This window comes from Loxodonta africana, chromosome 17 (assembly GCF_030014295.1).
Source record: "Loxodonta africana isolate mLoxAfr1 chromosome 17, mLoxAfr1.hap2, whole genome shotgun sequence".
NCBI lineage: Eukaryota > Metazoa > Chordata > Mammalia > Proboscidea > Elephantidae > Loxodonta > Loxodonta africana.
In genome coordinates this window covers 28,802,067-28,874,155 of record NC_087358.1, presented here as the reverse complement: position 1 = coordinate 28,874,155, position 72,089 = coordinate 28,802,067, and the positions used below count along the sequence as shown (strand labels likewise).

Here is a 72,089-nt window from a genome sequence, read left to right as displayed (position 1 = left end):
CTAGGAAAAAAGGCCTGGTGATCTACTTCTAAAAAAATTGGCCAACAAAAACCTTATGAATAGCAGTGGAATATTGTCTGGTATAGTACCAGAAGACGAGACTTTCAGATGGGAAAACACTCAAAATATGACTGGGGAAGATCTGCCTCCTCGAAGTAGTTTCAACCTTAATGACATGCCTGGAGTAAAACTTTCAGAACCTTCATTTGCTAATGTGGAATGACTCAAAATGAGAAGAAACAGCTACAAACATCCTTTAATAACTGGGACATGGAATGTATGAAGTATGAATCTAGGAAAATTGGAAGTCATCAAAAATGAAATGGATCACTTAAAGATAGATATCCTAGGCATTGGAGAGCTGAAATGGACTGGTATTGGCCATTTCTAAAAGGACAACCTTATGGTCTACTATGCTGAGAACAACAAATTCAAGAGAAACAGAGTTCTGTTCATTGCCAAAAAGAACATTTCAAGATCTATCCTGCAATACAATGCTATCAGTGATAGAAAAATATTCACATGCCTACAAGGAAGACCAGTTAATAGGACTATTATTCAAATTTATGCACCAACCACAAATGCCAAAGATGAAGAAATTGAAGATTTTTACCAAATTCTGCAATCTGAAATTGATCAAACATGTGATCAAGATGCATTGATAATTACTGGTGATTGGAATGTGGAAGTTGGAAACAAAGAAGAGGGATCAGTAGTTGGAAGATATAGCCTTGAAAACAGAAACTATGCCTGAGATCGTGTGATTGAATTTTGCAAGATCAACAACCTATTCATTGGAAATACCTTCTCTGAATAACGTAAATGGAGACTATACACATGAACCTCCCTGGATGGAATACACAGGAATCAAATTGACTACATCTATAGAAACAATGGAGAAGCTCAATATCATCAGTCAGAACGAGGCCAGGGGCTGACTGTGGAACCCCTTAACTTCAAGTCAATTCCAACTCATAGTGATCCTGTAGGACAGAGTAGAACTGCCCCATAGGGTTTCCAAGGAGATCCTGGTGGATTCAAACTGCTGACCTTTTGGTTGGCAGCCGAACTCTTAACCGTTATGCAACCAGGGTTTCCAGACCATCAATTGCTCATATGCAAGTTCAAGCTAAAGGTGAAGAAAATTAAAGCAAGCCCACGAAAGCCAAAATAAGACCTTAATATATCTCACCTGAATTTAGAGACCATTTCAATAATAGATTTGATGCATTGAACACCAATGACTGGTGACCAGATAAGTTGTGGGATGACATCAAGGACATAATACATGAAGAAAGCAGAGAGTCATTAAAAAGACAGGAAGAAAAGGAACAAAAGATCACCTAAAAGAGCTGAATGGAAAATTTCAAATGGTGGCTTGAGGAGACAAAGTATTTATAATGAAATGTGCAAAGACCTGAAGTTAGGAAACGAAAAGGGAAAAACATGCTCGACATTTCTTTAGCTTTAGCTGAAAGAACTGAAGAAAACATTCAGTCCTCAAGTTGCAATATTGAAGGATTCTATGGGCAAAATGTGCCTCAGTGTTGTATCCTTTCACCATACCTATTCAATCTGTATGCTGAGGAAATATTCCGAGAAGCTGGACTATATGAAGAAGAATGCAGCATTAGGATTGGAGGAAGACTCATTAACAATCTATGTTATGCAGATGATACCACCTTGCTTGCTAAAAGTGAAGAGAACTTGAAGCATTTACTGATGAAGATCAAAGACTACAATCTTCAGTATGGATTGCACCACAAGATAAAAAAAAAAAATTCTCACACCTGAACCAATAAGCTATATCATGATAAATGGAGAAAAATTGAAGTTGTCAAGGATTTCATTTTGCTTGGACCCACAATCAACACCTGTGGAAGCAGCAGTCAAAAAATCAAAAGAGCATTATTGAAAAAGAAGAACAAAGTGAGAGGCCTTACTCTACCTGATTTTAGAAACTATTATACAGCCACAGTAGTCAAAACAGCCTGGTACTGGTACCACAACAGATACATGGACCAATGGAACAGAATTGAGAATCCAGACATAAATCCATCCACATATGAGCAGTTGATATTTGGCAAAGGCCCAAAAACAGTTAAGTGGGGTAAAAACAATCTTTTTAACAAATGGTGCTGGCATAACTGGATAAAAAAAAAAAATCTGCAAAAAATGAAACAAGGCCCATACTTCACTCCATGCACAAAAACTAACTCAAAATGGATCAAAGACCTAAATATAAAATCTAAAACGATAAAGATCATGAAAGAAAAAATAGGGACGTTAGGAGCCCCAATACATGGCATAAACGGTATACAAAACATTATAAAGAATGCAGAAGAAAAACTGGATAACTGGGAGCCCCTAAAAATCAAACACCTATGCTCATCCAAAGACTTTACCAAAAGAGTAAAAAGACTACCTACAGACTGGGAAAAAGTTTTTAGCTATGACGTTTCTGATCAGCGCCTGATCTCTAAAATCTACATGATACTGCAAAAACTCAACTGCAAAAAGACAAAAAACCCAATTAAAAAATGGGCAAAAGATATGAATAGACACTTCACTAAAGAAGGCATTCAGGTAGCTAACAGATACATGAGAAATGTTCACGATCATTAGCCATTAAAGAAATGCAAATCAAAACTGCAACGAGATTTCATCTCACTCCAACAAGGCTGGCATTAATCCAAAAAACACAAAATAGTAACTGTTGGAGAGGCTGTGGAGAGATTGGAACACTTCTACACTGCTGGTGGGAATGTCAAATGGAACAACCACTTTGGAAACTGATTTGGCACTTCCTTAAAAAGCTAAAAATAGAACTACCATAGGATCCAGCAATCCCACTTCTTGGAATATATCCTAGAGAAACAAGAGCCTTTATACGAACAGATATAGGCACACCCATGTTTATTGCAGCAGTGTTTACAGTAGCAAAAAGATGGAAGCAACCAAGGTGCCCATCAACAGATGAATGGATAAGTAAATTATGGTATATTCACACAATGGAATACTATGCATTGATAAAGAACAGTGAGGAATCTGAAACATTTCATAACATGGAGGAACCTGGAAGGCATTATGCTGAGTGAAATTAGTCAGTTGCAAAAGGACAAATATTGTATAAGACCACTATTATAAGAACTTGAGAAATAGTTTAAAGTGAGAAGAAAACATTCTTTTGTGGTTATGAGAGGGAGGAGGGAGGGAGGGTGGGAGAGGGGCATTCGCTAATTAGATAGTAGACAAGAACTAGTTTAGGTAAAGGGAAATACAGCACACAATACAGGGAGGTCAGCACAATTGGACTAAGCCAAAAGCAAAGAAGTTTCCTGAATAAACTGAATGCTCCAAAGGCCAGCAAGCAGGGGCTGGGGTTTGGGGACAATGGTTTCAGGGGACATCTAAGTCAATTGGCATAATAAAATCTATTAAGAAAACATTCTGCATCCCACTTTGAAAAGTGGTGTCTGGGGTCTTAAGCGCTAGCAAGCAGCCATCTAAGATGCATCAATGGGTCTCAACCCACCTGGATCAAAGGAGAATGAAGAACACCAAGGACACAAGGTGATTACGAGCCCAAGAAACAGAAAGGACCACGTGAACGAGAGACTACATCATCCTGAGACCGGAAGAGCTAGATGGTGCCTGCCTACAACCGATGACTGCCCTGACAGGGAACACAACAAAGAACCCCTGAGGCAGCAGGAGAGCAGTGGGATGCAGACCCCAAATTCTCATAAGACCAGGCTTAATGGTCTGACTGAGACTAGAAGGACCCTGGTGGTCAAGGCCCCCAAACCTTCTGTTAGCCCAGGACAGGAACGATTCCCAAAGCCAACTCTTCAGACATGGATTGGACTGGACAATGGGTTGGAAAGGGATGCTGATGAGGAGTGAGTTTCTTGGATCAGGTGGGCACTTAAGACTATGTTGGCATCTCCTGCCTGGAGGGGAGATGAGAGGGTAGAGGGGGTTAGAAGCTGGCGAAATGGACACGAAAAGAGAGAGTGGAGGGAGAGATCGGGCTGTCTCATTAGGGGGAGAGTAATCGGGATTGTGTAGCAAGGTGTATATGGGTTTTTGTGCAAGAGACTGACTTGATTTGTAAAATTTCACTTAAAGCACAATAAAAATTATATTAAAAAAAAGAAAAAATCAAAAGATGATTCTTGGAATATTTGCTCAGCATACAGATTGAATAGGTATGGTGAAAGGATACAACCCTGATACACATTTTTCCTGACTTTGTACCACACAGTATCCCTTTGTTCTGTTCGAATGCCTGCCTCTTGATTTATGTACAGGTTCCTCATGAACACAATTAAGTGTTTTGGAATTCCCATTCTTCGTAGTGTTATCCATAATTTGTTCTGATCCACACACTCAAATGCTTTGCATAGTCAATAAAACACAGGTAAATATCTTTCTAGTGTTCTCTGTTTTCAGCTAGAATCCATCTGACATTAGCAATGATATCCCTGTTTCTGCGTCCTCTTCTGAATCTGGCTTGAATTTCTGGCAGTTCCCTGTTGATGTACTGCTGAAGCCAGTTTTGAATGATCTTAAGCAAAATTTTGCTTTCATCTGATATTAATGATGTTATTTGATAATTCCCACATTCGGTGGGAAATAGAGTGAATAGGCATAAATATAAATCTCTTCCTTAATTGGCCAGGTAGCTGTCTTCCAAATTTCTTGGCATAGACGAGTGAGTAATTTCAGTGCCACATCCATTTGTTGAAATATCTCACTTGGTATTGCATCAATTCCTGGGGCCTTGTTTTTCACCAATGCCTTCAGTGCAGCTTGGACTTCTTCCTTCAGCACCTTCAGTACCTCATATGGTACCTCCTGATATTGTCGAATGTGGACCAGTTCTTTTCGGTATAGTGACTCTGTGTATTCCTTCCATGTTCTTTTGATGCTTCCTGAGTCGTTTAATACTTTTCCCATAGAATCCTTCAAAATTGCAACTTGAGGCTTGAATTCTTTCTTCAGTTCTTTCAGCTTGAGAAATGCAGAGTGTGTTCTTCCTTTTTGGTTTTCTATCTCCAGGTCTATAATGTCATTATAATACTTTATTTCTCGAGCTGCTCTTTGAAATCTTCTGTTCAACTCTTTGACTTCATCATTTCTTCTTTTAGCTTTAACTATATGACATTCAACAGCAAGTTTCAGAGTCTCTTCTGACATTCATTTTTTTTTCTTTCCTGTCTTTTTAATGACCTCTTGTTTTCTTCATGTATGATGTTCTTGATGTCTTTACACAACTCATCTGGTCTTCAGTCATTAGTGTTCAACATGTCAAATCTATTCTTGAGATGATCTCTAAATTCAGGTGGGATATTCTCAAGGTCGTGCTTTGGCTCTCGTTGACTTGCTCTAATTTTCTTCAGTTTCAGCTTGAATTTGCATATGAGCAATTGATGGTCTGTTCCTCAGTCGGCTCCTGGCCTTGTTCTAACTGATGATATTGAGCTTTTCCATCATCTCTTCCCATAGATGCAGTCAGTTTGAGTCCTATGTATTCCATCTGGTGAAGTCCATGTGTACTGTTGTTGTTTATGTTGGTGAAAAAAGGTATTTGTGATGAAGAAGTCGTAAATATATAGTGTGGCCAATCTGGTAAGTGTTGCTATGGAGAAAAAAAGGGGGCATAGGAAATATGAGGCAGGAAGGGGTTGTTATCTTATAAAGGGTGGCTCAGGAAAGGTGACATTTGAAAAGGAATGAAGAGAGGAAGTGAGAGAGAACATTCAGGCAGAGAGAACAGATACGAAAGCCCTGGACAAGGTCCGTAAGAATATGTTCAAAGAAGACCAAGGAAGTCAATATGTTTTAATGGAGGAAGTAAGAGGGAAGTGGTAGGTGGTGAACACATGAAGATAGCAGAAGGCCAGGTCTTCTAGTGCCTTGTAGGTCATTGTTTGCAGTTTGTCTTTTATTCTGAACTAAATAGAAAAAAATTGGGAGTAGGGGAAAAGGTCTAAGCAGAGAAGAGAGATGTTCTAATTTACTCTAACAAGAGATTCTAGGGGAACAAGCGTGGAAGCAGGGAGGCTATTGCAGGGATCCAGGGTAGAGGTGATAGCAGTATGAACTATGGTGGTAGCAGTGGATTTGAAGAGAGGTGTCAGATTTTAGATGTGTTTTGAAAGTAAATCCAGTAAGCTTTGTTCATGGGTTGCATGTAGGATATGAAAGAAAGAGATAACTCAAAGTTGATTCTAACATTTTTGTCCTGAGCAGCTAAAAGAATGGAATTGTTACCCATTGAGATTGGGAAGCTGTAAGAGGAGCAGGCTTGGGAGGGGTTTGGCAATATTAGGAGTTTGATTTTGTTCATGCTAAAACTAAGGTACTAAAAAATCCAAGTGGAGATATTAAGGAAGCAGGTGGCTATATGAATCTGAAGTTCAGAGGAGAGGTTCAGGCAAGTGATATAATTTTTGGAATTTCAGCATATAGGTGGAATTTAAAGCCAGTAGACAGGTGAGATTATTTAAGGAATAAGTGTAGAGAGAGAAGATAAGAAATCCTAGAACTGAGCCCAGGAGTACTCCAATGTTAAGAGTTTAGGAAGACGAGGAATATTTAGCAAAGGAAACTGAGAAGGGGGAGAGGGAGTAGCATCTCAGAAACCAAGGAAAGGCAGTGTTTCAACAAAGAGGGAGTGATCATTTTTGTTAAATGTTGCTAACAGGTTAATAAAGAATAGGTCATGACACTAATCATTGGATTCAGCAATGTGGTAGTCATGGGTGACCTTGATAAGAGCAATTTCAGTGACGTACTAGGGGTAGAAAAAATTTCCAGTTGACTACTAGGCACTGTATAAATGACCTTCTCTACAGAGCAGTGGCTGTTTACCTTCGTTTAGAAAGAAAAATATGAATCGAACATGTTATTTTCACTTTAGGAGTTTACAGTTAAATTAGGAGGCGTACATGGGCAATGGTTCAGTAAACGGTGTAAAAGAAATATTTGCGGAGTGTAATGATGGTCATCTATTTTTTTTTATTGTTTTTGCATTATTTTGAACTCATTGGTTTTCAACGTATTTTTATATTTTAATCCATTATAGTCATTATTTTCTTTATTCCTCAAAATATTTCTTTGGCCATTGGGATCTGCTTCAGGTTGGCTCCTATGTCCTTGGACATGACCCTTGTCTGTGTTACCTTCCTTTGTCTCTGTTATGACAAGAGGTTTCAGACTTATCTTGTACATTTTCTGCCCAAGAGCTGGAATCATCCATTTCTCTAAGGAGTTCTGGTTCTTTCTAGTGGGAAATGTTTAGAAACCACAATCTGGGCACTGGAGGTTCTTCTTGCTACTATCCTGGTCATTCTTTCTAGACCTTTTCAGTATACAGACCTCAAAAATGCATATATTTAAAGAGAAAATGTTCTTGCTGATATTTTTGACTTAAATGTAGGATTACAGGGTTTCTACTTCTTTGATTTAGTGTCTGTATTTATTCTTTCACTGAAAATCTTAGTTCCGGTTGATATTAACGTTAGGGAAGAAGGCACCAAAGTTGCAAAGTGAAGCTACTGACTCTTGTTACGCTTAGATGGTTTTAGGACCCCAGGAAACACAGCATTCTTTGACACACCAGATGAGACAACCCTCTAAGTGTTGCCAATAAGAATATGAATTGTAAACTACACAAATCCAGGTTAATGTGATTTGGATATAACTATGTTCTCATGCAAGTGTAATTCAAAGATGTCATGGATTATCTCAAAAGGAGGGGCTGTGATGTGAATGAATAGAAAGAAGAGAAAAATTGCTACTTATGTATTAGGGGCTTTACAGGATTTTCAAAAGGCATGCTTTAGCCCAGAAAACCAGACTTAACTAAATGTGCTGCAACCTGTTATATAAAAGAGGCTGCTCTTGAGGGAAAGGAAAAGGTTTATTTTCTTACCCAGTGCTGGGTTTTTAAAATGCTGTATGGAGTTGGAGCTACAGGGCTCTGAATATATTGAGGGTACACGTGTGTTTGAGTGTGTATGGGTGTGTATTTGTGTGTGTGCATGCATGTGGTAGGGTGGGTTAGAAATGGCATGCAATAGGTGTTAGAGAAATTTCTGTCATTGCTCAGCTTACAAGTATCAAAATTTAAAAGGCATGGTTATGTGAGACCTCGGCTAGTTAATAGCTGTGTGAGGACAGCTTATTAATATCTGCATGTGGAGTGGAAGGGGCAGATTTTTTTCACATCTACTTTTTTTAAAATTTTTATTCTGCTTTTTTTTTTTAAGTGAAAGTTTACAAATCAAGTCAGTATCTCACACAAAAACTTATATACACCTTGCTGCATACCCCCAATTGCTCTCCTGCTACTGAGACAGCCTGCTCCCTCCCTCCACTCTCTCTTTTCGTGTCTATTTCGCCAGCTTCTAACCCCCTCTACCCTCTCATCTCCCCTCCAGGCAGGAGATGCCAACATAGTTTCAAGTGCCCACCTGATCCAAGAAGCTCACTCCTCACCAGCATCCCTCTCCAACCCACTGTCCAGTCCAAACTATGCCTGAAGACTTGGCTTCTGGAATGGTTCCTGTCCTGGGCCAAAAGAAGGTCTAGGGGCCATGACCACCAGGGTCCTTCTAGTCTCAGTTAGACCATGAACTCTGGCTCTTCTGGTCTCAGGCTGATGTAGATTCTGGTTTATGTGGCCCTATTTTTTTTTTTTTATCTGTTTCTTGGGCTCGTAATTACCTTGTGTCCTTCGTGTTCTTCATTCTCCTTTGATCCAGGTGGGTTGAGACAAATTGATGCATCTTAGATGGCCGCTTGCTAGCATTTAAGACCCCAAATGACACTCTCCAAAGTGGGATGCAGAATGTTTTCTTAAAAGATTTTCTTATGCCAATTGACTTAGCTGTCCCCTGAAACCATGGTCCCCAAACCCCAGCCCCTGCTCACTGGCCTTCGAAGCATTCAGTTTATTCAGGAAACTTCTTTGCTTTTGGTTTAGTCCAATTGTGCTGGCCTCCCCTGTTTTGTGTGTTGTCTTTCCCATCACCTAAAGTAGTTCTTATCTACTCTTTAATTAATGAATACCCCTCTCCCACCCTCCTCCCTCCTCCTCCTCATAACCATCAAAGAATATTTTCTTCTCTGTTTAAACTATATCTCAAGTTCTTATAATAGTGGTCTTATACATTATTTGTCCTTTTGCAACTAATTTCACTCAGCATAATGCCTTCCAGATTCCTTCATGTTTTGAAATGTTTCACAGATTCATCACTGTTCTTTATTGATGAGTAGTATTCCATTTTGTGAATATACAATAATTTATTTATCCATTCATCCATTGATGGGCACCTTGGTTGCTTCCAGCTTTTTGCTATTGTAAACAGTGCTGCAATGAACATGGCTGTGCATATATCTGTTCGTGTAAAGCCTCTTATCTCTCTAGGATATATTGCAAGGAGTGGGATTGCTGGATCATATGGTAGTTCTGTTTCTAGCTTTTTAAGGAAGCACCAAATCAATTTCCAAAGTGGTTGTACCATTTTACATTCCCACCAGAAGTGTATAAGTGTTCCAAACTCTCCACAGCCTCTCCAACATTTATTGTTCTGTGTTTTTTGGATTAATACCAACCGTGCTGGAGTGAGACAAACTCTCATTGCAGTTTTGATTTGCATTTCTCTAATGGCTAATGATTGTGAGCATTTCCTCTTTTACCTGTTAGCTAGCTGAATGTCTTCTTTAGTGACGTGTCTGTTCATATCTTTTGGCCTTTTTTTAATTGGTTTATTTGTCTTTTTGCAGTTGAGTTTTTGCAGTATCATGTAGATTTTAGAGATCAAGCGCTGATCAGAAATGTCGTAGCTAAAAACTTTTTCCCAGTCTGTAGGTAGTCTTTTTACTCTTTTGGTGAAGTCTTTGGATTTTACTCTTTGGGTGAAGTCTTTGGATGAGCATAGGTGTTTGATTTTTAGGAGCTCCCAGTTTTTCTTCGGCATTCTTAATAATGCTTTGTGTACTGTTTATGCCATGTATTAGGGCTCCTAACATTGTCCATAATTTTTCTTCCATGATCTTTATCGTTTTAGATTTTATATTTAGGTCTTTGATCCATCTTGAGTTCGTTTTTATGCATGGTGTGAGGTATGGGTCTTTGTTTCATTATTTTGCAGATGGATATCCCCTTATGCCAGCACCATTTGTTAAAAAGACTGTCTTTTCCCCCATTTAACTGTTTTGGGGCCTTTGTCAAATACCAACTGCTCATACATGTATAGATTTATGTCTGGATTTTCAATTCTGTTCCATTGGTCTGTGTATCTGTTGTTGTACCAGTACCAGGCTGTTTTGACTACTGTGGCAGTAAAATAGTTTCTAAAATCAGGTAGTGTGAGGCCTCCCACTTTGTTCTTCTTTTTCAATAAGGCTTTACTTATCTGGGGCCTCTTCCCCTTCCATATGAAGTTGGTGATTTGTTTCTCCATCCCATTAAAGAATATCGTTGGAATTGGGATTGGAATTGCATTAAATCTATAGATGGCTTTTGGTAGAATAGACATTTTTATACTGTTAAGTCTTCCTATCCATGAGCAAGGTATGTTTTTCCCCTTATGTAGGTCTCTTCTGGTTTCTTACAGAAGCGTTTTATAGTTTTCTTTGTATAAGTTTTTTATATCTCTGGTAAGATTTATTCCTAAGTATTTTATCTTCTTGGAGACTACTGTAAATGGTATTGATTTGGTGATTTCCTCTTCGATGTTCTTTTTGTTGGTGTAGAGGAATCCAACTGATTTTTGTATGTTTATTTTGTATCCTGATACTCTGCTGAACTCTTCTATTAGTTCCAGTAGTTTTCTTGAGGATTTTTAGGGTTTTCTGTGTATAAGATCATGTCATCTGCATATAGAGATTCTTTTACTTCTTCTTTGACAATCTGGATGCCCTTTATTTCTTTCTTTAGCCTAATTGCTCTGGGTAGGACTTCTAGAACAGTGTTGAATAAGAGTGGTGATAAAGGGCATCCTTGTCTGGTTCCCGTCCTCATGGGGAATGCTTTCAGGCTCTCCCCATTTAGGATGATGTTGGCTGTTGTCTTTTGTGTCTTTGTATAAATGCCCGTTATTATGTCGAGGAATTTTCCTTCTACTCCTATTTTGCTGAGAGTTTTTATCATGAATGGGTGTTGAAATTTGTCAAATGCCTTTTCTGCATCAATTGATAAAATCATATGGCTCTTGTCTTTTTTTTTTATTTGTGTGATGGATTACTTTGTTTTTCTAATGTTGAACCGTCCCTGCATACCTGGTATGAATTCCCACTTCGTCATGGTGAATTATATTTTTATATGTTGTTGAATCTATTGGCTAGAATTTTGTTGAGGATTTTTCTGTCTAAGTTCATGAGGGATATAGGTCTATAATTTTCTCTTTTTTGTGCTGTCTTTACCTGGTTTTGGTATCAGGGATATGCTGGCTTCATAGAATGAGTTTGGGTGTATTCCATCCTTTTCTATGCTCTGAAATACCTTTAGTAGTAGTGGTGTTAACTCTTCTCTGAAAGTGTGGTAGAACTCTTCAGTGAAGCAGTCTGGGCCAAGGCTTTTATTTGTTGGGAGTTTTTTGATTACCTTTTCAATCTCTTCTTTTGTTATGGGTCTATTTAGTTGTTCTACCTCTGTTTGTGTTAGTTTAGGTAGGTAGTGTGTTTCTAGGAATTCATCTATTTCTTCTAGGTTTTCAAATTTGTTAGAGTACAGTTTTTCATAGTAATCTGTTAGGATTCTTTTTTAATTTCAGTTGGGTCTGTTGTAATAACGCCCATTTCATTTCTTATTCGGGTTATTTGCTTTCTCTCCTGTTTTCCTTTTGTCATTTTGGCCAATGATTTATCAATTTTGTTGTTTTTTTCAAAGAACCAGCTTTTGACTTTGTTAATTCTTTCAATTGTTTTTCTGTTTTCTATTTCATTTACTTCTGCTCTAATTTTTATATTTGTTTTCTTCTGGTGCCTGTGGGTTTCTTTTGTTGCTCTCTTTCTATTTGTTCAAGTTGTAAGGATAATTCTTTGATTGTGGCCCTTTCTTCTTTTTGGACGTGTGCATAACTGTTTTTTTTTTTAATATATATATTGATATAATTGACCTCTGAGTACTGCTTTCACTGTGTCCTACAGGTTCTGATGGGAAGTGTTTTCATTCTCATTGGATTCTCTGAATTTCTTTACTCCATCCTTAATGTCTTCTATTATCCAGTCTTGTTTGAGCAGGGTATTGTTCAGTTTCCAAGTGTTTGATTTCTTTTCCCTGCTTTTCCTGTTATTGATTTCTACTTTCAGAGAAGATGTTTGGTAATATTTCAATGTTTTGGATTCTGCTAAGGCTTGCTTTATGACCTAATATGTGGTCTATTCTAGAGAATGGTCCATGTGCACTAGAAAAGAAAGTATATTTGGCTGCTGTTGGGTGGAGTGTTCTGTATATATCTATGATGTCAAGTTGGTTGATTGTGGCGTTTGTATCTTCCCTGTCTTTGTTGAACTTCTTTCTGGGTGTTCTGTCCTTCACTGTAAGTGATGTGTTGAAGTCTCCTACTATTATAGTGGAGCTGTCTATCTCACTTTTCAATGCTGATAAAGTTTGTTTTATGTATCTTGCAGCCCTGTCATTGAGTGCATAAATATTTAATATGGTTATATCTTCTTGGTATATTATCCCTTTAATCATTATATAGTTTCCTTCCATATCCTTTCTGATGGATTTAACTTTAAAGTCTATTTTGTCAGTAATTAATATTGCCACTCCTGCTCTTTTTTGATTGTTGTTTGCTTAATATGTTTTTTTCCATCCTTTGAGTTTTAGTTTGTGTCTCTAAGTCTAAGGTGTGTCTGTTGTAGGCAGCATATAGATGGATCTTGTTTTTTAATCCATTCTGCCACTCTCTGTCTCTTTATTGGTGCATTTAGTCCATTTACCTTCAGTGTAATTATGAATAGGTATGAATTTAGTGCTATCATTTTAATGTCTTTTTTTTTGTGTTGTTGACAGTTTCTTTTTCCCACTTAATTTTATGTGCTGAGTAGATTAACTTTATATATTGTCCTTTCCTCATATTCATTGTTGTTGATTTTGTTTCTTTTGAGTCCGTATTTTTTTCTTGTATTTTATTTTGTTGTGTAGAATAGTTTGTCTCATTTGTGGTTACCTTATTATTTACCCCTATTTTTCCAAATTTAAACCTAACTTTTATTTCTTTGCATCGCCTTATCTTCCTCTCCATATGGAAGGTCTATGACTACATTTCTTAATCTCTCTTTATTGCTTTAATGTTGTCTTCTTTTAGATAATAACTTTGCTGTTACCCTGTTTTGAGCATTTTTTTTTTTTTTTAAATCTTGCTTTGCTTTCTTGATTTCCCTGTCTGGGTTGACTTCTGTTTTCTCTGCCTAGTGTTCTAGTCTTGGGTTGATACCTGATATTATTGATTTTCTAATGAAAGAACTCTCTTTAGTATCTCTTGTAGTTTTGGTTTGGTTTTTACTAATTTCCTAAACTTCTGTTTATCTGGAAATGTCCTAATTTCATCTTCATATTTGAGAGACAGTTTTGCTGGATCTATGATTCTTGGCTGGCAATGTTTTTCCTTCAGTTTTTTAAATAAGTCATCCCATTGCCTTCTTGCCTGCATGGTTTCTGCCGAGTAGTCTGAGCTTATTCTTATTGGCTCTCCTTTGTAGGTGACTTTTCATTTACCCCTGGCTGCTCTTAAAATTCTCTCTTTATCTTTGGTTTTGACAAGTTTGATTAAAATGTGTCTTGGTGACTTTCTTTTCATATCTACCTTATGTGGAGTTTGATGAGCATCTTGGATAGATATCTTCTCATCTTTCACGGTATCAGGGAAGTTTTCTGCCAAAAAATTTCAACAATTCCCTCTGTATTTTCTATTATCCCTCCCTGTTCTGGTACTCGGATCACTCATAGGTTATTTCTCTTCATAGAGTCCCACATGATTCTTAAGATTTCTTCATTTTTAAAAAATTATTTTATTTGATTTTTTCATCAAATATAATGACTTAAATATAATTTATTCAATATTTCAGAATGTATTTTGTAAGTATACAATCACATGTGTCTTTATACATAACTTTTTAGAAACAGCAGACAAGAAAATGGATACTCGGACTTCGATTATTCTTTCTCTCCTTTTCTGTCTCCGCCTAAACTCAATCTCCCCTCCAATAGTCCTAATCCCACCTCCTCACACTTTCTTAGGGCTTTCTTCTCTCAAATATCTCCCAATTCTCTCCTTTCTTCTGTTTCCAACCCCTCCTTTTTTAGTAGTTTCTCTTCATAATTATTTAAATTTTTTCAAAACCCTCCTGTATTTTAAAAAAAGACAAATGTTTTACAAGCATCTTAAATTCAAGATATGCCAATCAAATACATGTTCTTGCCTTCACTGCATACACACCCTTCAAAATAATTACACTTTGACATTGCATTGAGATTCTCTCAGTGAGAAGCATTATTAATCATCCTGCTATCATTGACTTTTTGTTCCCTACTTTTAATTCATCACTAAGTCCTGTTGATATCCCCCCTGAATATCTCTTTAATCCAGCTACATCTTTCCATGACTGTTACCCTGTTGCAAACCACCAATATCTCTTACCTAAATGACACCATGGCCTTTTAACTAGATTCTGGAACTCCCTCCGGTTTTACTCCCCCCATTATCTACAGGCCATCCATGGTTATCCTTCTAAATGCATATCCCTGGATTAAAAGCCTTTATTGCTGCTGTTACTTTCCTTTGAGCAGGCTCCAAATCATGGCCACGTTATGTATAACAGAACAAAATGGCTCTGAATCATGGCAACACTATGTATAACAGGACAAAACATTGCCTGGTCCTGCACCATCTTCATGTTTGTTAGTTATATGAGTCCGCAGTTGTATCTATTGTGTCAATTGTATTTCCATCATTCTCACTGGTGGAATTTCTAGCAACTTGTCTTGCCTAATGACACATCCAAAGTACACAAGTTAAAGTCTCACTGCCCTCCCTTCTAAGAACTATTCTGGTTTTATTTCACCCAGGTCAAGTCAGAACCCTTTACCTTTATAGCGTCTTATCTCTTACCTATATATAAACCTTTATAAGACCCTTTGTGAACTGGCTCTTATTGACTTTTCTGTCACTCTTCCCTCGTCCCTTATGTTATACACACACACACACACGCACGCCATCTCTTTGTTTTCTCTGCAGGTCACGTCCTCTCTCATGCCTAGTCTATGTGCGTGCTGTCCTCTCCTCAGAACAATCTCAGTCTTCTAGTCTTCTTCCATTGGGCTAACTCATGCCCACTCTCAAGCTTCAGCTTAAATGTCACTTACCCTGGGAAGCCTTCCCACCCACCACAGAGTCTGCTAGATGCGCTGCACTCTTCCTGTCAGAGTTCTCACTGCCACCTCATAGCATGTAACTATGACGTTTATTTAATTGTCTGTGGACAGAAATAAATGATCGGCATCACTTATCTCAGGTTTATAACTTGGCTTTCTCCTACGATCTTTTTTTAAATGCACTGATACAATGAGTTTCCAAACTGGACTTCAATGTCAATTTAGGCAAATGAAATAATTAAAACATTCCTGGTCTGAAAGTGTACTAGGATGATGCTTATTCATGCATTGTTGATCATGCTTATGTTTCAACCTTCTTGAAGAAATAATTGTCCTAGTACTGCCTACCATGTGTAGAAATTAAACTTACATTAAACTACCCAACATTGCTTTCTTTCTTTTTTCTTGTGTCCTATGATCTGCCAAAAAGTTTAAACTTTGAGGAATTAACTAAGCACAGTATTTGCATTTGCCTGCTTATTATGCTGACTGTGTTCTGGTTTGAAAATTCCCTTTGAGATTTAATAGTGTAATAGATCTTAGTCAACATTACAAAATATTTCTATACTGCCTACTTAGTAAAATAACCTGCTTATGCATCTGCCAACCAAAAAGAATTCAGATACTCATATATGATAAAAACCATTGCAATTAATAAGCCGCATAAAAATTCTAACCAGAAGGGCTACAGAGCTCCAATCCAGGAAATGTGTCTACATGTCCCACTCTACCACAATACCACTTTTAATTTTTATATTTATTGAAGTAACATATATACATAGTTTGCTGCAACAAGGCTTATAAAGCATAAGAGTAGCTCCTTGCCCCTCCCCCACCCAAATCCTTTGCATTCATGTATTCCACACTTCGAAGACAATAGCGTTCTTTTTCATTTTTTCTAATCTAACTAGTTCATCAGGCTTTTCCCTTCATATTTCTAAATAGTGTACTCTTACTGCTATGTCTTGATTTTTCAGTTAGATGTTATCTATATGCTTCTTGAAGAATGCAGTATCAGAATTGGAGGAAGACTCATTAACAATCTGCAATATGCCGATGACACAACCTTGCTTGCTGAAAGCAAAGAGGACTTGAGCACTTACTGATGAAGATCAAAGACTAGAGCCTTCAGTATGGATCATACCTCAACATAAAGAAAACAAAAATCCTCACAACTAGACCAATAAGCAACATCATGATAAATGGAGAAAAGATTGAAGCTGTCAAGGGTTTAATTTTACCTGGATACACAATCAATGCCCATGGAAGCAGCAGTCAAGAAATCAAATGATTTGCACTGGGCAAATCTGCTGCAAAAGACCTCTTTAAAGTGTTCAAAAGCAAAAATGTCAGTTTGAGGGCTACGGTGTTTCTGACCCAAGCCATGGTATGGTATTTTCAATCATGTCATATGCGTATGAAAGGCGGACAGTGAATAAGAAAGACTGAAGAAGAATTAATTGATATCTTTGAATTATGTTGTTGGTGAAGAATATTGAATATTCCATGGAAATCCAGAACAAACAAATCTGTCTTGGAAGAAGTACAGCAAGAATGTTCCTTAGAAGCAGAGATAAGACTTCATCTCAGTTATTTTGGACATGTTATCAGGAGAGGACAGTTGCTGGAGAACGACATCATGCTTGGTAGAGTAGAGGGTCAGCAAAAAAGAGGAAGACCCTCAACGAGATGGATTGATACAGTGGCTGCAACAATGGGCTCAAACCTAGCAATGATTGTGAGGATGGCACAGCACCAGGCAGTGTTTTATTCTGTTGTTCTTAGGATTGTTTGTTATGAGTTGGAACTGAATTGATGGTACCTAAAAACAGCAACAACATATGCTTCTTATTTTCCTTTACTTTTAAATTGTGAAATATAATACTTATGCAAAAAAGGGCATAAAACATATATACTTAAAAAATAATTATAAAAATGTAATTATTATAGAAAACATGATATATATCACATATTTTATAACTGTATTGTATGTTAACATAAGCATTTACCTATATACATTAATGGAGACCTGGTGGTGCAGTGGTTTAGCTCTCATCTGCTAACTGCTTACCTAAAGATTTCAGCCTTGGAAACCCAATGGGGCGGTTATACTGTGTCCTAGAGGGTTGCTATGAGCTGGAATTGACTCTATGACAACAGGCTTTATATACCTTAATACATTTTGTATAAATTAATAGGAGCCCTGGTGGTGCAGTGGTTAAGAGTTTGGCTGCTAACCAAAAGGTCAGCAGTTTGAATCCACCAGCTGCTCCTTGGAAACCCTGTGGGGCAGCTCTTCTCTGTCCTATAGGGTTGCTATGAGTCGGAATTGACTTGAAGGCAGCAGCAGATTTGGTTTTTTTTAGTAGGAGCCCTGGTGGCTCAATGGTGAAGTGCTCACCTGCTAACCAGGAGGTTAGTTATTCAACCCCACCCAGCACCTCCACCGGAGAAAGACCTGGTGATCTGCTCCTGTGAAGATTACAACCTAGAAAACTCTACGAGGCAGTTCTACTCTGTAACACGTGAGGTTGCTATGAATCAAAATCTATCCTATGGCACCTAACAACAACATATACATAAGTAGCATAATATAATAAATAATAACTATGAACATCTCAAGCCCATGTATCTCTTTCAAATCACAACTGCTCCATATCCCCCAAGAGTAACAACTATCATTACTTGTATGATAATAAATTCCTCACTTTCTTTCAGTTTTTAATCACCATCCCTATAAAATATAGCTTGATTTTGCCAGATTTTTTTACTTAATATTAATAGAATCATATTGTTCTGCAGTGGTTTTCAACTGGGAATGATTCTCCCTTCCTCCCCCGGGACATTTGGCTTCATCTGGAGGCATTTTTGGTTGTCACAACTTGGGAGGGGGTTCCTACTGGCATCTAGTGGGTTGAGAACAGGGATGCTGCTAAATATCTTAAAATGTATAGGGCAGCCTCTCAGCAAAGAATTATCTGGCCCAAGATGTAACAGTGCTGAAGTTGAGAAATCTGGCTCTAGAGCCCTCTATTGTTTGGATATACCACAAATTTAGTTGTCCATATCATCACTGAATTTGTGTTTTTCATCCTTGAGCTGAAACAATGCTTCAATGAACATTCTTGTATTTGTATCCTGGTCACACAAGCAGTTTCTCTATAACTAGAATTTTTTGGTCAGAGGATAAGCATATCTTCAACTTTCCTGTTTTTTTCCAAAAAAATCCCATTTGTTTTCCAAAGTGACTATTCTATTCTTACCATACAACCTTCATTGTTTATTTTGACCAGGTAAATTTGTTTATACGCAAACCATGTAATTACGAATACATTTTCTTTTCTAAACCAAAAAAAAAGAATTTGAGGGAAGCTTTTTTTTTTTTTTAATAATTGCCTGATTATTTTTATTCACTCAATTTTCTATGTACCATTAATTTATTCCCAGACTCTTCTGTAGAACTACTAAACTCCTAGAAATATGGTCAAATATAATAGGTGATCTCTCTGTTCTATTTTTTTTCTTGAGAATGTACTTCCTCAACCCTCTGCTCTTCTGTTCGTTCCTAACTTGACTGGTTGCTTCATAGGCAAGTGAAACAGGATTTTATTTTTCTTATCATCCTGGGGATAGTTTTGAATCATTCATGTGTTGGATTCACCTGTTTCCTGGCTTCCTTAATTTCCTTCCTTAGTTTGGGTGAAGCGTATTTTGGTGGATTGCATTTACATTCCACTTTTCCTCTCTTCCATCTTTAGAACTCTTCTATTGAATTTTATTTATTTTTCCTAACATACTTTCAATTTCCAAGAATGCTTCTTGAACTCAGAACATTTCTTTTGTTTATATAACATACTGTTTTTGCTTCTTATCTTACTGCTCTGGGAAAATTAATCATAATTTTGTTGAATTTGTTCTTGTGTTCTCTGCACTGCTTCACTTTCCTCAGCAACCCCTCCCAGATTTTTTGAGTTGGTTTCAGTTTCTGTTTTGCATTTCAGAGGTCTTCCTAAAATGTCTGGGGTGTGGGGGTGGGGGGCCTTGCCCTGCTCATTCATATTGAAATGTGTGACTCTAAGAGGCGAATTGGCAATTCCATGCCTGTGGGCAGAGCAGAGTAGGCACAAGATCTATTTCAGGGAGAGCCCTCCTCACTCCCCATGTTTACATCTGGAGGCAGTTTTTGAAGGGCGGTGGTTTATTTATTTACCTCATTTCCCAGAGCAGGATCTTCAGCCTGTTGCCTGGGAAGTAAAAGCCTCATAGTCACTATTCTGGGTCTTGGCATGGGATAGGAAACCCTGGTGGCATAGTGGCTAAGTGCTACAGCTCCTAACCAAAAGTTCAGCAGCTTGAATCCATCAGGTGCTCCTTGGAAACTGTGGGGCAGTTCTACTCTGTCCTATAGGGTCGCTATAGGTTGGAATCAACTCAATGGCAATGCGTTTGTTTTTTTGGTTGGGTTAGTGGGGGATAAGGGCTGGAGCTCTCACTGTTCATAGCAGGTCCTTGCTTAATCTTTTTGATTCCAGTAAAGGGCCACATTTCCATCTGCAGTTGTCTTCATTGAGATCAAATCCAGAGATAATCTGGCATGATCTTTCCAGAAAATAACCACAGGTCTTCTAGGAGATGGACTCAGCTGTGTAGGTAAGAGATGGAGCCTAGTTTCTGACTCCATAGGCTTTTTTTTTTTTTTTAATTATGCTTTAAATGAAAGTTTACAAATCAAGTCAGTCTCTCATACAAAATTTTATATACACCTTGCTATATACTCCTAGTTGCTCTCCCCGTAATGAGACAGCACACTCCTTTCTCTCCACCTGTATTCACCGTGTCCATTCAGCCAGCTTCTGCCCCCTCTGCCTTCTCATCTCCCCTCCAGAGAGGAGCTGCCCACATAGTCTCATGTGTCTACTTGAGCCAAGAAGCTTACTCCTCACCAGTGTCATTCTCTGTCTTATAGTACAGTCCAATCCCCTACTGAAGAGTTGGCTTTGGGAATGGTTCCAGTCTTAAGCTAACAGAAGATCTCGGGGCCATTGACCTCTGGGCTCCTTCTAGTCTCAGTCAGATCATTATATTTTTACGAGAATTCGAGGTCAGCACCCCACTGTTGTCCTCCATCAGGGGTTCTTTGTTGTGTTCCCTATCAGGGCGGTCATCAGTTGTAGCCAGGCACCACCTACTTCTAGTCTCAGGCTAATGTAACCTCTGATTAATATGGCCCTTTCTGTCTCTTGGGCTCATAATTACTTTGTGTCTTTGGTGTTTTTCATTCTCCTTTGCTCCAGGTGGGTTGAGAGCAATTGATGCATCTTAGATAGCCACTTGCGAGTGTTTAAGACCCCAGACACCACTCACCAAAGTGAGATGCACAATGTTTTCTTAATAGATTTTATTACGCCAATTGACTTAGATGTCCGAAAAAACCATGGTCCCCAAACCCCCCACTCCTGCTGCTCTGGCCTATGAAGCATTTGGTTTATTCCGGAAACTTCTTAGATTTTGGTTTAGTCCAATTGTGCTTACCTCTCCTGTATTGTGTGTTGTCTTTCCCTTCATCTAAAATAGTTCTTATCTACTATATAATTAGTGAATACCCCTCTCCCACCTTCCCTCCCCACTCTCATAACCATCGAAGACTATTTTCTTCTCTGTTTAAACTATTGCTCGAGTTCTTATAATAGTGGTCTCATACAATATTTGTCCTTTTGCAATGGACTAATTTCACTCAGCATAATGCCTCCCAGATTCCTTCATATTATGAGATGTTTCACGGATTTATTGTTGTTTTTAATCATTGTGTAGTATTCCATTGTGTGAATATACCATATTTATCCATTCATCCGTTGATGGGCACCATCTTTTTGCTATTGTAAACAGTGCTGCAATGAACATGGGTATGCATATATCTATTCATGTAAAGGCTCTTATTTCTCTAGGATATATTCCAAGGAGTGGACTGTATGGTAGTTTATTTCTAGCTTTTCAAGGAAGCACCAAATCGATTTCCAAAGTGGTTGTACCATTTTACATTCCCACCAGCACTATATAAGTGTTCTGATCTCTCCACAACTTCTCCAACAGTTATTATTTTCTGTTTTTTGGATTAATGCCAGCCTTGTTGGAGTGAGATGGAATCTCTTTGTAGTTTTGATTTGCATTTCTTTAATGGCTAATGATCGTGAGCATTTCCTCATGTATTTTTTAGCTACTTGAATGTCTTCTTTGTCTATTCATATCTTTGCCTGTTTTTTAATTGGGTTATTTGTCTTTTTGCAGTTGAGTTTTTGCAGTATCAGGTAGATTTGAGAGATCAGGGGCTGACCAGAAATGTCATAGCTAAAAACTTTTTCCCCGGTCTGTAGGTAGTCTTTTTACTCTTTTGGTGAAGTCTTTGGATGAGCATAGGCGTTTGATTTTTAGGAACTCCCAGTTATGTAGTTTCTTTTCTAGTGTTTGTGCATTGTTAGTAATGTTTTGTATACTGTTTACACCATGTATTAGGGGTCCTAGCTTTGTCCCTATTTTTTCTTCTGTGATGTTTATCGTTTTAGATTTTATATTTATGTCTTGGATCCATTTTGAGTTAGTTTTTATGCATGGCGTGAGGTATGGGTCTTTGTTTCTTTTTTTTTTTTGCAGTTGGGTATCCAATTATGCTGGCACCATTTGTTAAAAAGGCTGTCTTTTCCCCATTTAACAGACTTTGGGCCTTTGTCAAATAATCAAGTTCTCCTATGTGGATGGATTTATGTCTGGATTCTCAATTCTGTTCCATTGGTCTATGTATCTGTTGTTACACCAATACCAGGCTGTTTTGATTACTGTGGTGGTATATTATCAGGTAGTGTGAGGCCTCCCACTTTGTTCTTCCATTTCAGTAATGCTTTGCTTATCTGGGGCCTCTTTCCCTGCCATATGAAGTTGATGATTTATTTCTTTATCTAATTAAAAAATGTCATTGTAATTTAGATTGTAATTGCATTGTATCTATAGATCGCTTTTGGTAGAATAGACATTTTTACAATGTTGAGTCTTCCATATCCATGAGCAAGGTATGTTTTTTCCACTTATGTAGGTCTCTTTTGGTTTCTTGTAGTAGTGTCTTGAAATTTTCTTTGTACAGGTCTTTTACATCTCTGGTTAGATTTATTCCTAAGTATTTTATCTTCTTGGGGGCTACTGTAAATAGTATTGATTTGGTGTTTTCTTCTTTAATATTCTCTTTGCTGGTGTAAAGGAATCCAACTGATTTTTGTATGTTTATCTTGTATCACGATACTCTGCTGAACTCTTCTGTTAGTTTCAATTGTTTTCTTGAGGATTCTTTAAGGTTTTCTGTGCATCAGATCATGTCATCTGAAAATAGAGATATTTTTACTTCTTTACCAATCTGGATACTGTTTATTTCTTTATCTATGCTACTTGCTCGGCTAGGACCTGCAACACAATGTTAAATAGAGTGGTGATAAAAGGCATCCTTGCCTGGTTCCCATTCTCAAGGGGAATGTTTTCAGACTCTCTCCATTTAGGATGATCTTGGCTATTGGCTTTGTATAAATGCCCTTTATTATGTTGAGGAAATTACCTTCTATTTTTATTTTGCTGAGAGTTTTTATCATGAACAGGTGTTGAACTTTGTCAAATGCCTTTTCTGCATCAACTGATAAGATCATGTAGTTCTTCTCTTTTGTTTTATTTCTATGATGGATTACATTAATTGTTTTTCTAATGTTGAGCCATCTCTGCATACCTGGTATGAATCCCACTTGGTCATGATGAATTTTTTTTTTTTTTTTGATATGTTGTCAAAGTCTATTGGCTAGAATTTTGTTGAGGATTTTAGCACCTAAATTCATGAAGGATATAGGTCTGTAATTTTCTTTTTGTGGTGACTTTACCTGGTTTTAGTATCAGGGATATGGTGGCTTCATAGAATGAGTTTGGGAGTATTCCATCCTTTGAAATACCTTTAGTAGTAGTGGTGTTAACTCTTCTCTGAAAGTTTGATAGAACTCTCCAGTGAAGCTGTCCAGACTAGGGCTTTTTTTTTGGTTGGGAGTTGTTTAATTACCTTTTCAATCTCCTCTTTTGTTATGGGTTTATTTATTTGTTCTACCTCTGTTTGTATTAATTCAAATAGGTAATGTGTTTCTAGAAGTTTATCCATTTCTTCTAGGTTTTCAAATTTGTTAGAGTACAATTTTTCATAGTAATCTGATATGACTCTTTTAATTTCAGTTGGGTATGTTGTGATATTGCCCATCTCATTTTTTATTTAGGTTATTTGCTTCCTCTCCTGTTTTTCTTTTGGCCAATGGTTTACCAATTTTTAAATTTTTTTTCCAAGAACTAGCTTTTGGTCTTGTTAACTGTCAATCATTTTTCTGTTTTCTATTCCATTTAATTCTGCTCTAATTTTTATTACTTGCTTTCTTCTGGTGTCCAAGGGCTCCTTTTCTTGCTCTCTTTCTATTTGCTCAAGTTGTAGGGATAATTCTTTGATTTTTGTTCTTTCTTCTTTTTTGTACGTGTGCATTTATTGATATACATTGACCTCTGAGCATTGCTTTAGCTGTGTCCCAGGGGTTATGAGAGGAAATGTTTTCATTCTCATTGGATTCTACCAATTTCTTTATTCCATCCGCAATTCCGTCCAGTCGTTTTTGAGCATGGTATTGTTCAGTTTCCAAGTGTTTGATTTCATTTCCCTGCTTTTTCTGTTATTGATTTCTACTTTTATGGCCTTGTGGTCAGAGAAGATGCTTTGTATTATTTCAATGTTTTGGATTCTGTTAAGGCTTGCTTTGTGACCTAATATGTGGTCTATTCTAGCGAATGTTCCAAGTGTGCTAGAAGAGAAAGTATATTTGGCTACTGTTGGGTGGAGTGTTCTGTATATATCTATGATGTCAAGTTGGTTGATTGTGGCATTTGTATCTTCCATGTCTTTGTTGAACTTCTTTCTGGGTGTTCTGTCCTTCACTGTAAGTGATGTGTTGAAGTCTCCTACTATTATTGTGGGGCTATCTCACTTTTCAATGCTGATAGAGTTTATTTTATGTATCTTGCAGCCCTGTCATTGAGTGCATAAGTATTTAATATGGTTATATCTTCTTGGTATATTGTCCCTTTAATCAATATATAGTGTCCTTCCATATCCTTTCTGATGGATTTAACTTTAAAGTCTATTTTGTCAGAAATTAATATTGCCACTCCTGCTGCTTTTTGATTATTGTTAGTTCGATATATTTTTTTCCATCCTTTGAGTTTTAGTTTGTTTCTTTAAGTCTAATGTGTGTCTCTTGTAGGCAGCATATAGATGGATCGTGCTTTATATCCATTCTGCCACTCTCTGACTCTGTATTGGTGAATTTGGTCCATTTACCTTCAGTGTAATAGGTATGAGTTATTGTTGTCATTTTGATGTCTTTTTTTTGTGTTCTTGATAGTTTCTTTTTCCCACCTAAATTTTTGTGCTGAGTAGTTTGTCTTTATATATTGTCTTTTCCTCTTATTCTTTGTTGTTGATTTTGTTTTTGCTGAGTCTTTATTTTTTTCTTGCATTTTATTTTGATGAGCAGGATTGTTAGTTTCCTTTGTGGTTACCTTAATATTTACCCCTATTTTTCTAAGTTTAAACCTTTTATTTCTTTATATCATCTTGACTTCCTGTCCATATGAAAGATCTATGACTACATTTTTAATCCCTCTATTGTTTAATGTTGTCATCTTTTACATAATGATATTGTTGTTTCCCTGTTTTGACCATTGTTTTTATCTTGATTTATTTTTGTGATTTCCCCAGCTGGGTTGATATCTGATTGCTCTATCCGATGTTCTAGTCTTGGGTTGATATCTGATATTATTGATTTTCTAACCAGAAAACTCCCTTTAGTATTTCTTGTAGTTTTGGTTTGGTTTTTACAAATTCCCTAAACTTCTGTTTATCTGGAAATGTCCTAATTTTGCCTTCATATTTGAGAGACAGTTTTGCTCTATATATGATTCTTGGTTGCCAACTTTTTTCCTTCAATGCTTTATGTAAGCCATCCCATTGCTTTCCTGCCTGCCTGGTTTCTGCCGAGTAGTCTGAGCTTATTCTTATTGATTCTCCTTTGTAGGTGACTTTTCTTTTATCCCTAGTCACTCTTAAAATTCTCTCTTTATCTTTGGTTTTGGCAAGTTTGATTATAATATGTCTTGGTGACTTTCTTTTGAGACCAACTTGTGTGGGGTTCGATCAGCATCTTGGATAGACATTGTCTCATCTTTCACGATATCAGGGAAGTTTTCTGCCAACAAATCTTCAACAATTCTCTCTGTACTTTCTGTTATCCCTCTCTGTTCTGGTACTCCAGTCACTTGCAGATTGTTTCTCTTGATAGAATTCCACATGATTCTTAGGGTTTCTTCATTTTTTAAAAGTCTTTTATCTGCTTTTTTTTTTTGTATAAATTGATGCCACATGTTTTGCCTTCAATCTCACTAATTCTGCCTTCCACTTCCTCAATTCTGCACCTCTGACTTCCTATTGAGTTGTCTAATTCTGTAATTTCATTGTTAATCTTCTGAATTTCTGATTGATGTTTCTGTATGGATTCTTGCAGTCTGTTAAATTTTTTATTGTGTTCTTGAATAATCTTTTTAATTTCTTCACCTGCTTTATCTGTGTGTTTCTTGGCTTGTCCTGTGTTTTGCCTGATCTCCTTCTTGATGTCTTGAAGAGTTCTGTATATTAATCTTTTGTATTCTACATCTGGTAATTTCAGGAAAACATCTTCATCTGGAAGAATCTTTGACTCTTTATTTTGAGAGCTTGTTGAAGCGATCATGTTCTGATTCTTCATGTGATTTGATATTGACTGTAGTCTCCAAGCCATCTGTAAGTTATTGTATTAATTTATTTTATGTTTGCTTAATGTATTCTAGCTTCTTGCTTTGTTTTGTTTTGATATGCCCAAATAGGCTGCTTGAGTGAGCTAGCTTGATTATTTGCACCTTTGAAGCTTTAACGTTTGTCACCAGCGGGCTAGAGGTGTTACCAGGTAAGCCTAGGAGTCCATTCACTTTTCTTGTATGGATTCTGCTCAGGTATCCAGGTAGTTGTTAATCAGGCGGGTAGTACAGGCTCTGTCCTATAGTGTTAGAGGGGCAGATGAGATTGGTGTAGGCACAAGTATCTGATTGCAGCAGGGGCTCACTCTCTGAACAAGGCAGGGGGCTGACAACTGTCCCCTGAGTATCTTTGATGAAAGCACATCCCTGTTCCCTAGAGTGCACAGGTGAGTGGGTTCTGCAGCTAAACCATGGGCACCCAATGCTTTTGGTTGTAAGGACAGGGAGGTACCACTTATGCTTGGACCCCTGTCACAGGTGGCTAGGTGATGTGGGTGGAGCCACCACTCCTTAGGCCCCTGATGTGGGTAGGTGTGCACCCTGTTTAAGTTGCAAAGTGGTGTCAAACATCAAAGGCCCACCTCTCCGCTGCACAGCTGAAACAGTTGCAGTCTGCCAAGAAGGGCTTATTCTCCTGAAATGAGCCCACACAGGTCCATGCAGCAGTGAAAGGTATTCAAAGTCTGCAGACCATTTGTGCCTGGGCAAGAGCTGCTTCTGTTCTGATCTCCCCAGCTTAGTGGAGCTGGCAAATTATCTTTTCCCCCAAATGTTAATTTATTCCTTCTCCAAGGCTGGGAGAATGGCTCAGAACGTGCAGGTGGACCTATCTCAGGCCCAGGGAAATTGAAAGCCACTGAAGCCAGCTTGGGGGCCAGGGGCATGGTAAAATAAATGCAAGTACTTAGCTTTTGCTGAGAGCTCTGCTCTTCACTGGTTCCAAAGGTATGAGTAGACTGTGTGACTTGCTATCTCTCCCTGTGGAAACCATTTCCTGAATGCTGCTGCCAGCCCGGCTCCAGGGGATCATGCCTTAGGGGTGCTGGCTCCCAATGAGTCAGGTCCAGCATCTCCTCGCCGCTTCTGAACCATCTCTTCCTCCCCCTGCCCTTCAACCTGTTTTCTAACTTTTTCTTTGATGTTCAGGGATCCTAGCTCGTCATATATATAATCATTTCACTTGTTTTTTCTGACCTTTGTTGTAAGAGGGATCAGCAGATGCATCTGACTACTCTGCCATCTTGGCCCCACCTCCCCCCATAAACTTTTAACTAATTGTTTTGTTTGTTTTTGCCCTCACTTCAGTGACTTGCCTTCAAAAATATCTGCTGAATTCCTGAATCTCTTCTAGGTTGTGAAATATATCAGCCTGCCTTCCCAGGAGGCATTCAGTAGAGAAAGCTGAAATGTGAATAAGTTGCCTCTCATCTATTTTTCATCTTACACAATTTTATTACCATTTCTGATCTTCTGGTGTTTCCTCTATCATCTCTGTCCTTGTGCCTTTATATAGATATATATTTTTTAACTGTTGTTTTATCTTCATTAGTAATAAGTAGCAACTTGAAAGGTTAGATACAAAACTCAAGGAGCAGTGAGTATAAGTTAATTGGGGAGGAACAATTTAGAAAAGGAGGGTGAGATTGTTTGCTCAACATGGATGGAGCTTGAATACATTATGCTAACTGAAATAAGTCAATCACAAAAGGACAAATATTTTATGACCTGATTTATATAAAAAGACAAAGCAGGCAAATGTATAGAGACCAAAGTTTATTAGTGGTTACCCAGGGTGGGAAGGAGAGGGGAAAGAGGAGTTATTGCTTATGGAGCACTGAGTTTGTTTAAGGAAACAAACAATGGAAAATTTTCATTGATTAAAGGTAATGGTTGCACAGCTGATTGCTGATGTTAAGTGCTGTAGAGTCAGTTCTGACTCATGGTGACCCTATGTACAACAGAATGAAACACTGCCTTGTCCTGCACCAGCCTCACAATCATTGTTATGCTTGAGCCCATTGTTGCAGCCACAGTGTCAATCCATCTTGTTGAGGGTCTCCCTCTTTTTCACTGATGCTCTCCTTTAAGAAGTATGATGTCTTTCTCCAGGGACTGGTCCCTCCTGATAATGTGTCCAAAACAAGTGAGACAAAGTCTCGCTGTCCTTGCTTCTAAGGAGCATTCTGACTGTACTTCTTGCAGGACAGATTTGTTCATTCTTTTGGCAGTCCGTGGTATGATCAATATTCTTCGACAACACCATAATTCAAAGGCAGCTGATTAATTGGTGTCAATAAATTGTGGCCCTTTAAAAAGTTGAAGTGCCTTTATATCTTGTTATTTATTTTTTGCTCTGTCATTTTCTTGGAGTTTTGGAAGATAGGTGTCATGGATTGAATTGTGTCTCCCCAAAATACCTGTCAACTTAGCTGGGCCACGAGTGCAAGTATTGTGTGATTGTTCACCATTTTGTCACCTGATGAGATTTCCCTACGTGTTGTAAATCCTATCTCTATGATGTTGATGAGATGGATTTTCAGCAGTTATGTTGATGTGATCTCTAAGATTAGATATTGTCTTAATTCAATCTCTTTTGAGATATAAAAACAGAGAAGCAAAGAGAGACAGAGGACCTCATACCACCAAGAAAGCAGCACCAGTAGCAGATTGTGTCCTTTGGACCCAGGGTTCCTGCAAGGAGAAGCTCCTAGTGCAGGGGAAGATTCATGACAAGGACATTCCTCCAGAGCCGACAGAGAAAGAAAGCCTTCCCCTGGAGCTGATGCCCTGAATTTGGACTTCTAGACTACTAGACTGTGAGAGAATAGATTTCTCTTTGTTAAAGTCATCCACTTGTGGTATTCCTGTTATAGCGGCACTGGATAACTAAACCAATGGATAAGGAAAAAAACAAATATGTTTCATCCATTTTCTATAGCCAGAAATCTGATTCTTCTCTAGGTGCTAAGATGACATAATATGTGATATATATATGTGTGTGTATGTTTGTGTATATGTGTATATATATATATATCTTAGGCTGAGTTCTCTGGAGAAGCAAAACCGGTGAGCAAAAAAAAACTGTTGCCATTGAGTCAATTCTAACTGAAGTATGTGCATATGTATACATATATATATAGAGAGAGAGGTAATAGAGAGACAGAGAGGATAAAGAGAGAACGAGAGAGATTTATCCCAAGGAAATGGCTCACGTAGTTGTAGACGCTGGCAAGTCCCAAGTCCGTGAGTCACGTCAGACTGGAGGCTTCTCCTGTCTCATGTAGCTGCACAGGCTGATGAACCCCAGATTAGTAGGTTAGACAGCAGGCTGTGGGCTCAGGGGCTACTAAAGCGATAAATTCCAAGATCAGTGGGCAATACAGCAGGACACTGGCTCGAGTCCCAAGAACCAGAGGTCAGATGATGACAAGCTGGATGTAGGATCCAGAGTGAGAAAATGCCAGAGAGATTTGACAGAACTTCCACATGTACTGAATGCAGGCCACACTACCGTGGAAATTCCCATTACAACTGATTGGCTGATCATATCAGGTCACATTATTGAGATGATTTCATTATATCATAAAATGGAGGATAACTACATCATTTCATAACTGCCAAACTACTTCAATACCTAACAGCCAAACCACTGAGAATCATGACCCAGCCAAGATGACACACAAGCTTAACTACCACCATATACAGATATGTGTGTATATACATATATAAAAACCACTACGCCACCAGGGTTTCCATATATGTATATAATATTCTGTATACACATAATGAAAACCAAATCCATTGCCATTGAGTTGATTCCAACTCACAGCGACCCAATAGGGCAGAGCAGAGCTGCCCCATAGGGTTTCCAAGGAGTGGCTGGTGGATTCAAACTGCTGACCTTTTGGTTAGCAACCTGAGCTCTTTACCACCGTGCCACCAGGTCTCTCTCTCTCTATGTGTGTATATATATATATATACACGATAAAATTATATTCCTCTTTTCTCTTCTCCCATTCACTCTTTAATACATTGCCATCAAGTTCTTTTGTTTGTCCCCAGCTCTCTCTCACATACAACACATACACGTACAACGAACACTGCATGCCTACACAGAAACTGCTCTAGATGAAGAGTCTCCAGTGATTTTCAAATGGCCAATTCCAAAGGCCACTTTTCCATCCTCATTTTACTCAAATTCTTTCTGCCTACTCCTTTGTTTTTTTGCACCCCCTTCCCCTTGACTTTCATGACACCAGTCTCCCTCGTTCTTTGTAGTCTCTTCTGATTATCATTTCTTGTCATTTCTCTCGCATTTGTGACCCTCAAGGTTTTACTCTCAATCTCTTCTCCTTCCTTTTTTTTTTTTTCTCCCTTTTCGTTCCTTTTTCTCTTCTCTTTCTGTCTTCTAGAAGCCCTGGTGGAGCAGTGGTTAAGCACTTAGCTGCTAAATAAAAGGTCAGCAATTTGAACCCATCAACCACTCTGTGGGAAGAAGATGTGGCAGTCTGCTTCCATAAAGTTTTACAGATTTGGAAAGCCTTTGGGGCGGTTCTACTCCGTCCCATAGACAGGGGCAGATTAATAAGTAAGCAAGTTGTGCATGGGCTTACATAAAGCAAGGTACCATGGGCTTATTTGTGTTTATTTACTAATCTGTGAACAGTTTCACATGGGTTTCAACACATCTTTGATGTTAGGCAGCTAAATCCAGGAAAGATCAGTCAGAAATGATGGAAAACTCTGGAAACAGTAGGCAGTGTTTGACATAATTACATGGGAAAAGAGTAAATGCAAATTCGTGATTTTTTTAGCAGATGGAGAATAGGACCATGTACTAACAGACACAGACACGTGAACTTCTATAGCAGTCAGCATGCGGTTATATAGTACTTTTTTTTTTTTTATTTATTAACTTTTATTGAGCTTCAAGTGAACGTTTACAAATCAAGTCAGACTGTCACATGTAAGTTTATACACACCTTACTCCGTACTCCCACTTGCTGTCCCCCTAATGAGTCAGCCCTTCCAGTCTCTCCTTTCGTGACAATTTTGCCAGCTTCCAACTCTCTCTATCCTCCCACCCCCCTCCAGACAGGAGGTGCCAACACAGTCTCAAGTGTAATATAGTACTTTTATTTTACCTTGTATTAAAGTTTATCCTCTCTGTCTCCTATTGAGCAGGGACCCTACGTGTTGTTAATTTTATCCCACCCTGCACATAATAAACAATCAAAAGAAACTTGTGGAATGAAATGGGCAACCTCAAAACCTCAACCCCTCTAACTTGTCACCTTTGACCTGTGACTCAATGATGATTAAGTAGTGAAATGCCCCAAAAGCAGGTGACCAAAGCCTGACATGAGAGGCCGTTGGAAGCTATCAGTCAGATAACAAACCCAGGAATATTGAATGTCTGTATATATATCTGGTCCCATGACAATGAAATATAACAACAATAACACAGCTTACAGATCAGAAAAGTGGCATGCTTTTAAAGAACTTCTGTATGTTTTTGAAAACTACATGCTAAAAAACTAATGTCCACTTGTAGCATTTGTATTTCCTTTAAACTTTTTATCAATTAGTATTTCATTAATTATTGCCTGCATGTTGAAAAATAATCTGAACCCTTTTTTTTAAATGACTTTAACTTTTATTGATCTTGTTGACATAGTAAGGAATCAGCAACTACAGTAGTTGCCACTTTGTGACCACAGAAAAACAAAATATATAATTATTTTACATAGTTATATTACAATTTTATAAAGTTAGCTGGAGCATACCCATATTTTTCTACAAACTATTCCTTTAGCCGTATTTAAGCTGTCAATCCATAAAGGTCTTTGAACATGCTGACATATTAGCAGTGTATATAAAGGAGAAAATAGGCTAAATTCATTTATAAATCTTCTGAGCTCTAATATCAGTGTTAACATTATTTTTGCCTATTGCTATATTAAGCAGCTCATAACACTAGGAAAAAATATTTTAAAGTTAAACAGTAGCACCTTTTCCTATCTGGTTTTAATCATGACAAGAAATCCTATTTGTTTCTTATCACACTTGAACAGTCTGTTGAAGTTTGCAATCAAACATTTTTAGAAACGCTAGTGAGTCCCATTTCATTACAAATAGTGCCTGTATATTCTATGTGCAGTTTTGAGGCTTGGCAAGATGATTACAGGTCACTATTCTGATACAGAGAAGGAAAGAATATAAGGATGGAATGAGGAGTAAGAGCCTAAATTTAGTACATGGTAATAGAAATGAGTTAAAACTTAAATGGGAATAAAAAAATATATTAACAAACTGTGAAAATATCTGTGACCTAAGTTTTAATTTGAAGTCCAAAGCTTGAAATGTCTTTTGAGATGACACACATTTGACAAAGTGATTGGGAAACAATAGACAGGACTGTGAAGGATTTGTAAGTAGAGTCTATGTGGCATGTGAATTAATTATTGTTATTTCTTATTGGCCAGGTTATCAGTTTTGGTTTACTGTATCATCAAGCTAGATGCTAGCAGAAAACAACATTGCTAGGTTATGTCCAACATGTGGCCCAGGTTACTAAAAAAAAAAAAAATCTAAACTCTGTTATATTTTAAGACTGAGTGAAAGCTCTTGGGCTTAATTTGTTCCTGAAGTCACTCTGAGAACATTGCACTGTGCTTTGCTGGAACAGAATCAGGACCTTTTGCATTGATGTGACGGAGTAATGACGAACGTCAGGCTAAGAATGGGAATCTGTCCCCATGGGCTTCCTCCCACCCCACCTCGTTTCCTCTCCCTTCTATTTTCTCTTGTACATACTTTCACACGCATCTCATCTCAAGGAAACCTAAGGCACTTTGCCGGGGAGATTAAAGATATAGGCAAGAATGTACAAAACACGAGTTTCTTACAGCCTCCAAAAGCAGTTTTGCCTCTAAGTGATAGAAAAAGCACCATGTCAAGAACCCTTTTCTAAAGGTTATTTACAAAAATACTATAGAAATTAGTCGTAAGCTTTGCAAAAGAGCCCTGGTGGTGCAGTGGTTAAGGGCTTGGCTGCTAACTGAAAGGTCGACAGTTGGAACCCACCAGCTGCTCTGTGGGAGAAAGATGTGGCTGTCAGCTTTCACGAGGATCTACAGCCCTGGGAACTCTGTGGGGCAGTTTACTCTGTCCTATAGGGTCTCTATGAGTTGGGATCGGCTCCAAGGCAATGTTGTTTTGTTTGTTTGTTTTGTTTAGTAAGTTTTACAGGTAGCTGTTAATCAACTAATTTGAGTGATTTGAAAAAGTAGCATTTTACCTATACTATTATGCCAGACACAATGTTAACTATAGCATCGGTGAGAGAGGATGCTGCTTGCTCCTTTGGCATGTGGACACTGCTCCAGGCAATTCACATTTGTCCATTCTTGAGTTCTAGCATCTCTCCATTGTAAAGGTATGAAAACGGGCCCTGCCCTGGTTTGATAATCCATATGTAGTGTCTATAGCTAAGTACAGATAATGAAAAGAAGCAAATGTAGTTTAGACTAAAAGAGCACAAGAAGATGAATATTTTAATAATCCTGCAAACACTGTAGGTAGTATTTCTTTGTAGAGTATGTGAATGGAAGATTTCAAAGAAGTCTTTTGGGACAGCCTTCCAAACCATCTTTCTCTTTCCCTTTGGAAAATTTGGTCTTGTCTGAATTTAAAGACTTTAATGGTTTTCAAAAATCCATCCAGATTATTAAATATGTTTCTAGTGTTCAAAAAATATGGCAGCTAAGCTGCTTTCACATTTTGTATCCAATCATAGTTTGACAAATTGTGTGACACTATTTTTACTAATAAAAAGTTTGTTTTAAAGTATGTTTTTATTCAAATTGAGTTAATTTAAATTTTCTTTAAAAATTCTGTTTTACAGTGATACATTTTTCCTTTATAGCAGTCACATGAATTTTTAAATAAACCTCTCTGTTAAGAATTCTGTGAACTCTGGTGACACAGCGGTTAAGCGCTCAGCTGCTAACCAAAAGATAGGCAGTTCAAACCCAGCAGCCACTCTGCTGGAGAAAGATATGGTAGTCTGCTTCCATAAAGATTTATTAGCCTTGGAAACCCTATGGGGCAGTTCTGTTCTGTCCTACAGGATTGCTATTAGTTGAAATTGACTCAATGGCAGTGGGTTAATAAGAATTCTTAGGAGCCCTGGTGGCACAAATGATTGAGCTCTTGGCTGCTAACTAAAAGGTTGGTGGTTCGAATTCACTCAGAGGCTCCACAGGAGAAAGACCTGATGACCTGCTTCCATGAAGATTACAGACCAGAAAACCCCATAGGGCAGTTCTATTCTGTCACATGGGGTCGCCATGAGTCGACACGGACTTAGTACACCTAACAACAGCAATAAGAATTCTGAGTGAGTTCATTTTAAACCTAAATGGTGTATGAATCTACTAGTAGTTATTAAGAGCCATGTTGAAGTGCTAACTAAAAAATTAAGTGCTTTAACAATGAGGCTTTCTTCATTCTCACTGCTTTTCCTATATTGTAAACAGCTTAAAATGCCATGTGTGATTATGAATGTTAATAACCACTCTTATATCTTCACACTTTTTTTGTGCAAACACAATTTTTTGTTTTGTTTTGTTGGCAAATGTCTCATTGTTTTAATGACTTCTGTCCAAAATTAAAAAAAAAGAAAATGAAGTAAATATTCCTTCTTTCAAGATGAGCTGTATTTATTACTGGAACGGAAGTTGTCATATCCGTGGTCATTAGCTTTGAACTTTAAGCAGGAATGCTTTTCCTCCAAGGACTGTTTTTCTTCAAATGACTGGCACCAGCAGCATAAGCATGACTGTACAAAACAAAGTCACTCATTACACGTAGACATCAGTTCAACTGTCACAACTCTCCATACTCTCCAAGGTTCTGACTTTCTGTGCATAGCTGGGAATTCTTTGACCAATTCCTTTCTAAGCTCTCTGATTTTTTTACCCTCAAAAATATATAATTATATAATTACACAGGTAGCATATGATACTAAAAGTATATACAGAGCATGTAAATGATACTAGCATGTGATACTAGAAAATACAGAGAAGGAAAAAAAAAAAAAGATATGCCTAAGAGTCCTCTCTCAGAGAAAACCACTCTCAATACTTTGGATAAACAGATACTCAAATGAGGTGACCCACCCAGGCCATCGCCCTTAGGTGTCCTTTTGAGCCTTGAAGAAACTGATTCCCTGGAGTCACCTTCAAGTCAGATAAAAGTTTAGTAAGCAGCTTAGTGGAGTCCTTTGGCCTTAAGTATTGAGTTCTTCTGGAAAATTATTTATGCACAACCCAGCTTTGAGAAGTAGGAATTCCAGGGTCTGACTAGAGGCTGTGTTTTAGTATGTATGGAATGTCCTTAGTGACCCTGTTTCTGTAACCTGTGGATCCTGAAGCCCTGCTCATGCTTTGATGTTGCCTCCTGAGAAATTAACATTGCAGTGACCTATATAACCAGCTTTCAATGTTCCCTTTTGGAGTGCCTTCTTGATATGTTTGGGTGACACTGAGTGATTCGAATCATATCTATTCACAATAAATATATTGTTACACTAAAAAAAAAGATACTTAAATATGTTTTCTATGCAAACAGGAAAAATATAGATACTACCATGCACTTACATACACATGGTTGTACATGTGCCTATGCTTGTGAGTGGGCTATTATTCATTTCACTGAGATTATAGTACTCATACTACTCCATAGTCTGATATTTTTCACTTAGCGATGTCATAAACACCTTTCAATGCCAGTGAATTTAGTATCACATCACCACTTTCTTCAGCCACATGGTATTCTCATGTGCCATTTCAATTTTGTTATACAGTAAGGTTTTAAAATATACAAGCATCTCAATTTTATTCTTCCAATTTTTTTTCTTGGATTTTTTTTTTAATACAAAACTTTGTTCATTCTGTTTGTTTTCTCAGAAACTACATAATAAGACAATGGTTGATCCACTGTCTTCTGTTTTATAAAGTGATAAAACACGATGAACGAACATTCTCTTTCAGTGCTAAAATCTATGAGTCTATGATTTTCCAGCTGTAAAATCTTTAAGTTATGAGTGAGGATTTTATAGACTGCCTTAGATTTTATAGGGAAGCTAACTTCTTGGCTTTCCAATGATGGAATCCCAGGGACAAATGAACAGTTCCCACATAAGGGAGGACATACTTCATTTCACGCTAGATTGTTGAAGGAGTGAATGAACGGATGGATGGCTGTTAGGCTGCAAGCAGTGGACTGAGGAGTAATCACACATATTCCACACTGAGCAGCACAATTCTGCTTTACCAAGAGGAGGGAGAAGCTTAATTGTATTTCTTTAACTTGCTGTTTTCACCACCCATGGATAAAGGGACTGATTTGTTTTTAATTCAGATTGGTTGTAGCTGTATAATCCAAAATCGACCAAAAACTGGGGAGCAGAACAGTTAATTTATATTCAGCTGTGATCTTATTATGTGACATCTGTCAGACATCTATGAGTATAATTTTTATTGATTTTCTGAGCAATTCCATGAGTATAACTGATGGGTTGAGGCAGTAGGGAGTGGTTGACTACGATGCATAGGCAAAAACTGACTACAGTGATTTGTAAGTAAAAGTCATGATGAAAAAAAATTTAAACATCATTGATGATATAATGCAAGGGAAAATGGCAAAACAATTTACTAGATTGCTTTGGATAAAAATGCTAATGGATTTGAGGGGCTATCTTTGATGCCAGATTAAAAGAGCTTTTTCTTTTATAATACTCTCTTACCTTAAAGCAGTTTTTGAATCTTTTGCTCACCAAATACAGAGCTATTGGATTAATGCAGGAGTTCAGGGAGGCCATGTTGATGCCGATGTAGTCCATGACCAACAAAAAGCTGGAAAAAATAACCCAAAATGTGTCTGTGGAAAATATGCTTCTCTGCGCATGTATTCATTGCAGACTTTTGTGTTGTTGTGAAGAAATATAGCTTATTCATATTGTATAATTGTTTTGAATTTATTAATGGTCCTTTCTGATAATGATATCCCCCTTCTCTGTCTCATCCTCTCTTTCTTTCCCTCTCTATTTTCTCTTTCTCTCCTCTCTCTCTCTCTACTTGTCATCCTTTCTCCCCAAGCCCCTCACCCCCACCCCCCACATACACCCAGTTCTCCCTTTTACAATAAAATCTTGTTTGGAGGTGCTGAAAGCTATTTGAAAATAAAGGGTTTACAAAGTGCAAAGGAGAACCAGACCTGATATTTTCAAATTTGTCACTCCCTCATCATTTTGACAATTCTGGCTTTCCACTCCCAGTGTTCCCATAAGTCCCCATACATTTCTCCCTCTAAAATAGGAGTAAAGGTACAAATTGGGGGTCTTAATTGCTCCCTAAGGATTAGAAGGAGTCCATGGGTAATGCTAACGATTAATGTACTTCACTGCTAACAGAAAAGTCGTAGGTTCCAGTCCACCTAGAGGCACCTCCGAAGAAATGCCTGGCTATCTACTTCTGAAAAATCAGCCATTGAAACCCTATGGAGAACGGTTTTACCCGGACACACATGGGGTCACCGTGACTTGGAATCGACTTCCATTTGACGGCAACCGTTTTCTTTTTTTAATGGTTAAAAGAATGGTACTCTTTCTGCCTGTGAATAGTATCAGTGGAAACGCACCTGAATTGCATTTTATTTATAAAATTATTTCTATTTTACCTTTCTTACCTCAAAAGGTCACATCTACTGGGGTCATTCTGATCATAAAGAGTGTGCTTCAAAATCCTGCTGAGATGAAGGGGAAGCCAACACAGGGCAAAGACGAGCACCAGGCAAAAGACTGTTTTGGCCACTTCCCGTCTCTGAAATAAAACCACCAGTCAGACCCTTAAAAGATGGCTCACTATAGTCACATTGTTCTCTCTTCCAAACAGAGTATGCGATATGGTTTACAAAAAGCCAGTAGCATTTGTAAAAATTCAGGAAACTGAACTTTAAATTGAATAATCAGAAGTAAAATGACTAAGATTTATTTTTCAAAGGAATGATTTTATCTAGACACTTTTAGATTACAGAGAATATTTCAAAATAGATAATATAGATTAGATATTTTCTATATTCAAAGATGCCAGAAGAAAGAAAAAGGAAATATTATGCTTTAGTGTATAATAATTTTACTGTATTATCATGATAATTTTCATACTCATAATAATAACTATAACTATGTCAGCAAATATGTTCATTTTCTTACCTGCTTTAAGTGATCATTTAAAGCAATCTGCATGCCACTCTTCTTTCTCAACATTTCACAGGTCATCAGGGTATAAAAAAGTGCAGTAATGGCCAATGGCAAGCAGAAATAGAAACTAAACAGCCACCAATCTTTAGCTGTCTTGTAAAACTACAGAGAAGGGAAGATTTTTATGATTAATTCTCATCCGTAAGAAAATCTTTTACACCAAATATTACACAGAAAATAACATATTCATCAAGGAATAATTACCTTCTAAAGGAGATGCATTTTATAAATACTATATAGATAAAAAACAAATTTTTTTTTTTTTTAATATAGAAACTCTCAGGCCACATCTACATCTACTGAATAAATAATTAAATAACTATATTAAGTGAAACAAAATTTTTCCTAAAAAATATTTGAATACTCTAAGGCAGTGTGCTATAATTATGCGTAAGAATTTAAGCACTTGGGCAAAAATTAAAATATTTGGTAACTCAATGTTTTCTGTACACATAAGCAAGTTATCCTTAGGGCTTTCTTTGTATAAAATACCACATTGAATACAGAAAGATATCCTAGTGTTTACATAAAGTTTTCGTGTTTTATCAAGTTTGTTTAGTGGGAAAAACGGACGTGAGAAAGTCTATGTTAATCATTCGGCTTAATAATGTATACATTTAACCTCTCTATTAAAAACTCAAAGCTGTCTATGACTTATGCCTTTTCCTATATTTTTTTCTGCTCTAAGCTACCTTTTTTTAAAAAATTGCTTCTCTGAATCCATCTGTGTTTTGTAACCTATGCAACGTTTTTTTCTTTTTACCAGTAAAACCAGAAAACAGCAATCTCATTCTCAATTTCACATCGATGTCTCTCTTTATTATTTTGCTTACCGTATAATATGCAATTCATAAAGTTTAATATAATCTTATTAAAAAATAGAAATTACCATTGGCAACACTTAGACCAGCCCCCTTTGCATTAAAAAAAAAAAAAAAATTAGGTCCTCTTAATCCATTCTTTGGGAAGGGCCTTTTACGCTTAGGGTCAGTCTTCCAGAGATGAGCATGGCTATTCTTTTCTTATTTCCTGAAGAAATGCTCTTTAATAAATGGCAAAAGTTCTTTGCAATGGCGGCTTTCCCTTTAGTTTCACAGACAAAGAGAAAGGACAGGCTTGCCTTTGAGAATCCATCCCTATCAGGGTGATTTCTAGTTGAATATCCACTGAACCATCCACTCCCTCTGATTAGTGTGGTGGTGGTCCCTAGGTAGTGCAAACGGTTTGTATTTGATCACTAACTTACAGGTTGGCAATTCAAACCCACCCTGCAGTACCTCAGAAGGCACTCCAAGAAATCCTTATGGAGCTCAGTTAATAAAAAATGCTCGCCTTGAACCTTGCTCTCTTTTACAGAAATATCTGTATGAGATTAAATGGACAACAGTAACTCTAAAACACAGAGGAGAACTTTAAGGGACAGAGTCTAAGTTTACAGTAGTGAAATCATATTGACAGAGATAGGGGAGTAAGGTGACACAGTGTGAAGTATGTAACCATTGTCAATGAACTGTACGTGTAAAAATTGTTGAATGAATGTATGTTTTGTTATATATAAAAAAAACCTGTTGCTGTCAAGTCAATTCCAACTCATTATGTCCCTATAGGACAGAGTAGAACTGCTTCCCCATTGGGTTTCCAAGGAGCGGCTGGTAGATTCGAACTCCTGACCTTTTGGTTAGCAGACGAGCTCTTAACCACTGCACCACCAGGGCTCCCCTTGTTGTGCATAGTTTCACAAAAACCAGTCAACCAACAAAAACCCTATTGAGCAGTTCTACTCTGTAACACATGGGGTCGCCATAAGTCAGAATCAACTCAATGGCAAAGGTTTTGTTTCTTTTTGTGGGGGGCACTAGGGTTTGGTCTTATTCAGAACCTGTAGTAGTTGCCATACCTTATGAGGCTGTAGGCAGATAAGCTATAAATTCAGATAAATTCTTAATGTGTGAACTTGGTTTATCTGTGGCAGTGGCATGATCTGTGTCCCTGAGAGCCAGAGGGCTCTTAGAGACTTGTGACCCAGCTTCTCGCACCTTGGGCCATTAGTCCATGTGAGCCCTGCAGTCCTGGGATCTATGCTCTTAATTTATGCCAACCCATTGCTGTCACGTCAATTCCAACCCATAGCAACCCTATACAACAGAGTAGAACTATCCCTTAAAGACTCCAAAGAGTGGCTGGTGGATTCAAATGGCCAGCCTTTTGGTTAACAGCCTTGCTCTTAGCCACTGCACCATGTGGGCTCCAATTTATGCCAAGGACAGTTATAAATTGATAGCTATCCCAAGAAGGGTGGTCAGGAGGAAAATAGCTAAATATTTGCAAGGTAAGAATAGAAAAGGAGTAAAATTTACCTGCATGAAGGCTGTTTTCTGAGTGGGATGAAGCAAGCAGATTCGCAGAGAACTTCCATTGTAGTCAACCGTAATCATATCAAAACCCACGGCTTCAGGGACAGCCAGAACCACAGAGACCACCCAAATTAAAACAATTTCCACCGCTGTCCATTTTGGCACCCCAATTCCTTTAATTCGACTCCAAGAAGCAACGGCTCGATATCTGAAGATCAAAATAGCATGGGTTCTCAAGCTGGCAGAGCCTAGTTTTATTGAATTACAGAGTTTGTTTTTTAAGCAATGTAGTGATCAAGAGTACAGTATTCAGGATATACCTGGCTTTAAATAGAAGCTCTCACCTGTCAATACTTAGAGCACATAGACTAAGCACAGTGATGCCCACGGAGGCCTTCTGTATGAAAGGCACCAGCTTGCACATCTCAGGTCCAAAGGGCCAGTCCCCTGCGAGGAGCTACATCGAGGAGAAGACAAGAAGCTGAGAGGAAGTTTTGCACAGCACCTTCTGAACGGCATTGCTTAGTGGAGAGTAGTTAGCATGCGGAGTAAGATAACAAACCCAGGTTCTTCTTCTTTCCCTCATGGAACACCCCTTTGAAAAGCACCAGGTTTGATATCTGGAACAGGACAGTATGTTGGCAATAATGAAAAAGCAGCGAGTTCAGGAGGCTCCATCATGCAGAGCTAAGGGTCAGGATCTCCAGTGTGGACCAACTGGTACAGTCGCTTAGGTTCCCCTCGCAAAACTGAACCCGCAGTGCTGATAACGTCTCTTTACTGTCATGGAGCCTCACAAGCCCAGGTGATGGCTTAATCAAGCTTTAGGTTAATTTAAAAATAGATTGCTCCTAAGCTGAGGAGAGCAGACTAATCATATGGAGAATAGTGTGTGTCCACACACTTGTTTTTTTACTATAAACAACTTACTTAACTAAACATTAGCTCAGCCCCATGCTGCTCCTTGAACAAACACATCAGTCATGCTCCTGGTTTAGAGCTTCAGCTCTAGGTCTTTCCTTTTCTTGGCTCTTTGCCAAGATCCACTTGGCTGACTCCCTTACCTCCTTCAGCTCTTGCTCAAATCTGACTTTCTCAATGGGACCAATCCTGACCTCACTATTAAATGCAGTAACCAGCCAGGCCTCCCAATCTCCCTTCCCCTACGCTAAAAAACAAAACAAATTGTTGCTATCAAGTTGATTCTGACTCATGGCGAGCCCACGTGTTTCAGAGTGGCATGAAGCAAACAGGTTGGCAGAACTGTGCTCCATAGGATTTTCAATGGTTGTAATCTTACAGGAATAGATTGCGAGGCCTTTCTTCCAATGTGCTGCTGGGTGGATTTGAACCACCAACCTTTGGGTTAGCAGCTGAGCACAAATGGTTTGCACTGCCCGGGAACCTGTTTTACTTTCCCTTTCCTTCATAGCACAATTACTTTGTATTGTGTATATCATTCTTTTCTAGTTTTTTTTTTTTTTTTTTCTGACTGGCTTCCCTAGAGAATGAGGTAGAACATGTGCTCCACAAATGCCTAGAACAGTGCCTGACACACAGTAGATGCTTAATAAATATTCAAACCCCTAAAACATATAAAAACCAAACTCGTTGCCATTGAGTCAGTTCTGACTCATAGCGACACTATAGGACAGAGTAGAACTGCCCCATAGAGTTTCCAAGGAGTACCTGGTGGATTAGGACTGTTGACCTTTTGGCTAGCAGCCTTAGTTTTTAACTACTAACACCACCAGGGTTTCCTTAAAATATACAGGCACTGGCTATACGACAAGCAAAACAACATAGCTCTTGCTATTATGTGTGTATATTTTTAAAATTTATTTGATTACACAACAGCAAAAAGACATAGTTCTTACTATTCTACATCTATTTCTGTTTATCTGTCTTCAAAATAAGCAATCATCTATTGTTAAACAGTTATTTTCTTTCGAAGGACAATTGGGTGTATCCCACACTAGTAATGAATCACTTTAGGTAAACATCTGGATAGAATGTTCATGAGATTTTTAAAATAAAGACAACTATTTCACATCTATGTTTTTCTTTTTCTTTTTTTTAAAATGCTTTTAAAAATACATTTCCAAAATTGAAAACTGTTTTGAAACACAATTGAGTCTTTCTGTCCTCTTACTAGTAAAGGTTCTTTTCTGAGTTTTTCAAGCTGGGTGACGGTTCTATAATTAGAACAGCACCTAAGACTAAAATGTGTGTCTCATTATGACTATTACTTAGAGATCCAGCCCAGGGCACATTTCATTTTTAAGTTAGACGTGAAAAATTACAGACAGGTGGAACAGAAGTTTGCAGACTTACCACAAATATGCTTAATAGAGGGGTCTTGAAAGCCTGCAGGGCCAGGCAGGTAACACAGAGGAGAGGAAGGAGCCAGGTATAAGAAAGTCTTTGGTGTCAGGAAAATAATAGGGAGTGGTGAGGTCTGGGGCAAACCCTGTTTAAAAGGAGCAGCTGCTAATCAACATCACACAATTTTTACCATCAGGATTCCAGATACAAATATCTCTTGATTTTTCAGAAGAAGTGAGAAATCAGACTGTGTATGAGAAATTTCACAACTTATAAACGTTATCAACTAATTCACTTAAAAAAAAAAAACACTATCAGGGAATGTTGTATTAACACAATCTATTTGTGGGCCAGACTAGCCTCCATCTTGTAACTTCTGCATTAATGAATAGACTCATAACTCTGCTTATTCATTCATTCACTGATTCAACAAACATTTATTGAGTACCCACTATGTGCCAGACACTATTCTGAATGCAGGGTGTATACTGGTGAACAAGAAAAACTCCAAGCTCTCATAGAGTTTATAATCTACTGAGGGAGACAGACTAGAAACAAACAGTTTATATGGTTGTCTTAGTCATCTAGTGATGCTCTAACAGAAATACCACAAGTGGATGGTTTTAACAAAGAGGAATTTATTCTCTCACGGTCTAGGAGGCTATAAGTCCAAATTCAGGGCATCGGCTCCAGGGAAAGGCTTTCTTTCTCTGTTGGCTCTGGAGAAGGGTCCTTGTTGTCAATCTTCTCTTGGTCTAGGAGCTTCTCAGGCACAGGGATCCTGGGTCCAAAGGACACACTCTGTTCCTGGTGCTACTTTCTTGTTGGTATGAGGTCCCCCTGTCTCTCTGCTCACTTCTCTCTTTTATATCTCAAAAGAGAAATTTATTTTCCCACAGTCTAGGAGGCTAGAAGTCCAAATTCAGGGAATCAGCTCCAGAGGGAGGCTTTCTTTCTCTGTCTTCTCTGGAGGAAGATCCTTCTCATCAACCTTCCCCTGGACTGGGTGCTTCTCTGTGCAGGAACCCCAGGTCCAAAGGATGTTCTCTGCTCCTGGCAAGGCTTCCTTAGTAGTATGAGTTCCCCAACTTTCTGCTTGCCTCCCTTTCCTTTTATCTCTTGTAAAATAAAAGTGGTGCAGATGACACCCCAGGGAAACACCCTTTACATTGGATCAGGGATGTGACCTGAGCAAAGATGTTACATCCCACCCTAATCCTCTTTAACCACAGGCGGAGATTATGATTTATAACACATAGGAAAATCAAAGAATGGAGGACAACCACACAATACTGGGGATCATGGCCTAACCAAGTTGACACGTATTTTTGGGGGACACAATTCAATCCAAGACAGGGACCTAACTGAAATAAGAGAGTGAGCCATGCAAAGAGCATTCTAGACAGAGAGAAGAGTACGTGCAAAGGCCCTGGAGTCAAGATATGCCTGATGATCTGGAGAACAGCAAGAAAGTCAGCAAGGTTCCTACAACAGATGACTGAGGTTACAGACCCAGCTACTGAGTAAGTAAAGTTGTAGGGCGAGAAGTCTGAATGTTATTTTGAGGGAATTCATTGCAAGGTTTTGAGCCAGGAAGTGGAATGACCTTATTTATGTTTTTAAAAGATCACTCTGGCTACTTGGTGTAGAATAGATTGTAGGGGTCAAGAGAGAAAGCAGGGAGATCAGTGAGAAGCTTTGGTGGTGCCCTGGGGCTGAGAAGAATGGGTTACAGACTGTATAGAATTTGAAGGCAGAGCCAGTAGGGTATGCTGACGGATTGGATGTAGGGTGGAAGGAATCAAGACACATTAAGGATTTACTGTGTGAATGGTGGAGCCATTACTGAGATGGGAAAGACTCTGAGCAAGCTATAAACTTAAGATTCTTCAAAAGAACTGCCAATTGCCCTTGGAAACAGGAATAAAAATGTTCCCATCAGTTACAGTAAAACCTGAGAAAGTCAGAACCTGTGTAAGAGGGAAACCTGTCAGAGAAGGAAAACTCAAATAGTTTCCACTAAAACCAGCAACAGAAAAATGATAAGGCCTCACCCTGTCAAAGGCAGAAAACTTGCAGGACCCAGAAAAACAAGGTAGTCCCGTAGAATTCCGGCTCTCACAGGTTTCACTCTACAAAGACTTTGTCAGATCCAGGTTGGTATAAATTACTCAGATAATATTCTGTCTAATCATTTTATTCTCTTCAGTTGTATCACGAAGAAAATAAAAACAATACTTAATGGCACTTATGATAAGCCAGGTGTGATTCTAAGTGCTTTACACATATCACTGAATCTTCAATGTAACCCTAAGAGGTAGTACTATTATTATCCCCACTGTGTAGATAAGAAAATGGAGACACTTAGAAAGTTATTAACTTGTTGTGCTGGTTTTAAAAATCAGCCAACAAATTCTTTGATATTCTTCCCTTCAAAATGTGGTGTCTAATTTTCTTCTCCTAGAGTGTGAGCTGGGCTTAGTGATTAACTTTTAAGGAAGAGAATGTGGTGGAAATGATGTTGTGTGACACCTGAGATGAGTTCTTACAGTGCTTTCTGGCATCTTCTTTGTTCTCTTGGACCACTCAAGTCAGCTGCCATGTCTTCAGGACATTCAAGTTTCTCTATGCAGACGCCAACGTGGGAAGGAACTGAGGCCTCCTGACCATAACTAAGGCTAATCTGCCATATGTGTGATGGAGCGGCCCCTGCAGCCCTAGTCTAGCCTTCAGATAACTGCAGTCTTAGCCAGTACCCTAATGGCAGACACTCTGAGCCAGAACCACCCAGCGAAGCCATTCCTGGAATCCTGACCACAGGCACAGAGAGAAAATAAGTGTTCATTGTGTCAAGCCACTAACTTTTGGGGAATTTGTTGCTTATCATTGGGTTGCTAAAATAGTTGCCCAAGACTGCTCATTTCTGTAAGTAACAGATCCACCTTACAACTCTGGTGGTCTGGCTCCAGAGTCTGTGCTTATAACTACTACAACAACTTTGGGATGGAGTTTTGTAAAATCTTATCTTGTAGAGGAGTCCTTGGGTGGTGTAAACAGTTAATGCAGTTGGAAGAAAGGCCTGGTGATCTAATTCCACAAAATCAGCCTTTGAAAACTCTATGAAGCCCAGTTCTATTCTGACACATGTGGGAAGTTACCAGAAGTTGGAGTTGACTCGATGGCAACTGGTTTCATTCTATAGAAAAGAATGTTTAGGATTACATAAAATATTACTATTTATAGGTTCATAGGTGTCTGTCAATGATGAAATAACAGGACTCAGGGTAAAATTTTCTCCCAATCTCCTAGCTGTTTTAACCCTATAATGTCCATATTTGGGGATATTGTTAAACATTTTATTCTGTCTCAGATTACTTCCAACTACGCAAATCTTAAAGTGGTTAAGAGCTACGGCTGTTGAATAAAAGGTCAGCAGTTCAAATCCACCAGGTGCTCCTTGGAAACCCTATCGGCCAGTTTTACTCTGTCCTGTAAGGTTGCTGGTGGCGTAGTGGTTAAGTGCTATAGCTGCTACCAAAAGGTCAGCAGCTTGAATCCACCAGGCACTCCTTGGAAATTCTATGGGGCAGTTCTACTCTGTCCTACAGGATCACTAGGAGTCAGAATTGAATCAATGTCAATGGGTTTTTTTGCATGCAAATACTGGCAGCCCCGGTCGTGCAGTGGTTAAGAGCTCAGCTGCTAACCAAAAGGTCAGCAGTTTGAATCCACCAGGCACTCCTTGGAAACCCTATGGGGCAGTTCTACTCAGCCCTATAGGGTCACTATGAGTCGGAATTGACTTGATGGCAATTTTTTTTTTTTTTTTTAGTGCAAATATTGGTACCATGTAGGTACAGACACCAGAAGAATCAAGATGAATGAATGTCTTGATCATTGAAGAGAAACCAGCCTGCCTCATGAAAATGAGCACTGCACTGAATCCTGGCCCTGTTTTGAGGTTACTATTGTTTTTGGCTCAGCCTAAAAATTGGATTATTGCTTTTCATACCACTGGGAAGCCTGCAGCCCAACCTCTGACCCACGCTATCACAGAGGACAGAGAAACACAAACTGGAAATTGTAACCATTCTGCTCAAGTTCCACAGAGAGTTAGCGAGAGACCTAATCATAACTGAGAGATTACAATTTTCCAATCTACCCTCCCTAAGGGGAAGGGACAGCAAAGAAGAGAGCGTTAACCTTCATCAGCTTTCACTGTCTCATGTTCCCAGTTCAGATCCAAATGCTACTGGTCCACAGAGCATAGCGGAAGACCGCGCACTGTTGCTTCCTTTAATTCCTAGTGAGAAGGACGATTTCGGCAGGCTGCCACTTGCCTCCTGTAAAATGCTCACCAATTGCCTCTCTCTAACCAGAAGCTTTGTGGACATTCAGAGAAGCTGACAGGACCCATGCCCCCTCCTAACGCTCATCTCTGTCATCTTGATGGCCTCTAGCAAGAGAGTCAACAGTGCAGGGAGCTTATTTAAAATGCAAAGGCATCAACTTGTTTAATGCAAAACAATCAATGCCCTGCATGGGGGGAAATGCCCTTAGGCTGTGCCAAAAATCACTCCCACTATCTTCAAAATTTGGTAAGGAAATGTTCTTATAGATTGTTATGGTTCCTGGAAATTATTTATTCTGCCATTTATTGACAAAAATAATGACATTCGACATCTATATTTCAAAGTTCAACAGTCCAGCTTTCCTCTCTGCAGAGGAAATCGATTTCCTTTATTGCAAGAGAAAGCACCTCTAACTTCAAGCCCAGCAAAAACACATTTCTTATTCCCAGGTGTTAGGGGGTTTCCTTTGGACTTTTCTTCTATGAAATCAGATAACTTGAGGGCAAGATCTGAATACTGAAGGCAAATCAAATACTGTATGAAAAAACTCAGTCTCTGATGGCAAAAAGGATGCTATCATTCAGCGTTGTTTCTGTGTCCCTGCTACGTGACTGACAATTTCTAGGTCCTTTTTAAAGTTCAGTTTGAACGTGTTACCTAACATTTATCAAACCTGAGTCAGAAAATACCCCACGATTAACATTGTAATGGCTCATTCAACCAACAGCTTTTGCAGTGTCAGGCCCTACGGTCAATGTGGTGTTCACTTAACCAAATGACAACCTGTGTCTGTGCTGGCCCTTATTTCCCTCGAAGGCTACTTCTGCTCCCCTAGCTTTTTTTTTTTGGTATGAATAAACACAAATAAATATATAAACATTAGATTGAAAATGGAGTCCCTGAGTCATGCAAATGGTTAATGCACTCAGCTCTAGCTGAAAGGTTGGAGGTTTAAGTTCACCCAGCAGTGCTGCAGAAGAAAGGCCTGGCAACCTATTTACAAAAATAAAATCACTCATTGAAAAGCCTACGGAGCACAGTTCTACTCTGACACACATGGGCTCTCCATGAGTCCAAGTTGTCTCATCGCCAACTAGTTACTGGTTAGAATAAAGATGTGATGAAGCTGGTTATAAGGTTTCTGCTCAAGGATGGTCATGATTTCATAACTCTATAATGCAAATAAACTATTTTTATATTATATAAAATTATGTTTATATTATATTAACATTGTTTTTATGCAATATAGCTTTTTTTGTTGTTGTTAAAAGGATAGCAGGAACAGGGTATTGTTAAATGAGCCCTGCAAAATTTCTCAAACTGAGGGATTTACATTTTTTCTTTTCTGTTTTTAATTAAAAATCACATTGCTTAGAAATTAAATGGGGAAAGCCCTGTTTATACATACCACTGTTAATGCCGGAAGGAATCAAGCCCCATAAATTCAGGAAATGCCGAAGTTAACCATCTTGCAGGAACAAATGTTCACTTGCTTCATTAACCGTACGTACTGTTCTCCTTCCCTCTTTTGGAAAATTAAGCCTCTACACTGAGCTTTAAGTCTGTTTCAGGATGTTCTACAACTTTCCTAGTGCCTGTCACACTACCTGGCACACAGTGACCACTCGTTGCTGAGTAACAATGAATGTACAAATGAATTTGATCATAAAGCAGAAATCCTCTATGTAATAAAACCTCTGTCACAAGCTTTCCAGTGCTCATATTCTAAGTGAATTTTTAGAGAGGTGAGATAACTGTGCATTAAAAAACCAAAAAACAAAACCAGCTGTTGAGTTGATTCCAACTCGTAGCGACCCGATAGGACAGAGTAGAACTGCCCGTAGGGTTTCGCAAGAGTGGCTGGTGGATTTGAACTGTTGACTTTCTGGTTAGGATCCATAGCTCTTAAACACTGCACCACCAGGGCTTCAACTGTGCATTCATTAGCTTTTTATATTTTCTAGTTTATGTCCTCTCCCTTCCAGATGATCAGGTCATCCTGACACAGAGCCAGGAGCCCTGGGATTGAGGATTGAGGATCTGCTGTTCTCTTGTTGGCGTTCTGCCCTTCCAAGCAAGCTGGAAAAAGTGAAAGACAAAAATTCCACTCTCCCCTCTCTCTCCCCTCCTCAAACCTGTCAAGGAAATTACTGATATAAAACAGAACCTACTGTTGCTTACTATCTACTGGGATTCTCTGAAGAGCTTTAATTGCTCAGAGGATTGTAAATTTGGAGGAGATGGATGCAGTAAACATAACAGCCTGGTAAGAGACGATCATAGAAGAGGATGGGTGAGCTGCATATTAAATAGAAGAACCACCGGGACTTTGCCAGATTACAGTCTGCTCCGTCTCACGGTGCACCATGAACATTTCTCTCCAATGACTGGCATTAAAGAAATGTTTTTGCAGTAAAAATCAAAAGAGGGAAGTAATGGGGTGGTAGCGTTTCACAGTGTTGGGAAGGGGTGTATTCTTCTGTTTTTTATCTTGGCTTCCTGTAGCAGATAAGAGTTTTTCTGAGTTTATACTAGTGTTTTAACAAGATAGGACACCCTCATTCAAGGATTTCCATGTCAGAACTCCCTTTCTTTCTTATTCATACATACAGAGAGAATTCAAAGTAAGCTGCTGGTCAAGTGCACAGTAAATTATTTTCTTGACATACATTCTGCCTTCAGGGACAAATATCAATTACAAGTTCCGCCAGCATCCATCAAAATGCATTTAATCACATAAAGGTCAGGCTATGTGGGTTAGGAATAAGTCTGTTAGAAGTAATGTCAGCTCTTCCCTTAAGGGTATCATTTAAATAGACTACAATGTGAATGGAGCCCTGGTGGCAAAGTGGATAAGAGCTCAGGCTGCTAACTAAAAGGTCAGCAGTTCAAATCCACCAACTGCTCCTTGGAAACCCTTTTGGAGCAGTTCTACTCTGTCCTATAGGGTTGCTATAGAGTCGCGATGAGTCAGAATTGACTTGACGGCACACAACAACAACAATGTGAATAGTGTCCCCTGGAGTTGTGCAGGATGAATTAAAGTTCTTGAAACAAAATCTCTGAGAAGCAAAGAGATAGGAACCAAAAAAAAAAAAAACAACATTGAAAATATTCCTTAGGAGATATTTAAGTTCATCTCAAATGTATTTTTCAATCAATTTCACAATGAAATTTATTTAGCCTGTAATAGAAATGGATTGCTCTCTCTTGTTATCTGAACTTAAAAAAGTATCCACAGATTATGCTTGAAAAAATTCCATTAGCACTTCAAATATTTTGAAAAGCCCCAGCTAAGAGAAACAACAAATACTATTTATAAACCAGTTATTAGATTTGCTTATCTGAGCTGGGTCCTCTAAGATCACCACGGCACCTGAAGAAATTGAATGTTCATAGTATTCAACTGGATATATCCGGATAGCCTCATGGCTCAGGACCAGGACTTCCAAACTTTATGAGTCCAACAAACCTTATTCAGTAATTTCGTGCCATAAAAAAAAAAAAAACTTAGACCTAATTCTATCTGTATTTTATTGAACACTTGCTACTGCGGAATCTGAAAGCCCTGTTAACAGCTTGAAATCACTGACTGAGGGACAAGAAGACAATGCATAATGTAACCATTCAGAGAATATTTTTCCTCCATTCTGGAAAGGACAAAGGAGTTGAAAAAGAGAGAAGCAGAAAAGAGACGTGGACATCTGCCTTCTTTACAAGGTCAGGCATGAGGATGGCTTTGAGCTTAAGGAGAAAATCACCTAAGAAATGCTTCAGTCAACTCTGCTAGTCAATTTCTAACTCAAAAATGATCCTCTTCTCTGGCTCTATCTCTTTCTTTCTCTCTCTACCTCTATCTCTTTATCTCTCTACCACCACATTTTGGCCATTTTCTCTTTACCTTTTTTTTTTTTTTAACCATGGGGTTTCCAATGGCTGATTTTTTTCTGGAAGCAGATCACAGACCTTTCTTTTGAGGTGCCCCTGAATGGACTCAAATTGCCATCCTTTCAGTTAGCAGCTGGGCACATTAACCATTTGCACCAGTCAGAGACTCCTTAATCAGAGGGTTTATAGGGGACGAGAAATAATCAGTCTCTAAATAAGAATATTTGGAATAAGTAAAGTCTAAAATTGGAGAAGTTGTTGGCTAAGATATACCCATACACCACGCTCAACTATCTTGCGAACATAACCAACCTCTTCTTAACTGTGCAAAGTCCTGCAAGAGAATGTTTCACATCATAAATTACATCTTGAATCTTACTTCAGCTCAGGCTTTATCTGTCAACACCCTTTAAGGCACTTAATCATTTATTAGCATTTGGCATGTTTCTCTAAAAATAATCAACTATAGCATATTAGCCACACAGAGATAACCTTATATGGTTTTCTTTGTGAAATAAAGAACATGGCTCCCTGGCTTTGAGACAACAGGGTCTTGGCTATGTCATTCTCTTGCACAGTTACGGAAATATCTTCAATCTTGAAAGACTCATTTTAAGTGAGGAAAGAAAAAATGTAAAGCCTTTAGTAGACAACTCTTACCATATTGAAAGAAACATGGCCTTGAAATTTCTAAGAGGCTTGGATTTATGGAGTGACCCAGGGGCAGATCAAAGGCAAAGAAAAAAGTCAACACAGGCAACCTTTCATTGCCCAAAGTCAAGTGTTTGCCACACATTTGTCATGGGAAATCGTGGTCAGAATGTGAAGCAGTGGGTTAGGAATATAAAGTCTTGAGTTTCTGGGTTATCTGAACTCTGCTTTTATAAATCAGTTATGACTAATATCCTCATACAGAAGGAAGAACAAACTTTCCTTCCTTCTTTTCCCCTTGGACAGTTGCAAAAATATAAGTAGAAAAAACCCACCGCCTTTTAGGTCTCCTATATACCATTATTTATCAAAAGAATTTGTCTAGTATAGGTCTTATAGGCACTATGCTAATTGGATGGAGGGGTATTAGTTTTACTCGTTAATTGATCTGAAAGTCATTTGGAGCTAATAGTCTTACTCTTTATTAATGCTTTTTTTTAATTGTGGTAAACATATAAAAAAATATATAACATAAAATTTGCCATCTTAACCATTTTAAGGGCCCTGGAGGTACAGTGGTTAAGCATTTGGCTGCTAACCAAAAGGCCAGCAGTTCGAATCCACCAGCTGCTCCTTGGAAACCCTATGGGGCAGTTCTACTCTGTCCTATAGGGTCGCTATGAGTTGGAATTGACTCGACGGCAGTGGGTTATATGATTCCATTGCATTAATCATATTCACAATGTTGTGCACCCATCTCCATGAATCATTTACAAAATGTTTTCATCATCCAAACAAAAACTCTGTACCCATTTTTATGGACTGAATTGTGTCCCCCAAAATATGTGTCAACTTGGCTAGGCCATGATTCCCAGTATTATGTGGTTGTCCTCCATTTTGTGATATGTTGTAATTATCCTGTGTCATAAATTCTAACCTCTACGATGTTAATGAGGCAGGCTTAGAGAGGGTTATGTTAATGAGGCAGGACAAAATCTACAGGATTAGGTTGTCTCTTGAGTCAATCTCTTTTGAGTTATAAAAGAGAGAAGCAAGCAGGGGAGAGAGAGAGGGATCTCATACCACCAAGAAAGAAGAACCAGGAAAGGAGCGCTTCCTTTGGACCCGGGGTCCTCAAGAAACTCTTTCAAAACCCCTAGACTCAGAGGAAGATTGATGACAAGGACCTTTCCCCAGAGCTGACAGGTAGAGAAAGCCTTCTACTGGAGCTGGCACCTTGAATTTGGACTTTTAGCCTCCTAGACTATGAAAGAATAAATTTCTGTTTGTTAAAGCTATCCACTTGTGGTATTTCTGTTATAGCAGTGCAAGATAACTAAGACACCCATTAAGCAATAACTTCCCATTCTCTTCTCTCCCAAATCACTGGCCTGATAGTTAGCATTGTGTATCAACTAGTAACCACTAATCTCCTTTCTTTCTCTATGAAATTGCTTATTCTAGATACTTCATACAAGTGGAATCACACAACATGTGTCTTTTTGTGACTGACTTATTTCACTCAATATAATGTTTTCAAGAGAGTCCCTGGCTGATACAAATGGTTAACATAGTGGGCTGTTAATTGAAAGGTTAGGAGTTTGAGTCCATTCAAAGGTGACTTGGAAGAAAAGCTGGCAATCTACTTCAGAAAAATCAGCCATTGAAAACCCTACAGAGCATAGCTCTACTCTGACATATATGTGGTCACCATTGAGTCATTTGACTCAGTGGCAACTGGTACTGGTACTGGTAGTATTTTCAGAGTTCATCCATGTTGTAGCATGTATCAGGACTTCATTTCTCCTTAAGGCTAAATTTATTCCAGTGTACGTATATGCCACATTATGCTTATCCATTCACCTGTTACTGGAGATCCAGGTTGTTTCTACCTGTTGCCTATTGTGAATAATCTGCAATGAACATTGGTATACAATTATCTGACTGAGTCTCTACTTTCAATTCTTTTGGGTATATACCTAGGTTTATAAGGGTTTTTTTAAAAAGTTAATACTTTAAATGTGTGTAATTGGTACTTCTTTTAAAAAGCTTTTGCTTTAAATAAATAAACTTCAAAGGTAAATAGATTCCATTTTTAGTTCAAAATGCTGCCACCACTAACATATCTCTAAATATCATAAAAATATCTCAGTTACTTGACTGGGAATGGGAACAGTGATATTAATTTGGAAGAAATCAGACTCCAATGATATGAGGCACTGGTGGTTCAGTGGCTGAATTCTTGCCACCCATGTGGGACACCTGGGTTTGATTACCGGCCAACGCATCTCACACACAGCCACCTCGCAATCATCAGTGGCAGCTTGCACATTGCTGTGATGCTTAACAGGTTTCAGCAGAGCTTCCAGACTAAGAGGGAGCAGGAAGAAAAGTCTAGCCATCTACTAGTGAAAATCAGCCAGTGAAAACCCTATGGACCACAGTACTTTGATCCACAATTCATCATGGGGATGGCAGAGGACCAGGCAGAATTTTCATCCCATTGTATATGGCATCACTGTGAGTCAGGACTAACTCTACGGCAGCTGACACTACCCCCCGATGATAATTTTACTTCTTGTATTGAGATATACGCATATATTTCAGTTTATTGATTGGAAAATTATAACTTTAAAAGTTAAGTGATTGTTTTCCATTAAATTGTACTTTTAACTGTTAAACTAGTTAATTAAAACTAGTCAATTAAATGCTATCTTGTTAAATACTAGAGAGAAAGGTAATTATGTTCAGAAGATCATTTGGATTGTGTTATATGCAGAGAATATCTGATTACCTGAGAGGGTCACTTCACTCAAAACTCATTTTGGATTCGGTGAAGCAATTCCCCATTTCAGCATGCCAGCCTTTTAGTGTTATATGTACATCTTAACTAGTTAGAAGTTAAAGATCAGCAGTGTTGCTTCTCAGAGCTTTGAAAGCAGTCTTTTTTTTTTTTTTTTTTGCATATTAATCTTTCTAATCATTTTCTGTTCTTTTTTATTGTAATTTAGATGAAGGTTTACAGAACAAACTAGCTTCTCATTAAACAATTAGTACACATATTGTTTTGTGACATTGACCAACCCCACAACATGTCGACACTCTCCCTTCTCGACCTTGGGTTCCCTATTACTGGCTTCCCTATGCCCTCTTGCCTCTAGTCCTTGCCCCAGGGCTGGTGTGTCCCTTTAGTGTTGTTTTGTTTTATGGGCCTGTCTAACCTTTGGCTGAAGGATGAACCTCAGGACTGACTTCATTACTGAGTTAAAAGGGTGCTGGGGGCCATAAGCTTGGGGAGAAAGGAACCTCTTTACCTCTAGCAATAGTCTGTAAAGTTCTAATAGCACAACTATCTCAAGGTACTCGAATGGGTCACCAACCTCATTTTTAGCTCTCCATCACCGATGGACACCTGATTAGATTTTGAATTCTTATCTAACTAGTTAAAACCTGTATCTGTCTTATCAGTTTACAAACAGATTTGTTTTCAAATGCAATTTTCTTATGCACAAAGGAAGCTATATTTGAGAATTTAACTCAGTTACCCATGTAAATATAACACAAAAAACCTTAAATTGTTAAATAAAATTCAGAAATAATTAAAAAAAAATTTTTTTTGCAAGAATTTTTAACTTCTCCCTAACCTACAACCAAGTCTTGCTACAATTCACTGTTACAAACAAAAAAAGACCTTCATTGCCATCCACAGGTACACCCAGCTCTTTTGCTTTTATACAACTTAGACACCTGTGTGCTACTCCTATTTAGTAGTCAGATACCAGGCTCTCATATGCAGCAAACATCCAGATTATCCCATTTATTTATATATAAGAAGGACACAATAAGTAGCCACTGAATAAGGAGAAATTCATTCTCACATTAGATATTTAAACATTGGCTTTTGGTTGAATTATATACATAGGCTACAAAAATGTTGGGCACAGTCACATATACCCGAAAATCAGTTGCCATCGAGCTGATTCCGACTCATAGCAGCCCTACAGGACAGGGTAGAACTGCCGCATAGAGTTTCCGAGAAGTACCTGGTAGGTTCAAACTGCTGGCCTTTTGGTTAGCAGCCAGGCTCTTAACCACTATGCCCCAGGGTTTCCTAGTAATACATATAAATACATACATAGACAAACATATATACATATATATATACCATTCACAAACATATATACACACACATTAGATATGTATATATAAATATACCTATATGAAGCTAGTGTATAAAATATTATGAGTACAACAATATCTTTGGAGCTCAATATAACAATATCTATCAAAACTACAGATGCACATAGTTTTAATTCAGGAATTCTAGTTTTTGAAACTTATCTTTCAGAGGTAAGCACACATATGTACAAAGGCATATGTACAAAGATGTTATTTTTAGCTACATTTGTAATGGGGGGGAAAGACAATCCCAAAACATAAATTCCCAATGTTATTCATACATGCACACACACTTGTATACACACAGACTCTAATAACATCCATTGTTTGTATACCATGTGTCAGACACTACGCTAAGTGATACGTATGTATACATTCTTATAACATTTAATATTCATATGTATATATATGTACACACACACACATATATATTTTTGTGTCCACTTTGAATGAGTGAATTTTTCATTTTTCATCTGGGTGGTCTTGTGTAATGTTGGTGTAGCCTTAGTCAGTACTGAAGAGAAGGGTAAATATGGTTTATTTTCAACATTTTTACATGAGCATTTGAAGTGCTTCAAGAACCTCACTTTGCTGAGTGCCCTAAGACACCTCACCACCTTTAACACAGGACCTCCGCCCTTACACAGGAGACCTGGTGAGGGGACTGACTGTCCCTGAAATTTCCCAGTTCCTCAAGGTACAGCAGACATAGATTTCCCAAGGTTTGTCAGCCCTTCACAGCAGTATCTCTGTGTAAAGTCCTAACCCATTCTATTGTAATAGCAAAAACTCTGGCTTACCTCTACCGTACTTGTTGGCATAAAGTATGTTTCCAACTCATAGTGACCCATAGTGACAGAGTAGACCTGCGGCATAGGGTTTCCAAGGAGTGGCTGGTGGATTCAAACTGCCGACCTTTTGGTTAGTAGCCAAACTTTTATCCGCTGCACCGTCAGGGCTCCTGGTGAAATTGTGTGGCTTGTCAACATTGTTTAGATGTACTAAACTCCAGATTGATGCAATAGATTTGCCTTGACATATCTAGGCCCCGGGTCCTTAGTGTGCCTACAGATGGATTGGGGATCAGATGCATTTTGGTACGAACCCCCAGGAATTGTCTATATGTATAACATTCATTAAGGAGTCCCTGGGAAGCTCTGGTGGCATAGTGGTTAAGTGCTACAGCTGCTAACCAAAAGTCGGCGGTTCGAATCTGCCAGGCGCTCTTTGGAAACTCTACAGGGCAGTTCTACTCTGTCATATAGAGTCGCTATGAATTGGAATTGACTCAACTGCAGTGGGTTTGGTTTTGGTTTTTTGGGTGGTGCAGATGGTTAACTGCTTGACGACTAGCTGAAAGGTTAGCAATTTGAACCTATTCAGAGGCACCTCAGAAGAAAGGCCTGATGATTTGCTCCTAAAAGGTCACAGCTTGAACAATCCTATGAAGCAGTTCTACTTTGCACACACGGGGTCACCATGAGTTGAAACCAACTCCATGGTAACTAACAACAACATAACATTCATCAGATTCTCAAAGAGAATTGTAACACTCCACAAAAAAAAAAAAAAGATCAGCAAAAACTGGATTTAATTCAAGGCTCTTACTTTAGGATAAATTTAAATGGCATCCATAATTCACTTAAACTGCTTTTTGTGGATTACAACGCCTGGTTACTCTGAAATCCTAAGTGTGTATTTTTAACTTACTATGGTTGCACAATAATTTAGGGGGAGAAATGGCTTTAACTAGTCCTGGATTGGGCATTTTGATAAATAAAGCCTTTACAGTAAGATCCACTGATAGTATTGGTATTAAACAGTACAGACCATCTGAAGGAGACGTCAGGAGATATAACTCTTCAGACGACTTAAATTAATTCCTGAAAGTGTTTAGCAAGTAGCCTTTGATGTTGTATGTCATATAATTCCTCCAATGGACTCAGATGAGGTCCTAAAACTCTCAAGGCTAGAGAAGGGCATGCCATGCCTATGTATACTCCGTGTAGTGGGATGTGGAAGACCACAGGTTCTAGGGCCAGATGGTCTGGGTTCAAGTCCTAGTTTCAGCACTTTCTGGTGCTGTAACATTGGGCAAGTAACCTCATCTCTCAGACATATAGTTTCCTGAGATCTAAAAGAGGGATAATAAGAACACTACCTTGTAGGGTTGTTTCAGTGATTTAGTGAAGTAAACTAAGCACTGAACACTTAATAAATGATAACCATTATTATTATATTAAGGAGCTCTGGTGGCACAATGTTTAACTGCTTGGCTGTGAACCGAAAGGTTAGTGATTCGAACCCACCCGTGGCTCTGAGGGAGAAAGATCTGGCAATCTGCTCCTATAAAGATTACAGCCTAGGAAAGGCTATGTGGAAGTTCTACTCTGTCACATGGGATTGCTATGAGTTGGACGGCACACAACGATAACAACAACGTTGTTGCTTTTATACCTCAAGTGAAGCATATTGACATGTTATAAAAATAAGCCAAAGGTCATGAAGTAGAATTCAATGAGACCTAATTCTATGTGATGGCTTTGGTTATAGGCAGGCAGTCTAGATGAGTAGATGACTAGATTTGCAATGACTCATTAGTTTGTTTATCTCAGAAGTAAAAGCAGAACTTTTAACAGACTGAATGGCTTCAGGCAGAAGGATGCAACTTCCTAGGGAGATCATAAAGGAATGTGAAATGAAAGGAATCAGTGTAATAATATGACCAGACAAAGTAAGATGGTCCTGGGAGAGCTGATTTACCATCTGGCATGGAGCTCATCACACCGAAAGAAAACTTCCTTATCTTCCACCTTCTACAAAGCACTTGAACTGCTGGCTGGTTTCAAACCCGGGCTGGACTTGCAGGGTTTCCTAGGATCTTCCTAAACAGACTTTTCACACACACACAAAAAATCTATGCAAAACTAACTTGTAATCTCACTTTTTGTAGGGTTCTTATTTTTTTTATTTTATTTACTTTTAAATTTCTTATTTCTTATACTCAAAAGTTTCTCAATTCAGTTTTGAAGAATTGGGTTGAAATTCTTCTGCCAAATTGGAGGGGTAGAACTTAGTCTGTGGAATTCTTTGAGTAGATGAGTCGCTTCTGAGCCCCGATGGAGTAGTGTATGCATTCTAAGGGCCTATTCAACCCATCCTTCCTGCGAATCTTCAGAGTTCCAACTACCATCCAGGATTTTAGGATTTCCTCAATTTATTCCTTATTTTTGGAAGTGTTTCTCTCTCAGGCCTAGATCCTAACCTTAATCTCACCTCTAAACCTCAGATATTTCTGGAATTCCCTTAAAATATGGCTATGGGATAAGGATTTCCAGAGATTCACAAAGGGCGATTTATAGGCATGGTGGTTATGGCAACTGCTCCAGCCACAAAGATCAAAGCATCCCCTACAAACTTTCCCAGCCCCACATCCCTTGTTTTTACTTATACTGAGCCCAGAACTGACCTTAGGCAAGTCCATAAAGTACATTCCCATTCCCTGTACTTTGGCTGCATTTTAATGTGTTAACATTCTATCGTTGAACACGTTGCAGATGCAGAGTTTTGCCTATTTGTATACCAAACCCCAAACCTGTTGCCGTCGAGTTGGTTCCGACTCATAATCCTTTTGAACTGTGAGCAATGGTTAAGAGACTGGCTGCTAACCAAAAGGTTGGCAGTTTGAATCCACCAGCTGCTCCTTGGAAACCCTATAGGGGAGTTCTACTCTGTACTATAGGGTCGTTCTGAGTTGGAATGGACTCAACGGCAATGAGTTCACTTAGGGTATTTTGCCTAATTCACACACAACCTCAGTGGCTGGGCACTAGCAGCATTATTGTAGAGTTGAGGAAACCGAGGCCCAGGGATATTGGTATGTGTCCAGATTTCCAAAGTAACCAATAGCATGGAGGCTTCGGTCTGCTGCCCATGGTAATCACACAAGAATGTTCACTACTGAAGCTGTTACACAGACCTTAAGTTGAGTCTCTTAGTCTTGTCCACCAAGTTATTGATGGATGTAGAGAGATGGCACCTGACAGATTTGAGCCTGATTCCCAGCTCTACCTCTTGCTAGTTACGAAACTCTGAGCATTCTATTAGTCATCTGTAAAATGGGGATAATAGCTTCTTGTGGATTTCTAGAAGGTGTAAAGAAAGTAACACATCTATCTCAGTGTGTGGTCCGCTAGAGGCACTTAGAAAGTAGCTACAGTTATTCACAAGAGGTCAACGGCATTTTCCCAACTCACCAGTGTAGGCCCGTTTCTTCCATGCCGTTTGTTTCTTAAAAACCTATTCAGGCCCCCTACCTTCAGGTTCCTTTAGGACAGTGCTTCCCAAAGTTAGTGTGTATATGAATTATCCAGGTGACTTAACTTGCAGTATTTGATTTAATACGTCTGGGATGAACTTGCATTTCTAACAAGCTCTCAGATGATGTCAGTATTGGGTAGAAAACATACAGGGAGCTAGTTGCCCCTATAGAATAGATCCTTCTGGACCAGTGGTTCTCAAACTTCACAGTTCATCATAATCACTTGGAGAACTTATTAAAATACAAACAACCGAGCTCCACTCCAGAATTTCTGATTTAGTAGGTCTCGGGTAGGGCTAGAAAATCTTCTCTAACAAGCTCTAAAGTGACGCTGATGCTGCTGGTCTGGGGACCACACCATGAGAAGCCCTGTTCTAGGTTTGGAGTCCTGGGGTGATGCAAAGAGTTAACGCACTCACCCACCCAAAGGCACCTTGGAAGAAAGGCCTGGCCATCTACTCCCAAAAAGTCAACCATTGAAAACCCTAGGGAGCACAGTTCTGCTCTGACACACATGGGTCACCATCAGTCTGAATCAACTCCAATAGCAACTGTTTTTGTTTTGTTTGTTTGTTTTGGTTCTGGGCTTAGCAAGGGACTACTAAATACCAGAAGGGAATTTAGTTCTGATGATTACTGACTTTCAGGAAGGGACAGATCTTCTTAAGCAAGCTTCCCCTCTGCACCTGGTCCCCCTCCTGTATTCAAGCCCAGTGTGAACAGGCCCCCTTTACCTTGTAGACATTGATGGGAATGTCAATGGTGATGTGCAGCAAGTCTCCCAGAGCCAGGCTGGCGATCAAGATATTGGGTCCATTTCGCATACACTTGTTCTTATAAATGATTCTCAGCAAGGTGGAGTTCCCGATAATGCCCAACACAAACACGAGGCAGGACACCACTGTGTTGATATACTTGAAGGTGCCCTTGATCTCGATAGATCCTTGGCACGGGGGAGGAGGAAGAGTGCGTGGCCGGGCCCCTGCGGTCCTCCCTCCGTTAGGCACTTGCGGAAGTGCTGAGGAAGGTGGCAGGCTGGCGTTGGACCCTCTCGGCCAAGAGGTCCTAGTGGAATACGTCATTATCTCTTCCATCTTCAGGAGTGGCAGGGTGGTCCCGGCCGGCGGTAATCTTCTCTCCTCTCCCCAGACCCCCGCGACGCCACAGGCAAGAAGCAGCGCCACCAGGGCGCATCTGCACAGACTTGAAGGCGACTGCATGCTGCTGCCTGCTGGAGTGGGTTCTGGTGACCGTCTCGCAGCTTTCTGTGCCTGGAGACCGACAGGGGAAGGAAAACAGGACACAGATCAGCCACCCTAGCCACCTACCTGCAAACAGCTAGCGCAGAGCGCTGTCTCGCCGCCACAACCCGCGAGCAAAAGTAGCTCAAATTTGTGAGCCAGTGGGGAACTCCTGCACGCGCGACGCGTTCCCGCCAGTTGAATCGCCATCTCTAAGCCCCTCTCCCTGAGTTTTTCTCCCCGGCGTCCCCCTGAGGGGTAAATCATTTGCAGTGGGGTAGGGCATTCTGGAAAAAGTGTGCCCAAAGCTGCGAGTCCAAGGCAAAGGTCTGAACTACGTGGTATGCCAGGAGGGAGGCAGGTACGCTTTAGCTACGGGTGCATGGAGGCGAAGAATCAAGGCACCTAGTGCCCAAAAGCACATGCCAATCTCTGCACTCTGCTGCCCAGTGGCATCCCCATATCCTGCATCTGAACTCCAAGACTCCTGCCCGCAGGAGAAAGCCGCTGCTCCGGGGCTGGTGGCAGTGTTACGGTTCCACCCGTGCTCCCAGGGGTGTGCACTAACTTGGAAAATCTCAGACTTCTCAACTCAGGCCGATTTGGGAGAATATCAGCTATTAAGGTGGAAATTTCTGTCCTCCCAAGTAGTTCCAAACACTCACGCTCTGTGCTTTACCCCATCTCACTTTAACTTGCTGTATTTATAATTTTATTACCAAAAAAAAAAAAAAAAATCCCAAACTAGTTTTCCAAGCAGAAGCCTTAGGACAAGGCACGGTCACTGTGTTACCTGAAAACCAGGTCAGAAGGTTTACCTCGCCGATGGTGGCCACCAGGCGCAGAGCGACAAGAGGAGAGCGCTGATCCGGGGGCGCTGGGTGGCTGGCCGCGGGGCTGCTGCAGAGGCGCGCGCGGCCGCGGCTCGGTTCCAGCCGGCTCCGGGAGCAGAGCACGCCTACACTCAGCTGCAGGCGGGTCTGCCTCTGACGAAACGCTGAGAGAATGCCAGACAGAGGAGCCTCCGCAGCTCGCTCGGGGTCTCTGCTGTCGCTAGGCAAGTACTTTTATTCATTCGTCCCTTCCCATCAATCACCGCTAAACTCCTCCCGCGCCTTCCGACCGCGTTGCAACCTTTCCCCCTCGGCAATGCCTGGACAGCGTCAGCCGGAGCTGCGGGTAGGAGAGGGCAGTTGCTGGCCAGAGACGCGTCCAAGAGGCGGTTTATTTGTCATAAGTTATAAGTTCTTCAAAAGACAAGCCTAAATCAAGGACAAGTTATCACGCAGCCTCGAGGCTCCGGGACTACAAACTAGAGCAGGGCTCTACAGCAAACGTGTTATCTGGACTTTTAATGTCGACTGGGACTTTTCTTACAGTTAAATAGCCCGCCGTGTTATTTAAGACTTAGTTGGTTTGGAGGGTGCTGCTCTTCACCCTGGTTTTGATTTGTTTTCCCCCTAAATTTTCAAGTATATATTGGCCCTGACAGGAAAGAGCGCTGTCCTTATCTCGGAGACACTCTTACTGTCCCGTCCTAGGGCGGTGCAAACGGGCAAACGGTTAGGCGCTGGACTATTAACCAAAACTTTGTCAGACCCGCCCAGAGATGCCTTGGAAGAAAGGTCTGGAGGTCCGCTTCTGAAAGGCCATAGCCTTGAAAACCTACTCTGTACACGTGAGGGCGCCATGGGTCGGAATAACTCCACGGATAACTGGTGTTGGTCTCATTACTCAGAGAGAGTACTAAGGGCCCTCTCTCACATTCTTTGGCAGCAGCTGTTCTCTCCTCCTCAAGGTATTGGGTTCCTTTCGCATGTGCTGGAGTGTTGCCCTTGGACCACCTCAGGGACTTTTATAAGGGGCCTATAAGGTACCTGATACTTTAAAAAAAAAAAAAAAGAAACACTTTAGGGGACCTAAAAATCAGAAAGCTGCCACTCAAATTCAGGATGATATTCATTTACCAGGAGAGGCAATAACATACATTTTCGTATCTATTCATGAACTCCATTTTTGTAGCCTAGAGGGAAATAATAGTGACTGATGGTTTTGCCCAAAGATTGTATAAAACAAAACTCAGGAGTTCAGGCTGTGAGCAGCACACTGGATATTACTCTGCTGTCCACCTTGCTGGTCTGTGACATTTCAGGCCCAGAAGGAACCATTCCTGTAGTGAGTTCACCTAGACAGTAGGTTTCCTAGCTGGTAAATGCCATAGGTGGGACAAGAATCTTGGAATTTTGGCCCCTATGCAGTGTTTTCTCTTTAAAAGGGTGAACTTGAAGTCTAAAGAAAATGACTAAGGAGTCGGCCAAAGGAATAAGAAATATGGTCTAGGGTTGGGAGTGCTAATTCCACATCTGGCCATTTTGAACATAGTTCGTATCCTCCCTGTCTCAGTAAAACAAGGTCAATATTCAATTGCTTCATTGCTGAGCTGAGTAAGGATACATAGTGTTATGTGAATGAGGAATTATACTAGTGCATTGGTGGCACAGTGGCTAAAGCTCTCTACTGCTCACCAGGTTGCTATCCAAAAGCTCTGCAACTGGGATCCGCCAGCTGCTCCATGGGAGAAAGGTGTGGCAGTCTGCTTAAGTAAAGATTTATAGCCTTGGAAACCCTACTGGGCAATTCTACTCTGTCCTGTAGGGTCACTATGACTGGGAATGGACTCCACGGCAATGTGTTCGGTTGGGTATTTGAAGTATGGAGTTGCTGAGGGGTACAAATGATTAACATCCTCAACTACTAAGCAAAAAGTTGGCAGTTTGCGTCTGCTCAGAGGTATCTGGAAACAAAGGCCTGGTGATCTACTTTCCAAAAGTCAGCCACTGAAAACCCTGTGGAGCATAGTTCTACTCTGACACATGTGAAGTTGCCATGAATTGGAGTTGACTCAATGGAAACTTTTTTTTAGTCAACATAAAGCCAATAATCTTAAGGCAAATATACACATCCTTCATTTGAAATTTAAACAACAATATTGGCTATATGTTATAAGCACTATAATACATATTAAGGAGGCTTGGTGGTACAGCGGGTTAAACGCAGGGCTACTAACTGAAAAGCTGGAGATTCAAACACACCAGCGACTCTGCAGGAGAAAAGACCTGGCTATCTGCACCCATAAAGGTGTAACCCATTGCTGTTGAGTTGATTTCAACTCACAGCAACCCTATCCTAAGGGGCAGTTCTACTCTGTCCTCTAAGGTTACTATGAGTCAGATTTGACTCGATGGCACACAGCAACACCTATATCAGGCACCTTACTCACAGAATCTGATTTACTCTCTCACATCAGTCTTTTCATGGTTTTACAGATAGTCAAACTCAGTGTCGGGGAAGTTAACCAATTCACTAAAGACCACATGACTAGTTGAGTGTTGGGCTAGGGTTTGGAACTAGGACTTGAATTCAAGTCTATTCTGATTACATGGACTGTGCTTTTGATGAATTTAATAATATAAAGTCTAGACAGAGTTTTTTCTCTTTTATTTATCTTGGAATATTTCAAACATCAGTAAGATTTAATCGAAGTTTAATTTCAAATTGAGTTACAATGTAAAAGTTACCATTTGAAAGATTTCTTCTTTGATCTTCGTGAATGACTGATGCCAAGTCCCAAGCACATAACGGATCCTATGCCAGGGTCTCTTACTTCCTGTACTCATGCCTTGAATGGTACTGGTGTGACCCAGTTGCTGTTTTTTGTTTTCTGCCTTATAACTTCAAATCACTTATGGATAGACCTTATTTATAAACTCGCCGGCAGTGAAAGCACTGTGTACGTTTCATTTATACATATGAGCTAAAAGTTGTATCAAATTTTAAGATTCCTTAAAACTTTCAGCTTTGAACTAATTTTGCATTTCTGAAGGTTTGTGTTTTTGTCTTTTTTGTCTAGGTAAGTGTGGAATGTTCTACAAGGTGAAAGTATCCTAGGAAGTGTTAAAAAAAAAAAAATAGATTGGTTAAGATCATGCCTTGAAGTCAGAAAAGCAGTGAAAGTTAATGTCCCACTATTCCTTCTTAATGGTTTAACTACTGGACCCTAAAGACATGGCTGAACGCAACTCAGGATTCATTCCTCAAGGAGGTTTGCCATGGGAAGTTCACACAAAGCAAACCTTTTCCCCTGGTAAAGGAACAAAGACAAGCCCTTTTAGTCACCAAAAAGTGAATACTATCATGTAATCCCCTTGACATGAATTTACCTTTCAAAACCACCTTGAATTCTCTAAATCCTGAATGCTGAGGGACATGGTCTGTGGAAAACATAGAAAGAGTTTGTTCAATTGCTTCTGCACACAGACTCCTAGGAAAAGATCCAATGATCAAACAGTGGTTGAAGTAAAGACATAAAGAAATTTAAAGTAACTGCACAAATCAACAGAAAAAAGCCAGAGTATATCTATTTCTTGGATTTTCTCTTATATTAAGTGAATGAAACTATTTGGGCGGTATGGATAAGGATCCCTTTTTTGTTATGAAGATGCAATTTATACACAGCTAAATGCATAGAGCTTAAGTGTACAGTTTGATGAGATTTGATAAATATATCCCCAAACCCAAACCAAACCCATTGCCCTCAAGTTGATTCTGACTCTTAGCAACTCTATAGGCTAGAGTAGAACTGCCCCATAGGCCTTCCAAAGCTGTAATCTTTATGGAAGCTGACTGCCACATCTTTTTCCTACAGAGCAGCTGGTGGGGTTCAAACCACCAACCTTTCAGTTAGCAGCTGAGTGTTTAACCAGTGTGCCACCATATGCTCCTGTAATTCATACCTAAGGGAGCTTTTTGAAAATGCATGCTTTCTTGTAAAGTAGCAAATTTGAGTATTTTGGATTTGAACAATATTCCTCTTAAGACATTATTTCTTCTTTCATTAAGACACTGTCCTTTCTGCTTTATCAACTTAAATTACACATGTTATCAGTTTCTATAGTTGAAACAGAGAAAATATTGACGTTGTCAAGGATTTCATTCTACTTGAATCCACTTAAGACAGAACTCCAAACAGTTTTGCATCAAAATACTGTTTTTCTTTGCTTGACTTCCTCTACCAAGGTGTTGCATTAAAATCCTTTTTCATTTACTTGGCTTCCTACCCTACGTCTTCTGCATTAAAATCGTTCTTCACTTGGAAGTTACACGTAAACCCCATTGTGCCTGCACAGTATGATTAAGAATGTTGCTGATGTGACTTGTATGAACTCCCTACTTGTAAAGCCCTTAAGAGTAGTTTTTTCCCTCGGTCTCGGTTAGCAGTCTTGGCAGCAGCAGCTCCAACTGATTTCTTTACCTTGCTCAAGGAAATGAAGGTGTCTTTCCTACTGTCCCACCTCAATATCTCATTTATTGGCCAACTCAAGTCATGCCAGCAGAGTCTGGGGTTTCCACTCAATAACACCACAATCAACACCCACGGAAACAGCAGTTAAGAGATCAAAAGACGAATTACATTGGGCAAATCTTCAAAAGACCTCTTTAAAGTGTTAAAAAGCAAAGATGTCACCTTGAAGACTAAGGTGTAACTGACCCAAGCCATGGCGTTTTCAATTACCTCATACGCATGCGAAAGCTGGAAGATGAATAAAGAAGACCGAAAAAGAATAGACACTTGTTGAATAGTGGTATTGACTAAGAATATTGAATATACCACGGACTGGCAAAACAACAAACAAATCTGTCTTGGAAGAAGTAAAACCAGAATGATCCTTAGAAGCAAGGATGGTGAGCCTTAGAAGCAAGGATGGTGAGACTAAAAAGTAAAAGTCTCACATATTTTGGACATGTTATCCGGAGGGATAAGTCTCTGGAGAACAACATCATGCTTTGTAAAGTGCAGGTTGGGGAAAAAAAGGAAGACCTTTAACAAGATGGATTGAAGTAGTTGCTGCAATAATAGGCTGAAGCATAAAAACGATGGTGAGGATAGCACAGGACTGGGCAGTGTCTCGTTCTGTTGTACATAGAGTTGCTATGAGTCAGACCGGCTCAACAGCACCATAATAAATACAACATAATTGAGACATGGTTCATAAATTACAGATGTGCTTATAAATTTCAAGAATCTAAAATGTAAAACTTTACCTATGATTGCTTGATAACGCATGATTATAATCTATGTTCCCTCATGTAAGAAAAAATTTGATAAACTTAGAGTAACTAAGAGTAAGAAATAACATGTAATTAATTCTTTTCTGGTTATAAAAAATACAAGAAACAAGAAAGCCACACTTCCTTTTTTCTGTTTGAAATAGCAACATAGTTCAACGACTTCAGTCTATGATCTACTTTAATTAAAGGGTAATACCTTGCTTTCCTATTTACGGCTTAAGTAATCTTTATATTCCTTTCTTTGATGTAAGCATTTTTTCCGTGTAACTCAGCCAGAAACGCCTTAAAACTGATCACAAGGACTCTTTGGCATAATTAAAAATGTGTTAGAAATTCCGATCTAAGCAGGCAGTCCACACTATAATTTCTTGATTGAGACTGCTTGCTTGATAATTATTTACATTATTCATAGGCCATTCAGTCATAAAGAAAACACTCTCGTTATTTATGTTAAAACAATTCTGTCATGTGTAAGGTGCTTTTTTGGGGGGCTGTTATTTCATATTGAAGGAGCCATGGTGGTACGATGGTTAAGCTCTTGGCTGCCAGTTGAAAAGTTGGTGGTTCAAAAGCATCCGTTAGCTTTGTGGGAGAAAGATCTGGTGATCTGCTTCTGTAAAGATTACAGCCAAGAAAACCCCACGTGGCATTTCTACTCTGCCACATGGGGTTGCTATGAGTGGGAATCAACTTGAAGCCACCTAACAACAACATTTCATACAGAATGTAATTCATGACAAGTTCACACCTCCTCCGTTCTACCTGCACATATTTTTGTTAATTTTCACCTTACTGGCTTCCATTTCTTTAATATCCAAATGATGCATCCAAAGAAACGTGGAATCATCAAAGGAAGTTAGAAAGAGAGGACAAGGAGAAACTTGGTGGCTTTAACTCTCCCTGTTGAATGAAGGAGAGTTGCTATTTTTTTAAAGGAATGTTTTTTGCAGTATAGAAGAGAGTATGTTGGGAGACACAGAAAGGATTTTAGAAATTGAATTTAATCAATGAGATATTTTTATTTTATTTCTGGTAATAACAGAGCCCTAGATTTTAAGGGAAATCTTTCCAATCAAAATCTGCTGACATCTCTACAAAGTTTCCTCTGTTTTGAGATTTAGCTATAGGAGAACACAATTGCTTGAATCAAAATATAAAGGAAAACAATGATTTTTCTGGAAGCTTACTTACTGTATGCTAGATGAATAATTTGATCTCCAGCCCAGTCTAAAGTAAACACCTCTGAGTTATGGTATACCTTTGGCACAGTGAGGGATCATTGAGTGCTTTCAAAGACATGTCCAATTTCATAAAATGTTTCCCTTAATTTCCCTTAGTGATGTGTGAACAGGAAATTGCCTCTTGTCTTTCAGGCCTGCTATGAAGAAAAGCTGTCACTATCTGTGGAGACAGGGATTATGAAATATCTTTCATCAACTATGGATTAAATCCAAATGAAATTGCTCACATAATCTCACAGGAAATGCACAGGAGACATCTTTCCTAAGAGTGCAGCTGGAAGTTGTGAGGATAGTATTTAGGGGCAAACTGCTGAGGTAGTGGGTAGGAAGTTGTAGGTAGGTAGGCAGGCAGGATATAGCAACAGGGAATCCAGGTAGTGGTTAATCATTTGAATACATACATTGCTTCTATTTTAAAGCAAACTAGCTTTCAGAAATTAACTCACCTATAGTATTGAGGAGTTCCTTGGTGATGCAAATGGCTAATACCTTCTGCTACTAACCAAAATGTTGCAGGTTCAAGTCCACTCAGAAGCAACTTGGAAGAAAGGTCTAGCAATCTGCTTCTGAAAAACCAGTCATCGAAAACCCTGTGGAGCACAGGTCTACTCTGACACCCATGGGGTTGCCATGAGTCTGAACGGACTGCATGGCAACTGGTAGTATCATTGAATAGAAAAATATGAACCGTTATATTATAAAATGTCACGGTGCATTTATCTAAATGTATCAAGATTGAAAGAACTGTTGTCTTTTATCTTTCCTCCTTATTTCTTATTCTGATACAATGGACAGTACCGATGCTAAATGAATGAATGAATATTTGATTTCTAATATAACTTGCTGGAAACCCTGGTGGCGTAGTGGTTAAGTGCTACGGCTGCTAACCAAAGGGTCGGCAGTTCGAATCCACCGGGCGCTCCTTGGAAACTCTATGGGGCAGTTCTACTCTGTCCTATAGGGTCGCTATGAGTTGGAATCGACTCGATGGCACTGGGTTTGGTTTTTTTGTTTAATATAACTTGCACCATTATCAGTCCTTGATAGTTCTTTCCTCCAGTGTTTACCAGAGAATGGATAATCTTTTGGCTGTTGCAATGGGAAGGAATTAACATTCGCACAGCGTTGAGTGTGATTGGTCTTATAATACAATATGAAATCAAAGTTTTCACTGGCTAATTCTTTTCAGAAGTAGACCACCAGGTTCTTCTTCCTAGCCATAGTGTTTTCAATCACCTCATATGCGTGCGAAACCTGGACAATGAATAAGGAAGACAGAAGAAGAATTGACACCTTTGAATTGTGGCGTTGGCAAAGCATATTGAATATACCATGGGCTACCAAGAGAATGAACACATTTGCCCTGGAGAAAGTAGAGCCAGAATGCTCCTCAGAACCAAAGATGACAAGACTACCTCTCACATACTTTGAACAAGTTGTCAGGATGGATCAGTCCCTGGAGAAGGATATCATGCTTGGTAAAGTAGAGGGTCAGCGAAAAAGAGGAAGAACCTCAACAGGATGGATTGATACAGTGGCTTCAATAAGGGGATCAAGCATAACAAGGATTGTAAGGACAGCATAGGACCAGGCAGTGTTTTGTTCTATTGTACATAGGGTCGCTATGAATTAGAACCAACCACGGGCACCTAATAACAACAATGATATGACATCAAGACCTCTGAGAAGCCTTACTGCTCTCCTCAACATTACTCGAATGCATATCTTTCCCTCTAGCTTCTTGATATCTGAAATTCCACAATCAGGAAATAATGTGCTATGATCTTTTCTTGAGAGCAGGTTTTTTTTTTTTTTTCTCCCCTATTGGGAAGATGAAGAGAATTGTCAGGGTTTATGGCAGCAGGGGAGGGGGGTAGTTGAATGCGAGACACCAGATAGATTCCAAGGGTTCCAACAATAGAAGTCAGAAGCATGTGGGTCACTAAAAGTGGTCAGTGAAGAGCAGAGATCCAAGTCATTGTGGAACAGGGCCAGAAATAATTGATTCCTCTATGGAGATGGACTCCACAAGAAGGCAGTCGGGCCATATGAGAATTGGGTTTAACAAGAGCACTTCAGAAATGGAGAGCTCCAAATACCACGCAGGCAGGAAGGATATAGCAGGGGAATCTGGTGATGGAAAATACTGGACATACAGTTGGACAGCGAGTATTATTCTGGGACATTTTCTTAAATCATTTCGTTTGCAGCTGCAACTTCATATGATATCCTTCTTCTGTCTCCCTATCTCTGTGTTTCTCCTCCTCTTTTATAAGGACATCAGACTTATAGCATTAGGACCCACCTTCCTCCAGAATGACCCCATGTTAACCTAACTGATAACGCCTTCCAAGACCGTATTTCCAACAGAGTCATAATCATAGGTACCAGGGGTTAGGACTTCCACATACTTTCTTGGAGGATAAAATTCAACCCCCAATAGTGAGAGCGACTGGGTGTTCTGCACACATGCTGCTGGCAGATGGCATGAAGCTGGGCTGTACCTCATGTGGGAGCCTATTTACTTCTGTTCCACTCTAGCTTTTCAGAGGCAATGCCTTAGAGTTTCAACTCAAAATGTGAGAAGTTTACCTGGGCCATACCCGTGTTATATCCTGGGCCCCAACTTTTGTTCTCCTACCTCTGCGAGGCCAGAAAAAAAAAAAAAAAACTTGTCTTATCTAGAACTGGATTGGTAAATACCCGAGGATGAAAGTGGCCTCACAGTGTGAGGTTCACCTCTCTGGATGTCCTTCTTCTCTGGGAACTTCAGCCCAATAATTC

General features: G+C 39.2%; 1 protein-coding gene across 1 annotated transcript; it reads right to left on the bottom strand.

Moving 5' to 3' along the window:
- Positions 1 to 34,227: 34,227 nt before the first annotated feature.
- EDNRB (endothelin receptor type B) lies at positions 34,228 to 61,953 on the bottom strand. Its single transcript, XM_010589401.2, has 7 exons — positions 61,429 to 61,953; positions 41,323 to 41,435; positions 40,982 to 41,186; positions 38,577 to 38,726; positions 38,054 to 38,187; positions 37,113 to 37,221; positions 34,228 to 35,144 (listed from the first exon to the last, which is right to left on the bottom strand). The coding sequence occupies exons 1-7, from the start codon at positions 61,912 to 61,914 to the stop codon at positions 35,010 to 35,012; spliced, it is 1,332 nt and encodes a 443-aa protein (XP_010587703.1). The 5' UTR covers positions 61,915 to 61,953; the 3' UTR covers positions 34,228 to 35,009.
- Between the last annotated feature and the right edge of the window lie 10,136 nt (positions 61,954 to 72,089).

Bases quoted from the DNA above. Each gene is read 5' to 3' on its own strand.
- EDNRB (XM_010589401.2), bottom strand. From the start codon at position 61,914: ATGCAGTCGCCTTCAAGTCTGTGCAGATGCGCCCTGGTGGCGCTGCTT. The intron at 41,436-61,428 runs GTAAAGGGGGCC...TCCTCGATGTAG, and splicing joins TTCCCATCAATGTCTACAAG to CTCCTCGCAGGGGACTGGCC. The intron at 38,727-40,981 runs GTAAATTTTACT...CCTTCTCTGTAG, and splicing joins AGAAAACAGCCTTCATGCAG to TTTTACAAGACAGCTAAAGA.